At 43.3% G+C, this 72,089-nt stretch overlaps 1 protein-coding gene across 1 annotated transcript; it reads right to left on the reverse strand.

The window, feature by feature from the left end:
• Positions 1-25,868: 25,868 nt before the first annotated feature.
• On the reverse strand, positions 25,869-30,536 carry LOC147984013 (uncharacterized). The gene has a single exon (XM_087543273.1). The coding sequence runs from the start codon at positions 29,676-29,678 to the stop codon at positions 28,227-28,229; it is 1,452 nt and encodes a 483-aa protein (XP_087399399.1). The 5' UTR covers positions 29,679-30,536; the 3' UTR covers positions 25,869-28,226.
• Between the last annotated feature and the right edge of the window lie 41,553 nt (positions 30,537-72,089).

The raw sequence follows: 72,089 nt of genomic DNA on the forward strand, positions 1-72,089 counted from the left end.
TATTATTGCACGCATGCTGAAATTCATCAGTCACCATATTTCATCATGCATTTCAAATTCTTCATATTATATGTCAAATGCGTGTATGGATTACAAGATATAGGGGGAGATCTCCATGATTCAACTCTTCAAGTGTGCATTGCTTCAAAAGCAAATTCCTCACTATGCACATCTTCAGGGGGAGTTCTTCTATATCTTGCAATCAAATTCCTCAATATCAGTATTTACACTTGATATATTTATCCCCGTTGAAAACTTAACCTATATTGTCATCAATCACCAAAAAGGGGGAGATTGTAAGTGCATCTAGTGCCCCTTAGTGATTTTGGTGTATTGAAGACTTATAGGTTAAGGGACTAATGTGTTTATGAGTGTACACAGGTCTATAAGTCTATGAGGAGTTTGATATTTACAGAGAAAGTCGACCCCTAAAAATAAAGTTCTTCGACTAAAGACTTTGATATTCTGAAGACTTTCTGAAGACTTTGAAAGTGAAGAAATTGGTGTAACCTTGGAGACTTGGTATTCATTTGAGGAACATGAAGCGTGAAGACTTTTGTTTTCGTAGTTTCATTTTCTATTTCTTGAGTCATAGGAAACACCGTACTGTTAAAGGGGGTCGAGGAAATACTAAGGAAAAATTTCCATGTGATGCTCAACTCAAAACCCTACACCTACCAATCCCTTTGAGTGAAGCCTTTGGAAATCTCATACAGTTCAGTCATATTCTTCAGTGACAGAGACGAAGTTCTTCTGGTCTCTGAGGAATTTATTCTGACTGAGGAGTTAGGAATTCGCCAGTGCGGATTGCCTACACAGTGAGGAACATGATAGCCCTGAGGAATTTGTACCTCAAATTTCCAACCGTTGCCGTGCTACGCGCCAGCTGTCCCAAAATATCTTATCCACCTAACGGTCATATCATTGAAGGGCATTTATGTCTTATCATGTCGGGCTGCTCCCTAGGCTATAAATAGCCGCCCCCTACAACCACTAGCTGGTTGGATGCTCTGAGAGAAACTGACACTTGTCAATTGTGAGCATCCCATCCTCCGAGGACTTTGAGCGAAAATCATCGAGTGAGGAAAACCCAAACCAAAACACCTACAAACCCAAAGTGATTGAGCATCACTGAACAGATTGATACTGCATGGATCCGACGCTTGTTACCTTTGAATATTGTGCTTCTTCCAAACAGTTAGGCGTCATGGTCTAGAGCATCGAAGAGGAATTGTCGATTGCCTAGTGACCGAGTCTGTGAAGGTTCGGAAGTCACCTGAAGACTTACCACAAGTGATTGGGCGAGGTCTATGTGACCTTAGTTCAAGGAGAATACGGTGAGGACTGTGTGTCCGGGACTTTGTGTCCTCAGGTTTAAATACCTAGCCACTCCAACCAGATGTACAACTAAGACAGCAGTTGGAACTGGTCTACCAAATCATTGTCTTCACCAAGCCAACTGGTTCTATTTCCTCAACTCTTTCATTTCCTCATTGCTGTGTTGTGTGCTTGTCATATCTGTGTTTGAAGACTTTGACTGAAGACTTTCTCAATTTCCTCAGTTCAATTTCTTCAGTCTTTTTGTCTTCATCCTGTGCTATCCTGTGATTACGCTTTCTGTACTCTGTGCTTGTCTTCATTTCATCATGATGACTATGCTTGTCTTCTATTATGTTTACTTCTGAGTACTTATTCCGCTGCAAGTAATTTTTCGCTAAGGAATTTCCTCACTAGCAAATTTCTCAGTGAAGAATTCATAAAAATCGCCTATTCACCCCCCTCTAGTCGATATAACGCACTTTCACACTGCCACCAAGCTATAGGAGCTTCGTGATGAACTATAATATGCAAGGGATGAACAAGACAATTCCCGAGCTCTTCGCGATGCTAAAGGATGAGGAGGTAGAAATCAAGAAGGAGCATCAAGTGTTGATGGTCAACAAGACCACTAGTTTCAAGAAAAAGGGTACTTCAAGAAGAATGGCAAACAAGTTGCTGCTCAAGAGAAGAAACCCAAGTCTGGACCTAAGCCTGAGACTGAGTGCTTCTACTGCAAGCAGACTGGTCACTGGAAGCAGAACTGCCCCAAGTATTTGGCGGATAAGAAGGATGGCAAGGTGAACAAAGGTATATGTGATATACATGTTATTGATGTGTACCTTACTAATGCTCGCAGTAGCACCTGGGTATTTGATACTGGTTCTGTTGCTAATATTTGCAACTCGAAACAGGGACTACGGATTAAGCAAGATTGGCTAAGGACGAGGTGACGATGCGCGTGGGAAATGGTTCCAAAGTCGATGTGATCGCGGTCGGCACGCTACCTCTACATCTACCTTCGGGATTAGTTTTAGACCTGAATAATTGTTATTTGGTGCCAGCATTGAGCATGAACATTATATCTGGATCTTGTTTGATGCGAGACGGTTATTCATTTAAATCAGAGAATAATGCTTGTTCTATTTATATGAGTAATATCTTTTATGGTCATGCACCCTTGAAGAGTGGTCTATTTATATTGAATCTCGATAGTAGTGATACACATATTCATAATATTGAAGCCAAAAGATGCAAAGTTGATAATGATAGTGCAACTTATTTGTCGCACTGCCGTTTAGGTCATATTGGTGTAAAGTACATGAAGAAACTCCATACTGATGGACTTTTGGAATCACTTGATTATGAATCACTTGGTACTTGCGAACCATGCCTCATGGGCAAGATGACTAAAACGCCGTTCTCCGGAACAATGGAGCGAGCAACAGATTTGTTGGGAATCATACATACTGATGTATTTGGTCCACTGAATGTTGAGGCTCGCGGCGGGTACCGTTATTTTCTCACGTTCATAGATGATTTGAGCAGATATGGGTATATCTACTTAATGAAACAAAATTCTAAAACATTTGAAAAGTTCAAAGAATTTCAGAGTGAAGTGGAAAATCATCGTAACAAGAAAATAAAGTTTCTACGATCTGATCGTGGACGTGAATGATGACCCACAAGTATAGGGGATCTATCGTAGTCCTTTCGATAAGTAAGAGTGTCGAACCCAACGAGGAGCAGAAGGAAATGATAAGCAGTTTTCAGCAAGGTATTCTCTGCAAGTATTGAAATAAGTGGTAACAGATAGTTTTGTGATAAGATAATTTGTAACGAGCAACAAGTGACAAAAGTTAATAAAGTGCAACAAGGTGGCCCAATCCTTTTTGTAGCAAAGGACAAGCCTGGACAAACTCTTATATAAGGAAAAGCGCTCCCGAGGACACATGGGAATATCGTCAAGCTAGTTTTCATCACGTTCATATGATTCGCGTTCGGTACTTTGATAATTTGATATGTGGGTGGACTGGTGCTTGGGTGCTGTTCTTACTTGAACAAGCATTCCACTTATGATTAACCTCTATTGCAAGCATCCGCAACTACAACAAAAGTATTAAGGTAAACCTAACCATAGCATGAAACATATGGATCCAAATCAGCCCCTTACGAAGCAACACATAAACTATGGTTTAAGCTTCTGTCACTCTAGCAACCCATCATCTACTTATTACTTCCCAATGCCTTCCTCTAGGCCCAAATAATGGTGAAGTGCTATGTAGTCGATGTTCACATAACACTACTAGAGGCTAGACAACATACATCTCATCAAAATATCGAACGAATACCAAATTCACATGACTACTAATAGCAAGACTTCTCCCGTGTCCTCAGGTACAAACGTAACTACTCACAAAGCATATTCATGTTCATAATCAGAGGGGTAATAATATCCATAAAGTATTTGAACACATGATGTTCCACCAAATAAACCAACTAGCATCAACTACAAGGAGTAATCAACACTACTAGCAACCTACTAGCACCAATCCCAGACTTGGAGACAAGAATTGGATACAAGAGATGAACTAGGGTTTTGAGATAAGATGGTGCTGGTGAAGATGTTGATGGAGATTACCCTCTCCCGATGAGAGGAGCGTTGGTGATGACGATGGCGATGATTTCCCCTTCCCGGAGGGAAGTGTCCCCGGCAGAACAGCTTTGCCGGAGCCCTAGATTGGTTCCGCCAAGGTTCCGCCTCGTGGCGGCGGAGTCTCGTCCCGAAAGGTTGCTTATGATTTTTTCCTCATCGAAAGACCTCATATAGGAGAAGATGGTCATCAGAGAGCCAACAGGGGGCCCACGAGGTAGGGGGCGCGCCCAGGGGGGTAGGGCGCGCCCCCCACCCTCGTGGATAGGTGGGCCCCCCTCTGGTGAACTTCTTCCGCTGGATATTTTTTATATTTTCCAAAATTGACTTTCGTGGAGTTTCAGGACTTTTGGAGTTGTGTAGAATAGGTCTCTAATATTTGCTCCTTTTCCAGCCCAGAATTCCAGCTGCCGGCATTCTCCCTCCTTATGTAAACCTTGTAAAATAAGAGAGAATAGCCATAAGTAATATGACATAATGCATAATAACAACCCATAATGCAATAAATATTGATATAAAAGCATGATGCAAAATGGACGTATCAACTCCCCCAAGCTTAGACCTCGCTTGTCCTCAAGCGGAAGCCGATAACGATAAATATGTCATCATGTTTAGAGGGAGAGGTGTCGATAAAAATAAAATACGGACATGAAGGCATCATGATTATTCTCATAACAGCAACATATATAGATATTGTCATATGATTTCTTATGTTCAAGTAATAATCCATTCACAATGCAGAGTACGAATCATAAACTTTATTGAGAACCAACAAACTATAATCTCAGTCATTGAAGCATTTGCAATTTATCATAACATTAGAAAGAGTCTATGTCAGAGCTAAATAGCAAGTCCACATACTCAACTATCATCTAGTCCTTCATAATTGCTAACACTCACGCAATACTTGTGGTTACGAAGTTTTAATCGGACACAGAGAAAGATAGGGGCTTATAGTTTTGCCCCACAACCTTTTACCTCAAGGGTAATGTCAACAATAATAACTCATGCTCCCCTACATCCAATTAGATATATATATATATATATATATACATATATATATCAGAATCTTTCCAACATATTGTGCTTGCCAAAGGATAAAATGAAAAAGGAAAGGTGAAGATCACCATGACTCTTGCATAAGGTAGAAGATAATAATAAAAGATAGGCCCTTCGCAGAGGGAAGAAGGTGTTGCCATGCGCTTTTATGGTTGGATGCAGAAAATCTTAATGCGAAAGAATGTCACTTTATATTGCCACTTGTGATATGAACCTTTATTATGCAGTCCGTCGCTTTTATTATTTCCACATCACAAGATCGTATAAAGCTTATTTCTCCCACACCAATCAATCATACATATTTAGAGCAATTTTTATTGCTTTGCACCGATGACAACTTACTTGAAGGATCTTACACAATCCATAGGTAGATATGGTGGACTCTCATGGCAAAACTGGTTTAAGGGTTTTTGGAAGCACAAGTAGTATCTCTACTTGGTGCTGAGAATTTGCTAGCATGAGGGGAAAGGCAAGCTCAACATGTTGGGAGATCCATGACAACATACTTTATCTCAGACATAAGAAAACATAAATCATTACGTTGTCTTCCTTGTCCAACATCAACTCTTTAGCATGTCATATTTTAATGACTGCTCCCAATCATAAAAGATGTCAATAATAGTATATTTATATGTGAAACCTCTCTTTCCTTATTACTTCCTATTAATTTCAACGATGACCAAAGCTATGTTTGCCAACTCCCAACAACTTTCAATCATCATACTCTTTCTATGTGAAGTCATCACTCTTGATAAGATCAATATGAACTCTTTGTTTTCTTTTTATTCTTTTCTCTTTTATTTTATTCACTCAAGATCATGGCAAAATAATCAAGCCCTTGACTCAACATTAATCTTTATTATATATAACTCACGGACTCGATTACATAGAGAGATCAAAAAGCAAAACTCAAAACTAGATCATGCCATAAACTTTATTCTACTAGATCAAGATACTACTAATAGGATTGAACTGAGAAAAACGGTAAAGGTAGGAGATGTGATGGTGATACGATACCGGGGTACCTCCCCCAAGCTTGGCAGTTTCCAAGGGGAGTGCCCATACCCATGTGATTATATCTCCTTTGTCGGTGAAGAAGGTGGAGGTGATGGATAGTCGCACATCGAGCGTAAGAGGTCCTCCAACTTGCGGATAATGCCCTTGAGTGCAACGATATGCTCCTTCAACAAAATATTTTCACTTGTGAGATACCTGTTTTGAATACGAGCTAACTCAATCATCTTGAAAGCTTCGATTTCAGTTGGGGTAAGAAGATTGTGATCAAGTTGAAGGATGTCTTTTGCTGCCGGAGCTTGGTTCTCCGTGGCCTTCTTGATCCCTTCATCCTTGTTGATCTCCAAGGGTTCTTCCCTCTTCAGCTCTATCTTCATTAGCCAAGCATCTTTGTCACCATTGTTGGAGGAGGGGGACGACATGATGCCTGGCCTTGACAACCCTGACAGAGAACAACTTGAAACCTTCGGGAGAATATATAATGAATTTTTACCGACCAGAATACGTATCGTGAAAGAAAACGGAGTCCGGAAGGCACACGAGGTGCTCACGAGGTAGCGGGGCGCGCCCAGGGGGGTAGGGCACGCCATCCACCCTCGTGGAGCCCTCGTGTCCTTCCTGGACTGCTACTTATTTTTCTATTTTTCTAAATATTCCAAAACGGAGAAATATTCCCTTAAAAAATTGTTTTGGAGCCGGTTTACTTACCGTACCACATACCTATTCCTTTTCCGAGTCTGAAACATTCTGGAAAGTGTCTCTTATGTATTCCTTCGGGGTTACGGTTTCAATAATATCGGTTTCTACATTTATAGGATTACCTGAGATATAATGTTTAATTCTTTGACTGTTTACCACCTTCGCATTCATGCCTTTGAAATTGTTGATTTTTATGGCACCGGAACGATAGACCTCCTCGATGACGTAGGGGCCTTCCCATTTAGAGAGAAGTTTTCCTGCAAAAAATCTTAAACGAGAGTTTTATAGCAATACATAATCACCCACGTTAAACTCACGCTTTTGTATCCTCTTGTCATGCCATCTTTTAACTTTTTCCTTAAACAACTTGGCATTTTCGTAAGCTTGGGTTCTCCATTCATCAAGTGAGCTAATATCAAATAACCTCTTCTCACCGGCAAGTTTGAAATCATAGTTGAGCTCTTTAAATAGCCCAATATGCCTTATGTTCTAGTTCGAGAGGTAAATGACATGCTTTTCCATAAACCATTTTATACGGAGACATACCCATAGGATTTTTATATGTTGTTCTATAGGCCCATAATGCATCATCCAGTTTCTTGGACCAATTCTTTCTAGATCTATTGACAGTCTTTTGCAACATTAATTTGAGCTCTCTATTACTCAATTCTACTTGACCACTAGACTGCGGGTGATAAGGAGATGCAATTCTATGATTAACATCATACTTAGAAAGCATTTTGCGGAAAGCACCATGAATAAAATGTGAACCACCATCAGTCATTAAATATCTAGGGACTCCAAACCTCGGAAAAATAACTTCCTTAAGCATTTTAATAGAGGTGTTATGATCAGCACTACTAGTTGGAATAGCTTCTACCCACTTAGTAACGTAATCAACAACAACTAAAATATGTGTATATCCATTAGAGGCAGGAAAAGGTCACATATAATGAAATCCCCAAACATCAAATGGTTCAATAACAAGTGAATAATTCATAGGCATTTCCTAACGTCTACTAATATTACCAATTCTTTGACATTCGTCACATGACAAGACAAACTTACGGGCATCCTTGAAGAGAGTAGGCCAATAAAAACCGGATTGCAATACCTTATGTGCAGTTCTATCTCCAGCGTGGTGTCCTCCATAAGCTTCGGAGTGACACTTGCGTAGGATCTGTTCCTGTTCATGCTCAGGTACACAATGTCTAATAACACCATCTACCCCTTCTTTATAAAGATGTGGGTCATCCCAAAAGTAATGTCTCAAATCATAGAAAAACTTTTTCTTTTGCTGGTATGTGAAACTAGGTGGTATAAATTTAGCAACAATATAATTAGCATAATCAGCATACCATGGAGTACTACAAGAAGTACTTATAACATTTAATTGTTCATCAGAAAAGCTATCATCAATAGGTAGTGGGTCATCAAGAACATTTCCTAACCTAGACAAGTTGTCTGCAACGGGGTTCTCAGCTCCCTTTCTATCAACAATATGCAAATCAAATTCTTGTAGCAAGAGAACCCATCTAATAAGTCTAGGTTTAGCATCTTTATTTTCCATAAGATATTTAATAGCAGCATGATCCGTGTGAATAGTTACTTTAGAATCAACAATATAAGGTCTGAACTTATCAGAAGAAAATACAACTGCTAAGAATTCTTTTTTTCAGTGGTAGCATAATTTCTTTGAGCATTATCTAAAGTTTTACTAGCATAATGGATAACATTCAATTTCTTATCAACTCTTTGCCCTAGCACAACACCTATAGCATAATCACTAGCATCACACATAATTTCAAAGGGTAAATTCCAATCAGGTGGCTGAACAATAGGTGCAGAGATCAATGCTTTCTTTAGTATTTCAAATGCTTCTACACAATCATCATCAAAGACAAATGGTATATCTTTTTGTAATAAATTAGTCAGAGGCCGGGAAATTTTTGAGAAGTCCTTAATGAACCTCCTATAAAATCCGGCGTGACCAAGGAAACTTCTTATACCTTTGATGTCCTTGGGACATGGCATCTTTTCAATAGCATTAACCTTGGCTTTATCAACTTCAATGCCTCTTTCAGAAACTTTATGCCCCAAGACAATACCTTTGTTAACCATAAAGTGGCACTTTTCCCAATTCAAGACAAGATTAGTTTCTTCACATCTCTGCAAAACTCGATTAAGATTGCTCAAGCAGTCATCAAAAGAGGATCCATAGACGGAAAAATCGTCCATGAAAACCTCACAAATCTTTTCACATAAGTCAGAGAATATAGCCATCATGCATCTTTGAAAGGTAGCAGGTGCATTACATAAACAAAAAGGCATACATCTATAAGCAAAAGTACCAAAAGGGCATGTAAAAGTAGTCTTTGATTGATCTTTAGTTGACACCGGTATTTGAGAGAAACCGGAATAACCATCTAGGAAGCAGTAGTGTGTATGTTTGCATAAACATTCTAGCATTTGATCGATAAAAGGTAAGGGGTAATGATATTTCTTAGTAGCTTTATTTAATTTACAGAAATCAATTACCATCCTATAACCTATAATAATTCTTTGCGGAATCAATTCATCTTTATCATTAGGAACTACAGTAATACCTCCCTTCTTAGGGACACAATGGACAGGACTTACCCACGGACTATCAGCAACGGGATAAATTATACCTGCCTCTAGAAGCTTTAGTATTTCTTTTCTGACCACTTCTTTCATTTTAGGATTCAGACGTCGTTGAGGATCACGAACTGGTTTGGTATCTTCTTCCAAATTTATTTTATGTTGACATAGAGTGGGACTAATGCCCTTAAGATCATCAAGAGTATACCCAATAGCAGCACGGTGCTTCTTTAGAGTTTTCAATAATCTTTCTTCTTCATGCTCTGAAAGGTTAGCACTAATAATAACAGGATATATCTTCTTTTCATCAAGATAAGCATATTTAAGATTATCAGGCAGCGGTTTAAGCTCAAACACGGGATCACCCTTGGGTGGGGGAGGATCCCCTAGTATTTCAATAGGAAAATTGTGTTTCAGAATAGGTTCATGTTTAAAGAATATTTCATATATTTCCTTTCTTTCATTCATAAACATATCGTTTTCATGGTCTAGAAAATAATGTTCTAGAGGATCACTAGGAGGTACGGCAATAGAAGCAAGACCAATAATTTCATCCTTACTAGGCAATTCTTCTTCACGGTGTTGTTTACTAAATTTAGAGAAATTAAACTCATGAATCATATCATCCAAGCCAACATTAACAACATACTTTTCGCAGTCTATCTTAGCATTAACAGTATTCAAGAAGGGTCTACCAAATATAATGGGACAAAAGCTATCTTGTGGGGAACCAAGGAAAAGGAAATCAGCAGGATATTTAGTTTTTCCACACAAGACTTCAACATCTCTAACAATTCTTACTGGTGATATAGTATCTCTATTGGCAAGTTTAATTGTGACATCAATATCTTCTAACTCAGCAGGTGCAATTTCATGCTTAATTTCTTCATATAAGGTAATAGGTATAACACTAGCACTAGCACCCATATCACATAAGCCATGATAATAATGATCTCCTATTTTAACAGAAATAACAGGCACGCCTACCACAGGTCTATGTTTATCTTTAGCACAAGGTTTGGCAATTCTAGTGGTTTCACCGCAGAATTGAATAACATGCCCATCAATATTATCAGACAAGAGATCTTTAACAATAGCAATATTAGGTTCAACTTTAACTTGCTCAGGAGGTGTATAAGTTCTAATATTACTTTTATGAACAACAGTTGAAGCTTTAGCATGATCCTTTATTCTAACAGGGAAAGGTGGTTTCTCAACATAAGAAGTAGGAACAATAGGATCATTATAAGTGACAATCTTTTCTTCAAATTTAATAGGTGTAACTACTTTTACTTCTATGGGAGGATGATATTTAAACCACTTCTCCTTGGGGAGATCAACATAAGTAGCAAAAGATTCACAGAAAGAAGCTACTATCTCAGAGTCAAGTCCATATTTAGTGCTAAATTTACGGAAAATATCAGTATCCATAAAAGATTTAACACAATCAAACTTAGGTGTCATACCTGACTCCTTACCTTCGTTGAGATCCCAATCTTCAGAGTTGCGTTTAATTCTATCCAATAAATCCCATTTAAATTCAATAGTCTTCATCATAAAAGAGCCAGCACAAGAAGTATCGAGCATGGTGCGATTGTTTTTAGAAAGTCAAGCATAAAGATTTTGAATAATTGATTCTCTTGGGAGCTCATGATTGGGGCATGAATATAACATTGATTTAAGCCTCCCCCAAGCTTGAGCGATGCTTTCTCCTTCGCGAGGCCAAAAATTATATATATAATTGCGATCATGATGAACAAGATGCATAGAATAATACTTTTGATGAAATTCCAATTTCAATCTTCTATAGTTCCATGATCTCATATCATCACATAGCCTGTACCATGTCAATGCATCTCCCTTCAAAGATAAAGGGAAGACCTTCTTCTTAACAACATCGTTGGGTATACCTGCAAACTTAAATAATCCACAAACTTCATCCACAAAGAGTAGATGTTCATCAGGATGCTTTGTTCCATATCTTGTAAAAGAATTATCTAGCAGTTTTTCCATCATACCCGAAGGAACTTCAAAAAGAATATTTTCATTTTCAGTAGGTTCAGTAGGTTGAGGAGCAACTCTTTGCTCTACTAGTCGGGGTGAAGATACCCCGAACAAGCCCCTCAGAGGATTACTTTCCATAGTAACAAGTGACAGTAAATGTCAGCACACTATATAAATTTTTCCTTACCAAATTCCACCTACCAAAGGCGCTTCACTCCCCGGTAATGGCGCCAGAAAAGAGTCTTGATGACCCACAAGTATAGAGGATCTATCGTAGTCCTTTCGATAAGTAAGAGTGTCGAACCCAACGAGGAGCAGAAGGAAATGATAAGCGATTTTCAGCAAGGTATTCTCTGCAAGTACTGAAATAAGTGGTAACAAATAGTTTTCATCACGTTCCTTTCGATAATTTGTAACGAGAAACAAGTGACAAAAGTAAATAAAGTGTAGCAAGGTGGCCCAATCCTTTTTGTAGCAAAGGACAAGCCTGGACGAACTCTTATATAAGGAAAAGCGCTCCCGAGGACACATGGGAATATCGTCAAGCTAGTTTTCATCATGTTCATATGATTCGCATTCGGTACTTTGATAATTTGATATGTGGGTAGACCGGTGCTTGGGTGCTGTTCTTACTTGAACAAGCATCCCACTTATGATTAACCTTTATTGCAAGCATCCTCAACTACAACAAAAGTATTAAGGTAAATCTAACCATAGCATGAAACATATGGATCCCTTACGAAGCAACGCATAAACTAGGGTTTAAGCTTCTGTCACTCTAGCAACCCATCATCTACTTATTACTTCCCAATGCCTTCCTCTAGGCCCAAATAATGGTGAAGTTTTATGTAGTCGACATTCACATAACACTACTAGAGGCTAGACAACATACATCTCATCAAAATATCGAACGAATACCAAATTCACATGACTACTAATAGCAAGACTTCTCCCGTGTCCTCAGGAACAAACGTAACTACTCACAAAGCATATTCATGTTCATAATCAGAGGGGTAATAATATCCATAAAGTATCTGAAAATATGATCTTCCACCAAATAAACCAACTAGCATCAACTACAAGGAGTAATCAACACTACTAGCAACCTACTAGCACCAATCCTGGACTTGGAGACAAGAATTGGATACAAGAGATGAACTAGGGTTTTGAGATAAGATGTTGCTGGTGAACATGTTGATGGATATTGCCCTCTCCCGATGACAGGAGCGTTGGTGATGACGATGGCGATGATTTCCCCCTCCTGGAGGGAAGTGTCCCCGGCAGAACAGCTCTGCCGGAGCCCTAGATTGGTTCCGCCTCGTGGCGGTGGAGTCTCGTCCCGAAAGGTTGCTTATGATTTCTTCCTCATATAAAGACCTCATGTAGTAGAAGATGGGCATCGGAGAGCCTACAGGGGGCCCACGAGGTAGGGGGGCGCGCCTAGGGGGGTAGGGCGCACCCCCCACCCTCGTGGACAGGTGGGCCCCCTCTGGTGAACTTCTTCCGCTGGATATTTTTTATATTTTCCAAAAATGACTTTTGTGGAGTTTCAGGACTTTTGGAGTTGTGCAGAATAGGTCTCTAATATTTTCTCCTTTTCCAACCCAGAATTCCAGCTGCCGGCATTCTCCCTCCTTATGTAAACCTTGTAAAATAAGAGACAATAGCCATAAGTAATATGACATAATGCATAATAACAACTCATAATGCAATAAATATTGATATAAAAGCATGATGCAAAATGGACGTATCAGTGAATATTTGAGTTACGAGTTTGGTCTTCATTTGAAACAATGCAGAATAGTCTCGCAACTCACGCCACCTAGAACACCACAACGTAATGGTGTGTCCGAACATCGTAATCGTACTTTACTAGATATGGTGCGATCTATGATGTATCTTACTGATTTACTGCTATCATTTTGGGGTTATGCTTTAGAGACGGCTGCATTCATGTTAAATAGGGCACCATCTAAATCCGTTGAGACGATGCCTTATGAATTGTGGTTTGGCAAGAAACCAAAGTTGTCGTTTCTTAAAGTTTGGGGCTGCGATGCTTATGTGAAAAAGCTTCAACCTGATAATCTCGAACTCAAATCGGAGAAATGTGTCTTCATAGGATACCCAAAGGAGACTGTTGGGTACACCTTCTATCACAGATCCAAAGGCAAGACATTCGTTGCTAAGAATGGATCCTTTCTAGAGAAGGAGTTTATCTCGAAAGAAGTGAGTGGGAGGAAAGTAGAACTTGATGAGGTAACTGTACCTGCTCCCTTATTGGAAAGTAGTTCATCACAGAAATCTGTTCCTGTGACTCCTACACCAATTAGTGGTGAAGCTAATGATGATGATCATATAACTTCAGATCAAGTTACTACCGAACCTCCTAGGTCAACCAGAGTAAGATCCGCACCAGAATGGTACTGTAATCCTATTCTGGAGGTCATGTTACTTGACCATGAGGAACCTACAAACTATGAGGAAGCGATGATGAGCCCAGATTCCGCGAAATGGCTTGAGGCCATGAAATCTGAGATAGGATCCATGTATGAGAACAAAGTGTGGACTTTGGTTGACTTGCCCGATGATCGGCAAGCCATCGAGAATAAATGGATCTTCAAGAAGAAGACTGACGCTGACGGTAATGTTACTGTGTACAAAGCTCGACTTGTTGCGAAAGGTTTTCGACAAGTTCAAGGAGTTGACTACGATGAGACCTTCTCACCCGTAGCGATTCTTATGTCCATCCGAATCATGTTAGCAATTGCCGCATTTTATGATTATGAAATTTGGCAAATGGATGTAAAGACTGCATTCCTGAATGGATTTCTGGAAGAAGAGTTGTATATGATGCAACCTGAAGGTTTTATCGATCCAAAGGGTGCTAACAAAGTGTGTAAGCTCCAGCGATCCATCTATGGACTGGTGCAAGCGTCTCGGAGTTGGAATAAATGTTTTGATAGTGCGATCAAAGCATACGGTTTTATACAGACTTTTGGAGAAGCCTGTATTTACAAGAAAGTGAGTGGGAGCTCTGTAGCATTTCTAATATTATATTTAGATGACATATTGTTGATTGGAAATGATATAGAATTTATGGATAGCATAAAAGGATACTTGAATAAGAGTTTTTCAATGAAAGACCTCGGGCATCAAGATCTATAGAGATAGATCTGTTGGGGAACGTAGTAATTTCAAAAAAATTCCTACGCACACGCAAGATCATGGTGATGCATAGCAACGAGAGGGGACAGTGTTGTCCACGTACCCTCATAGACCGAAAGCGGAAGCGTTAGCACAACGCGGTTGATGTAGTCATACGCCTTCACGATCCGACCGATCAAGTACCGAACGCGTGGCACCTCCGAGTTCAGCACACGTTCAGCCCGATGACGTCCCTCGAACTCCGATCCAGCCGAGTGTTGAGGGAGAGTTTCGTCAGCACGACGGCGTGGTGACGATGATGATGTTCTACCGACGCAGGGCTTCGCCTAAGCACCACTATAGTATTATCGAGGTGGACTATGGTGGAGGGGGGCACCGCACATGGCTAAAAGATCAAACGATCAATTGTTGTGTTTCTAGGGTGCCCCCTGCCCCCGTATATAAAGGAGCAAGGGGGGAGGTGCGGCCGGCCAGGAGGGGTGCTCCAGGAGGAGTCCTACTCCTATCGGGAGTAGGACTCCCTCCCTTTTCCTTGTTGGACTAGGAGTGGAGGGGGAAAGAGGATGGAGAGAGGAAGGAAAGCGTGGGGGGGGGGGGCGCCGCCCCCCTCTCCTTGTCCTATTCGGACTAGGGGGGGGGGCGCGAAACCCTGCCCTGGCCGCCTCTCCTCGTCTCCACTAAGGCCCACTATGGCCCATTAAGCCCCCGGGGGTTCCGGTAACCCCTCGGTACTCCGGTAAAATCCCGATTTCACCCAGAACACTTCCGATATCCAAACATAGGCTTCCAATATATCAATATTCATGTCTCGACCATTTTGAGACTACTAGTCATGTCCATGATCACATCCGGGACTCCGAACAACCTTCGGTACATCAAAACATATAAACTCATAATATAACTGTCATCGAAACGTTAAGCGTGCGGACCCTACGGGTTCGAGAACTATGTAGACATGACCGAGACACCTCTCCGGTCAATAACCAATAGCGGAACCTGGATGCTCATATTGGTTCCCACATATTCTACGAAGATCTTTATCGGTCAGACCGCATAACAACATATGTTGTTCCCTTTGTCATCGGTATGTTATTTGCCCGAGAATCGATCGTCGGTATCTCAATACCTAGTTCAATCTCATTACCGGCAAGTCTCTTTACTCGTTCCGTAATATATCATCTCGCAACTAACTCATTAGTTGCAATGCTTGCAAGGCTTACGTGATGTTTATTACCGAGAGGGCCTAGAGATACCTCTCCGACAATCGGAGTGACAAATCCTAATCTCTAAATACGCCAACCCAACAAGTACCTTCGGAGACACCTGTAGAGCACCTTTATAATCACCCAGTTACGTTGTGACGTTTGGTAGCACACAAAGTGTTCCTCCAGTAAACGGGAGTTGCATAATCTCATAGTCATAGGAACATGTATAAGTCATGAAGAAAGCAATAGCAACATACTAAATGATCAAGTGCTAAGCTAACGGAATGGGTCAAGTCAATCACATCATTCTCCTAATGATGTGATCCCGTTAATCAAATGTCAACTCATGTCTATGGTTAGGAAACATAACCATCTTCGGTTAACGAGCTAGTCAAGTAGAGGCATACTAGTGACACTCTGTTTGTCTATGTATTCACACATGTATTATGTTTTCGGGTAATACAATTCTAGCATGAATAATAAACATTTATCATGATATAAGGAAATAAATAATAACTTTATTATTGCCTCTAGGGCATATTTCCTCCAGTCTCCCACTTGCACTAGAGTCAATAATCTAGTTCACATCACCATGTGATTTAACATCAATAGTTCACATCTTTATGTGGTTAACACCCATAGTTCACATCGACATGTGACCAACACCCAAAGGGTTTACTAGAGTCAGTAATCTAGTTCACATCGCTATGTGATTAACACCCAAAGAGTACTAAGGTGTGATCATGTTTTGCTTGTGAGATAATTTTAGTCAATGGGTCTGTCACATTCCGATCCATAAGTATTTTGCCAATTTCTATGTCTACAATGCTCTGCACGGAGCTACTCTAGCTAATTGCTCCCACTTTCCATATGTATCTAGACCGAGACTTAGAGTCATCTAGATTAGTGTCAAAACTTGCATCGATGTAACCCTTTACGACGAACCTTTTTTCATTTCCATAATCAAGAAACATATCCTTATTCCACTAAGGATAATTTTGACCGCTGTACAGTGATCTAATCCTAGATCACTATTGTACTCCCTTGCCAAACTCAGTGGTAGGGTATAGAATAGATCTGGTACACAGCATGGCATACTTTATAGAACCTATGGCTGAGGCATAGGGAATGACTTTCATTCTCTTTCTATCTTCTGCCGTGGTCGGGCTTTGAGTCTTACTCAATTTCACACCTTGTAACACAGGCAAGAAACTCTTTCTTTGATTGTTTCATTTTGAACTACTTCAAAATCTTGTCAAGGTATGTACTCATTGAAAAAACTTATCAAGCGTCTTGATCTATCTCTATATGTAAGCAGCTTCACTGAGGTCCTTCTTTGAAAAACTCCTTTCAAATACTCCTTTATGTTTTGTAGAATAATTCTACATTATTTCCGATCAACAATATGTCATTCACATATACTTATCAGAAATGCTGTAGTGCTCCCACTCACTTTCTTGTAAATACAGGCTTCACCGCAAGTCTGTATAAAACTATATGCTTTGATCAACTTATCAAAGCGTATATTCCAACTCTGAGATGGTTGCACCAGTCCATAGATGGATCGCTGGAGCTTGCATATTTTGTTAGCACCTTTAGGATTGACAAAACCTTCTGGTTGCATCATATACAACTCTTCTTTAATAAATCCATTTAAGGAATGCAGTTTTGTTTATCCATTTGCCAGATTTCATAAAATGCGGCAATTTCTAACATGATTCGGACAGACTTAAGCATAGATACAAGTGAGTAACTCTCATCGTAGTCAACACCTTGAACTTGTCGAAAACCTTTTGCGACAATTCTAGCTTTGTAGATAGTAACACTACTATCAGTGTCCGTCTTCCTCCTGAAGATCCATTTAATCTCAATGGCTCGCCGATCATTGGGCAAGTCAATCAAAGTCCATACTTTGTTCTCATACATGGATCCTATCTCAGATTTCATTTCCTCAAGCCATTTTGCAGAATCTGGGCTCATCATCGCTTCCTCATAGTTCGTAGGTTCATCATGGTCAAGTAACATGACCTCCAGAACAAGATTACCATACCACTCTGGTGCGGATTTCATTCCGGTTGACCTATGAGGTTCGGTAGTAAATTGATCTGAAGTTACATGATCATCATCATTAGCTTTCTCACTAATTGGTGTAGGAGTCACACGAATAGATTTCTGTGATGAACTACTTTCCAATAAGGGAGCAGGTATAGTTACCTCATCAAGTTCTACTTTCCTCCCACTCACTACTTTCGAGAGAAACTCCTTCTCTAGAAAGGATCCATTCTTAGCAAAGAATGTCTTGCCTTTCGGATCTGTGATAGAAGGTGTACCAAACTGTATCCTTTGGGTATCCAATGAAGACACATTTCTCCGATTTGGGTTTGAGCTTATCAGGATGAAGCTTTTTCACATAAGCATCGTAGCCCCAAACTTTAAGAAACGACAACTTTGGTTTCTTGCCAAACCATAGTTCATAAGGCGTCATCTCAACAGCCCTATTTAACGTGAATGCAGGTGTCTCTAATGCATAACCCCAAAACTATAGTGGTAAATCGGTAAGAAACATCATAGATTGCACTATATCCAATAAAGTACGGTTATGATGTTCGGACACACCATTATGCTGTGGTGTTCCAGGTGGCACGAATTTTTGAAACTATTCCACATTGTTTTAATTGAAAACCAAACTCGTAACTCAATTATTTGTCTCTGCGATCAGATCGTAGAAACTTTATTTTCTTGTCACGATGATTTTCAACTTCACTGGGAAATTCTTTGAACTTTTCAAATGTTTCAAACTTATTTTTTATTAAGTAGATATACCCATATCTGCTCAAATCATCTGTGAAGGTCAGAAAATAACGATACCCGCCGCGAGCCTCAACACTCATCGGACTGCATACATCAGTATGTATTATTTCCAATAAGTCAGTTGCGTGCTCCATTGTTCCGGATAATGGAGTCTTAGTCATCTTGCCCATGAGGCATGGTTCGCAAGCATCAAGTGATTCATAATCAAGTGATTCCAAAAGCCCATCAGCATGGAGTTTCTTCATGCGATTTACACCAATATGACCTAAACGGCAGTGCACAAATAAGTTGCACTATCATTATTAACTTTGCATATTTTGGCTTCAATATTATGAATATGTGTATTACTACGATCGAGATCCAACAAACCATTTTCATTGGGTGTATGACCATAGAAGGTTTTATTCATGTAAATAGAACAACAATTATTCTCTAACTTATATGAATAACCGTATTGCAATAAACATGATCAAATCATATTCATGCTCAACGCAAACAACAAATAACACTTATTTAGGTTCAACACTAATCCCTAAAGTATAGGGAGTGTGCGATGATGATCATATCAATCTTGGAACTACCTCCAACACACATCGTCACCTCACCCTTAACTAGTTTCTGTTCATTCTGCAACTCCCGTTTCCAGTTACTACTCTTAGCAACTGAACCAGTATCAGGTACCGAGGGGTTGCTATAAACACTAGTAAAGTACACATCAATAACATGTATATCAAATATACTTTTGTTCACTTTGCCATCCTTCTTATCCGCCAAATACTTAGGGTAGTTCCGCTTCCAGTGACCAGTTCCTTTGTAGTAGAAGCACTCAGTCTCAGGCTTAGGTCCAGACTTGGGCTTCTTCACTTGAGAAGCAACTCGCTTGCCGTTCTTCTTGAAGTTCCCCTTCTTCCCTTTGCCCTTTTCTTGAAACTAGTGGTCTTGTCAACCATCAACACTTGATGTTTTTCTTGATTTCTACCTTCGCCGATTTTAGCATCGCGAAGAGCTTGGGAATTGTTTTCTTCATCCCTTGCATATTATAGTTCATCACGAAGTTCTACTAACTTGGTGATGGTGACTAGAGAATTTTGTCAATCACTATTTTATCTGGAAGAATAACTCCCACTTGATTCAAGTGATTGTAGTACCAAGACAATCTGAGCACATGCTCACTGCTTGAGCTATTCTCCTCCATCTTTTAGCTATAGAACTTGTTGGAGACATCATATCTCTCAACTCGGGTATTTGCTTGAAATATTAACTTCAATTCCTGGAACATCTCATATGGTCCATGACATTCAAAACGTCTCTGAAGTCCCAATTCTAAGCCGTTAAGCATGGTGCACTAAACTATCAAGTAGTCATCATATTGAGCTAGCTAAACGTTCATAACCTCTGCATCTGCTCCTGCAATAGGTCTGTTACCTAGCGGTGCATCAAGGACATAATTCTTCTGTGCAGCAATGAGGATAATCCTCAGATCACGGATCCAATCCGCATCATTGCTACTAACATCTTTCAACTCAGTTTTCTCTAGGAACATATCAAAATAAAATAGGGGAGTTAAACCCGAGCTATTGATTTACAACATAGACATGCTAATACTACCAGGACTAAGTTCATGATAAATTAAAGTTCAATTAATCATATTACTTAAGAACTCCCACTTAGATAGACATCCCTCTAATCTTCTAAGTGATCACGTGATCCATATCAACTAAACCATGTCCGATCATCACGTGAGATGGAGTAGTTTCAATGGTGAACATCACTATGTGATCATATCTACTATATGATTCACACTCGACCTTCCGGTCTCAGTGTTCTGAGGCCATATCTGTTATATGCTAGGCTCGTCAAGTTTAACCTGAGTATTCCACGTGTGCAACTGTTTTGCACCCGTTGTATTTGAACTTAGAGCCTATCACACCCGATCATCACGTGGTGTCTCAGCACGAAGAACTTTCGCAACGGTGCATACTCAGGGTGAACACTTATACCTTGATAATTTAGTGAGAGATCATCTTATAATGCTACCGTCAATCAAAGCAAGATAAGATGCATAAAAGATAAACATCACATGCAATCAATATAAGTGATATGATATGGCCATCATCATCTTGTGCTTGTGATCTCCATCTCCAAAGCACCGTCATGATCACCATCGTCACCGGTGCGACACCTTGATCTCCATCGTAGCATCGTTGTCGTCTCGCCAACTTATGCTTCTATGACTATCGCTACCGCTTAGTGATAAAGTAAAGCATTACAGGGCGTTTGCATTGCATACAATAAAGCAACAACCATATGGCTCCTGCCAGTTGCCGATAACTCGGTTACAAAACATGATCATCTCATACAATAAAATATAGCATCATGTCTTGACCATATCACATCACAACATGCCCTGCAAAAACAATTTAGACGTCCTCTACTTTGTTTTTGAAAGTTTTACGTGGCTGCTACGGGCTGAGCAAGAATCTTTCTAACCTACGCATCAAAACCACAACGATCGTTTGTCAAGTTGGTGCTGTTTTAACCTTCGCAAGGACCGGGCGTAGCCACACTTGGTTCAACTAAAGTTGGAGAAACTGACACCCGCTAGTCACCTGTGTGCATAGCACGGCGGTAAAACCAGTCTCACGTAAGCGTACGCGTAATGTCGGTCCGGCCGCTTCATCCAACAATACCGCTGAACCAAAGTATGACATGCTGGTAAGCAGTATGACTTATATCGCCCACAACTCACTTGTGTTCTACTCGTGCATATAACATATATGCCTAAAACCTGGCTCTGATACCACTGTTGGAGAACATAGTAATTTCAAAAAAAAATCCTACGCACACGCAAGATCATGGTGATGCATAGCAACGAGAGGGGAGAGTGGTGTCCACGTATCCTCGTAGACCAAAAGCGGAAGCTTTAGCACAACGCGGTTGATGTAGTCGTACGTCTTCACGATCTGACCGATCAAGTACCGAACGCACGACACCTCCGAGTTCAGCACACGTTCAGCCCGATGACGTCCCTCGAACTCCGATCCAGTCAAGTGTTGAGGGAGAGTTTCGTCAGCACGACGGTGTGGTGACGATGATGATGTTCTACCGACGCAGGGCTTCGCCTAAGCACCACTATAGTATTATCGAGGTGGACTATGGTGGAGGGGGGCACCGCACATGGCTAAAAGATCAAACGATCAATTGTTGTGTTTCTAGGGTGCCCCCTGCCCCCGTATATAAAGGAGCAAGGGGGGAGGTGCGGCCGGCCAGGAGGGGTGCTCCAGGAGGAGTCCTACTCCTATCGGGAGTAGGACTCCCTCCCTTTTCCTTGTTGGACTAGGAGTGGAGGGGGAAAGAGGAGGGAGAGTGGAAGGAAAGGGGGGCGCCGCCCCCTCTCCTTGTCCTATTTGGACTAGGGGGGAGGGCTCGCGGCCCTATCCTGGCCGCCTCTCCTCTTCTCCACTAAGGCCCACTATGGGCCATTAAGCCCCCGGGGGGTTCCGGTAATCCCTCGGTACTTCGGTAAAATCCCGATTTCACCCGGAACACTTCCGATATCCAAACATAGGCTTCCAATATATCAATCTTCATGTCTCGACCATTTCGAGACTCCTCGTCATGTCCGTGATCACATCCGGGACCCCGAACAACCTTCGGTACATCGAAACATATAAACTCATAATATAACTGTCATCGAAACATTAAGCGTTGATACGTCTCCAACGTATCTATAATTTTTGATTGCTCCATGCTATATTATCTACTGTTTTGGACTATATTGGGCTTTATTTTGCACTTTTATATTATTTTTGGGACTAACCTATAAACCGGAGGCCCAACCCAGAATTGCTGTTTTTTTGCCTATTTCAGTGTTTCGAAGAAACAGAATATCAAACGGAGTCCAAACGGAATGAAACCTTCGGGAACGTGATTTTCTCATCAGATAAGACCCAGGAGACTTGGACCCTCCGTCAAGAAAGCCACGAGGCAGTCACGAGGGTGGAGGGCGCCCCCCTAGGGCGCGCCCCCTGCCTCATGGGCCCCTCGAAGCTCCACTAACGTACTCCTTCCTCCTATATATACCTACGTATCCCCAAACGATCAGATACGGAGCCAAAAACCTAATTCCACCGCCGCAACTTTCTGTATCCACGAGATCCAATCTTGGGGCCTGTTTCGGAGCTCCGCCGGAGAGGGCCATCATCATGGAGGGCTTCTACATCATCCTAGCCTCTCCGATGAAGTGTGAGTAGTTTACCTCAGACCTTCGGGTCCATAGTTAGTAGCTAGATGGCTTCTTCTCTCCTTTTGGATCTCAATACAATGTTCTCCCCCTCTCTCGTGGATATCTATTCGATGTAATCTTCTTTTTGCGGTGTGTTTGTTGAGACCGATGAATTGTGGGTTTATGATCAAGTCTATCTATGAATAATATTTGAATCTTCTCTGAATTCTTTTATGTATGATTGGTTATCTTTGCAAGTCTCTTCGAATTATCAGTTTGGTTTGGCCTACTAGATTGGTTTTTCTTCCAATGGAAGAAGTGCTTAGCTTTGGGTTGAATCTTGCGGTGTCCTTTCCCAGTGACAGAAGGGGCAGCAAGGCACGTAATGTATTGTTGCCATCGAGGATAACAAGATGGGGTTTTTTCATATTGCATGAAACTATCCCTCTACATAATGTCATCTTGCTTAAGGCGTTACTCCGTTTTTAACTTAATACTCTAGATGCATGCTGGATAGCGGTCGATCAGTGGAGTAATAGTAGTAGATGCAGGCAGGAGTCGGTCTACTTGTCTCGGACGTAATGCCTATATACATGATCATACCTAGATATTCTCATAACTATGCTCAATTCTGTCAATTGCTCAACAATAATTTGTTCACCCACCGTAGAATACTTATGCTCTTGAGAGAAGCCACTAGTGAAACCTATGGCCCCCGGGTCTATTCTCATCATATCAATCTCCATCACTTTATTATTGCTTTGCTTTTTTTACTTTGCCTTTTACTTTTCACTTTGCATCTCTATACCAAAAATACCAAAAATATTATCTATCATCTCTATCAGATCTCACTCCCGTAAGTGACCGTGAAGGGATTGACAACCCCTAATCGCATTGGTTGCGTTGAGCTATTGTTTTGTGTAGGTACGAGGGACTCGCGCGTAGCCTCCTACTGGATTGATACCTTGGTTCTAAAAAACTGAGGGAAATACTTACGCTACTCTACTGCATCATCCTCTCCTCTTCGAGGAAATCCAACGCAGTGCTCAATAGGTAGCAAGAAGAATTTCTGCGCCGTTGGCGGGGAGTCTGCGCAAAAGTCAACATACCAAGTACCCATCACAATCCCTATCTCGTGCACTACATTATTTGCCATCTGCCTCTCATTTTCCTCTCCCCCACTTCACCCTTGCCGTTTTATTCGCCCTCTCTTTTCCGTTTGCCTTTTTCTCGCTTGCCTTTTGTTTGCTCGTGTGTTGGATTGCTTGTTTGTCGCGATGGCTCAAGACAATACCAAATTGTGTGACTTCACCAATACCAACAATAATGATTTCCTTAGCACTCCGATTTCTCCTCTTACCAATACTGAATCTTGTGAAATCAATACTGCTTTGTTGAATCTTGTTATGAAAGATCAATTCGCCGGCCTTCCTAGTGAAGATGGCGCTACTCATTTGAATAGCTTCGTTGATTTATGTGATATGAAAAAGAAGAAAGATGCCGATAATGATATTATTAAATTGAAGCTATTTCCTTTTTCGCTTAGAGATCGTGCTAAAGCTTGGTTTTCATCTTTGCCTAAAAATAGTATTGATTCTTGGAACAAGTGCAAAGATGCTTTTATCTCTAAGTATTTTCCTCCCGCTAAGATCATCTCTCTTAGAAACGACATTATGAATTTTAAGCAACTTGATCATGAACATGTTGCACAAGCTTGGGGGAGAATGAAATTAATGATACGTAATTGCCCTACTCATGGTTTGAATTTGTGGATGATTATACAAATTTTTTATGCCGGATTGAATTTTGGTTCTAGAAATTTTTTAGATTCGGCCGCGGGAGGCACTTTTATGGAAATCACTTTAGGAGATGCTTCTAAACTCCTAGATAATATTATGGTTAATTATTCTCAATGGCACACTGAAAGATCCACTAATAAAAAAGTTCTTGTGATAGAAGAAATCAATGTTTTGAGTGGAAAGATGGATGAACTTATGAAATTATTTGCTACTAGGAGTGTTTCTTCTGATCCTAATGATATGCCTTTGTCTACTTTGATTGAGAATAATAATGAATCTATGGATGTGAATTTTGTTGGTAGGAATAATTTGGTAACAACGCGTATAGAGGGAATTTTAATCCTAGGCCTTATCCTAGTAATCCTTCTAATAATTATGGAAATTCCTACAACAAATCTTATGGAAATTTTAATAAGATGCCCTCTGAATTATAGAATAGTGTTAAAGAGTTTATGAATTCACAAAAGAATTTTAATGCTTTGCTTGAAGAGAAATTGCTTAAAGTTGATGAATTGGCTAGGAACGTTGATAGAATTTCTCTTGATGTTGATTCTTTAAAGCTTAGATCTATTCCCCCTAAGCATGATATCAATGAGTCTCTCAAAGACATGAGAATTTCCATTGATGAGTGCAAGGAAAGAACCGCTAGAATGCCTGCTACAAAAGATGCCTTTATCAAAGCGTGTTCTTCCAATTCCTATGAAAATCAAGATGAAGATCTAAAAGTTATTGATGTGTCCCCTATTAAATCTTTGTTTTGCAATATTGATCAATTGTAAGTACAGTGGGGTTTTTACGCCCAAAACTGCGAGTGTCGTGTTCCACACAGGGACTAGGCGACGACAGTCGTGCTCGGCTAAAGCTAGATCAGACGGAAAGGTTTTTGATATCGCAAGATAAACGAAAGTAAAGCAAGTTTGTACCAGAAAATCCTTGACAAATAAAATGTACTCACTATATTTTTGGTGTTTTTATTTGTTTTACTTTGGGAACTAAAATACTAGCACATGCTAACATGAGAAACAAGGAAAACTACAAACCAGCAACACATATATGTTCAGCAACTAGTATGAAAGAGAAGAATTAAGATCAAGGGACAAGAACAGAAGTACTTCACATCACAAGCATATATATATTCACAAGTACATAGCTAACACAGGGACTAAGAATTAAAGGTGTTCAAACTACTCACTTGACAGAGAGCACAAACAACACAAAAATAGACAAGTAAGCTAGGTTCTTACAAATCACTAGTTGATAAACAGAGCACATATATTGAACAGTACTACTAGACAAATATGAACAACACATGCCATACAAATCTCAATTCTAAACATTACAAAATACTGAACATTATACTACTCAAGATTACAGAAATTAGAGAGAGAGAGAAACAGCAGCAGCAAGTTGGGGGAGTTGAGCGGAGGAGCAGCAGCAGTAGGTTCAGAGAAAGAGTAGCAATAGGTTCAGAGAAGGAGCGGCAGCAAGGTTTGGGAAGAAGAGGCAGCAGGGGAAAGGAGTAGCAGCAGTGTAGAGGCGCTGAGGAAAGCAGCAGCAGTATGGGGTTCAGAGTACGCCATGGGAGAAGAAGGGTTGTAGGAGCAACAGTAGCGTGGAGGTGAGGAAGAAGAAAGGAAACAACAGCAAGGGGAAGAAGAAGGGCAGCAGTAGGGTTAGGAGAAGAAGAAAGGTGGAGGAGCAGCAGGGAGATGGGTGGCGAGGTGGCTCTGGTGGCGGCGTTGATGGAGGCGTGGTGGTGGATTGGGCGCCGATGGTGGTGCAGGTGGATGGTGGCGAAGATGGCGCTGGTGATGGCGTGGTGGATGGTGCAAATCGAGTGGATGGATGGCTGTGTGGCGCTGGCGGCGGCGTGGAGATGGATCGGTGCTGGTGGATGCTGGTGATGACGCGGTGGCGTGGCGGGTGGTGGAGATGGAGTGGATATTGGAGTGGTGACTGGATGGGTGGCGCGCCGCCACGACGGCCTGGCCGCGACGGTGGCCGGAGGGTGGAGAAGAAGGGGATTGGGGGAGAGAGATGGAGATATGCCAGGCCCGATGGGGATCGTAGCCGCTAGGGATTTTGACCCCTCCTCTGATCTGCCACTTTGCAATTTTGGCCCTTCTCCTTTTCTTCTTTCTTCACAAGAAGGTCCCTTTCTTCTCTAACTTGTCCCCTGGAGCATCATTTCTTCACACACAAGTCCCTCTGTCTTTCTTCTTTCTTTTCACTTGACTGGTTCTCTTAACCACTAGTCCGGATCTTGAAGTTTATAGAGCCTTTGCACACTTTTCTGCAAAAGAAACAAATGACTAGTAAATGATTCTTTATATGATTATCATTCACAAATTCAACAATTCATAGCAAGAAATGAATGAATAAAACTCAATAAACCACATATTTGATTGCCAGAAGATGTATGTGAAATGTGTTGATCAAGTTCCCCCACACTTAAATCTTTGCTTGTCCTCAAGCAAAGGTAGATGACAAGAGCAAGAATATGAACAGTGAGCTGAGTAAAGGATGTCCTGGTAAAATAGATCTCCAAACAATGCATGCTTTGGACTTAGCTAGTGAAAATTGATGGTTAAGAGTGCTACAAAGCAGTAGGATACTAGTAAGCATGACCATTTTAAACTTTTACAATGATAAAATAGGATCAACAGGTTTAAATGATGACTGCGCCAAATGGTTCCTAAAGAGAGCATGATCCCGAGAACAAAAAGAACTGGAATTAAATCTCTTATTTGCAGAAATATAAATTTGTGGTTGAACCACTTATTGAATTTGAAGAAAGTAATGATAATATTTTATCAGTCTTACCAAAGGAACATACCACCGATCCCGAGAACATGGTATACACCTGGCTCGACCAATTATTAGTTAGTTTTTTGTTTGTCTCCCCAAAGGAACATACCACCGATCCAGAGAACATGGTATACACCTGGTTCGACAATTACATTTTTATTTATTTATTACTGTCCAAGCTAACAGATTTCACATGCCACCGATCTAGGGAACATGACATGCTACTGTAGGTAGACCAGACTTATTTATTCATTATTACCTATCTTAAATGGACAACGCATAAGCACAAAAACAGGAATCATCACTTCTCCATGTCTGGTTCACATGCTACCAATCCAGGGAACAAAGCATGCTAATCCATAGTGGTTAGGTGATTGCTCTCAATGGGAACACACTTAGCACAAATTCAGCATCTAAACATGGTGATCTAGGTGTATCATAGTAAATGTAGAAAATGATTAAGTTTTCTAGTGTACTAGGGATTTGAGCACTCAAAACTAATAGCTTCCACTACTTTCAGCAAAGCAAGCATTGTATAGATCACTAGTTTACAAGGCATTCAACACTCAGTTCACATATTCACATCAATCACCCTATGTCGAAGGTAAAATTCAGTGGGACGATATTTAAGAAATTGCTCAAGCGACCCAAATAGCAGTTGATTACAGCATGTATAATGTATGATGGTATTTAGATTGGGGTCATGAAACAGCTTACCGGGCTTATATGATGTAGGTCTCGCTCGATCACTCTCACATCCTCGTGCATTGCGACTCCTCTCCTTTTGCTTCCTCATGCATGCTCCAGCTTCACTCTTCTTCTTGTGTGCTCCTTGCTTCTCCTCGTCACCATGCCTTGAATCCACCGGGGTCCCAAGGGATGTCACCTCGAACCTGGTCAGCATGTAGTAAACGGTGCAGTAGCAAAAAGCTGAAAGAACACTCCACAAAAGATACAATGCAAGCGGTAGGGATAATACCCTCCATGTCATCAATCGAGTATCCAATTACATAAGCATAGCTATAAAGCACATGTTTAGGATGGTAGAAATCAGTAAGCTCAGTGCTAGCATGAGGATGATATGAATCATTAAGCTCCAGACTAGCATGGGGAAAATAAGTGTCATCATCATAAATGAGAGAAATGCCAATAACAGAGTATGTATGATCATGTTCAAGCAAACATTTTTTCAAGTCTAGCTTAATTGATGGTATCATGCAATGCAAAATAGAAGCAAAGAAACCATAAGGGAGCATGTCATCAAGAGGATTGGGTAAACCTGACACCTCACGCTCATGTATGACAATAGGCCAATGAATCTCAAGTTCTTCATCTTCATCTACAACAGCTTCTTGTACTTCTTCAGGAGTAGTAGATGATGAATCTTCAACTTGATCACTTTGGAATTGCAGGTCTTGATCATCTTGTTCCTTGGCTTCGAGTATTTCTTCTTGGATATGAAGTATCTCTTCCTCTGGACTCTCGCTATCTTGCTCAGCTGAATGTGAAGGTGTTGGAACCTCACATGTATCAAGGGATATTCCAGGAATACTCAGCTCTAGCTGTGAAGAAATAGTGCTACCAGCATTGATATTCTTCTCAATTTTCCTTACTTCTTCCACTAGCTCTTTTCCACTCTTGATCTTCTTCATTTCCTCTAGTATCACCGGCCTAATTGGATCATCTTCAGCACTCCAAGTGAACTCGAGACTAAGCAATGTGAGATTGTCTATATCATCAAAATCATCTTGTGTGGGCACTTGTGTCGAAGGTGTTGGTTGACCAAATGGAGGACCATTTAACTCCATTGGCAACATCTCCAGGTGTTGAGGTATATGAGTAGGAGGTGAATAGCATTGTTGTGGTGCATAGTTGTTGCTCTCCTCTTCATACCTAAATCCCTGCATATGATTACTAGAAGCAAACAGTGAGATCTCAAGGTTGTTGCTCCTATATGACATATTCTGGTTTTCAGGCCACCCATATGAGTAATTGTTTTGGTATGAGCTAGGCTGTGGGGCGAAGCTCATGCCATAACAATCGGGAGGGTGAGAGTAACCACGCTGACATTCAGCGGGTGAATGGCCCTGAAATCCAGAAATATGGCAAGTAGGAGCAACATAAGGATAGCCTCTAGAATAAGGATCATAAGAGCTAGGCCTATCCTCAAAAACTATTTCTCGCTGCCGAGCTAAATCATCTAATCGATGGGAAATCTTACTTATCAAGTCTTGAATACTTTCCGTGCTGTTTGTAGTGTTGCTCGCAAAAGCATGATGATCTGAATAGTAAGCCATATCTGAGAAGATGCAATAACCTGCAGAATGACCAAGCAAAGAAAGAGAAAATAACTTGAACAAGGGTTAGGGGTTAGAGATATATCACATATATATAGCACAAAGGGAAAAACAAGAAAAACCTAGTCTATAGCCTAACACAATCGCTCGACGCTAGTCCCTGGCAACGGCGCCAAAATGATCGATTGTAAGTACAGTGGGGTTTTTACGCCCAAAACTGCGAGTGTCGTGTTCCCCACAGGGACTAGGCGACGACAGTCGTGCTCGGCTAAAGCTAGATCACACGGAAAGGTTTTTGATATCGCAAGACAAACAAAAGTAAAGCAAGTTTGTACCAGAAAATCCTTGACAAATAAAATGTACTCACTATATTTTTGGTGTTTTTATTTGTTTTACTTTGGGAACTAAAATACTAGCACATGCTAACATGAGAAACAAGGAAAACTACAAACCAGCAACACATATATGTTCAGCAACTAGTATGAAAGAGGAGAATTAAGATCAAGGGACAAGAACAGAAGTACTTCACATCACAAGCATATATATATATTCACAAGTACATAGCTAACACAGGGACTAAGAATTAAAGATGTTCAAACTACTCACTTGACAGAGAGCACAAACAGCACAAAAATAGACAAGTAAGCTAGGTTCTTACAAATCACTAGTTGATAAACAGAGCACATATATTGAATAGTACTACTAGAAAATATGAACAACACATGCCATACAAATCTCAATTCTAAACATTACAAAATACTGAACATTATACTACTCAAGATTACAGAAATTAGAGAGAGAGAGAAACAACAGCAGCAAGTTGGGGGAGTTGAGCGGAGGAGCAGCAGCAGTAGGTTCAGAGAAATAGTACCAGTAAGTTTAGAGAAGGAGCGGCAGCAAGGTTTGGGAAGAAGAGGCAGCAGGGGAAAGGAGTAGCAGCAGTGTAGAGGCGCTGAGGAAAGCAGCAACAGTATGGGGTTCAGAGTACGCCATGGGAGAAGAAGGGCTGTAGGAGCAGCAGTAGCATGGAGGTGAGGAAGAAGAAAGGAAACAACAGCAAGGGGAAGAAGAAGAGCAACAGTAGGGTTAGGAGAAGAAGAAAGGTGGAGGAGCAGCAATAGGGTTAGGAGAAGAAGAAAGGTGGAGGAGCAGCAGGGAGATGGGTGGCGAGGCGGCTCTGGTGGCGGCGTTGATGGAGGCGCGGTGGTGGATTGGGCGCCGATGGTGGTGCAGGTGGATGGTGGCGAAGATGGCGCTGGTGATGGCATGGTGGATGGTGCAAATCGAGTGGATGGATGGTTGTGTGGTGCTGGCGGCGGCGTGGAGATGTATCGGTGCTGGTGGATGCTGGTGATGACGCGGTGGCGCGGCGGGTGGTGGAGATGGAGTGGATATTGAAGTGGTGACTGGATGGATGGCGCGCCGCCACGACGGCCTGGCCGCGACGGCGACCGGAGGGTGGAGAAGAAGGGGATCAGGGGAGAGAGATGGAGATATGCCAGGCCCGATGGGGATCCGCAGCCGCTAGGGATTTTGACCCCTCCTCTGATCTGCCAGTTTGCAATTTTGGCCGTTCTCCTTTTCTTCTTTCTTCACAAGAAGGTCCCTTTCTTCTTTAACTTGTCCCCTGGAGCATCATTTCTTCACACACAAGTCCCTCTGTCTTTCTTCTTTCTTTTCACTTGACTGGTTCTCTTAACCAATAGTCCAGATCTTGAAGTTTATAGTGCCTTTGCGCACTTTTCTGCAAAAGAAACAAATGACTAGTAAATGATTCTTTATATGATTATCATTCACAAATTCAACAATTCATAGCAAGAAATGAATGAATAAAACTCAATAAACCACATATTTGATTGCCAAAAGATGTATGTGAAATGTGTTGATCAAATATGAATCTTGATGAAACTGAATACGATCTTCCTTTACCTAGAAGGCGTTCCAAAAATTCAGAGTATTTAGATCTTGATGATGAAATTGATAAAAGTGGGACTGGAAGAAATAAAACCCTAGATGTTGCTAAACCCACTATATTGGATTTCAAGGAATTTAATTATGAAAGTTGCTCTTTAATTGATTGTATTTCCTTGTTGCAATCCGTGCTAAATTCTCCTAATGCTTATAGTCAAAGTAAAGCCTTTACCGAACATATCGTTGATGCCTTGATGCAATCTTATGAAGAAAAACTTGAGTTGAAAGTTTCTATCCCTAGAAAACTTTATGATGAGTGGGAACCTGCTATTAAAATTAAGATTAAGGATCATGAATTTTATGCTTTATGTGATTTGGGTGCTAGTGTCTCCACTATTCCCAAAACTTTGTGTGATTTGCTAGATTTCCGTGATTTTGATGATTGCTCTCTAAACTTGCATCTTGCGGATTCCACTATTAAGAAACCTATGGGAAGAATTAATGATGTTCTTATTGTTGCAAATAGGAATTATGTGCCCGTATATTTTATCGTTCTTAATATAGATTGCAATCCTTCTTGCCCTATTATTCTCGGTAGACCTTTCCTTAGAACGGTTGGTGCAATTATTAATAGGAAGGAAGGGAATATTAGATTTCAATTTCCATTAAAAAAGGGCATCGAACACTTCCCTAGAAAGAAAATAAAATTACCATATGAATCTATCATGAGAGCCACTTATGGATTGCCTACCAAAGATGTCAATACCTAGATCTATCCTCGCTTTTATGCCTAGCTAGGGGCGTTAAACGATAGCGCTTGTTGGGAGGCAACCCAATTTTATTTTCAGTTTTTTTGTTTTTTCTTCTGTTTAGGAATAAATAATCCATCTACCTTCTGTTTAGATGTGGTTTTATCTTTTAATTAGTGTTTGTGCCAAGTTAGACCTATAGGATCTTCTTGGATGATAGTTATTTGATCTTGCTGTAATTTCCAGAAACTTTCTGTTCACGAAAGCAATTGTTAAAAATCACCAGAACGTGATAAAATACTGATTCCAATTGCTGCTGATAAATAAACAAATTGTCTAGGTCGTCCTATTTTGGTAGATGTTTTGGAGTTCCATAAGTTTGCGCTAGTTACAGATTACAACAGACTGTTCTGTTTTTGACAGATTCTGTTTTTCATGTGTTGTTTGCTTATTTTGATGAATCTATGGCTAGTAAAATAGTTTATAATCCATATAAAATTTGGATACAGTAGGTTTAACACCAATATAAATAAATAATGAGTTCATTATAGTACCTTGAAGTGGTCTTTTGTCTTCTTTCGCTAACGGAGCTCACGAGATTTTTGTTGAGTTTTGTGTTGTGAAGTTTTCAAGTTTTGGGTGAAATCTTTTGATGGATTATGGAACAAGGAGTGGCAAGAGCCTAAGCTTGGGTATGCCCATGGCACCCCCAAGATAATCCAAGGACACCAAAAAGTCAAAGCTTGGGGATGCCCCGGAAGGCATCCCCTCTTTCGTCTACTTCCATCGGTAATTTTACTTGGAGCTATATTTTTATTCACCACATGATATGTGTTTTTCTTGGAGCGTCTTGTGTTATTTGTGTCTTTGTTTGTTAGTATGACACAATCATCCTTGCTGTACACACCTTTTGAGAGAGCCATACATAATTTGGAATTTGATAGAATACTCTATGTGCTTCACTTATATCTTTTGAGCTTTATAGTTTTGCTCTATGTGATTCACTTATATCTTTTGAGCTTTATAGTTTTTCTCTATGTGCTTCACTTATATCTTTTGAGCTATATAATTTTGCGCTAGTGCTTCACTTATATCTTTTAGAGCATGGTGGTGGATTTGTTTTATAGAAACTATTGATCTCTCATGCTTCACTTAGATTATTTTGAGAGTCTTTAATAGCATGGTAATTTGCTTAATAATAATATGCTTGGTATTCAAGATTTGTATAACTTTCTTTTGAGTGCGTTGAATACTAAGAAAAGATTGATGCTTGATAATTGTTTTGAGATATGAAGATGGTGATATTAGAGTCATGCTAGTTGAGTAGTTGTGAATTTGAGAAATACTTGTGTTAAAGTTTGTGATTCCCGTAGCATGCACGTATGGTGAACCGTTATGTGATGAAGTCGGAGCATGATTTATTTATTGATTTTCTTCCTTATGAGTGGCGGTCGGGGACGAGCGATGGTCTTTTCCTACCAATCTATCCCCCTAGGAGCATGCGCGTAATACTTTGCTTTGATAACTTCTAGATTTTTGCAATAAGTATATGAGTTCTTTATGAGTAATGTTGAGTCCATGGATTATACGCACCTTTTCCCATCCTTCCACCATTGCTAGCCTCTCTAATACCGCGCACCTTTCGCTGGTATCATACACCCACCATATACCTTCCTCAAAACAGCCACCACACCTACCTATCATGGCATTTCCATAGCCATTCCAAGATATATTGCCATGCAACTTTCCACCATGCCGTTTATTATGACACACTCCATCATTGTCATATTGCTAGCATGATCATGTAGTGGACATCGTATTTGTGGCAAAGCCACCGTTCATAATTCTTTCATACATGCCACTCTTGATTCATTTGCGTATCCCGGTACACCGCCGGAGGCATTCACATAGAGTCATATTTTGTTCTAAGTATTGAGTTGTAATTGTTAAGTTGTAAGAAAAATAAAAAGTGTGATGATCATCATTTTTAGAGCATTGTCCCAAGTGAGGAAAGGATGATGGAGACTATGATTCCCCCACAAGTCAGGATGAGACTCCGGACGAAAAAAAAGAGGCCATAAAAAAAGAAAAGGCCCAAATAAAAAAAGAAAAAAATGAGAGAAAAAGAGAGAAGGGACAATGTTACTATCCTTTTACCACACTTGTGCTTCAAAGTAGCACCATGATCTTCATGATAGACAGTCTCTCATTTTGTTACTTTCATATACTAGTGGGAATTTTTCATTATAGAACTTGGCTTGTATATTCCAATGATGGGCTTCCTCAAAATGCCCTAGGTCTTCGTGAGAAAGCGAGTTGGATGCACACCCACTTAGTTTCTTTTGTTGAGCTTTCATATACTTATAGCTCTAGTGCATCCGTTGCATGGCAATCCCTACTCACTCACATTGATATCTATTGATGGGCATCTCCATAGCCCGTTGATACGCCTAGTTGATGTGAGACTATCTTCCCCTATTTTTGTCTTCTTCACAACCACCATTCTATTCCACATATAGTGCTATATCCATGGCTGACGCTCATGTATTGTGTGAAGATCGAAAAAGTTTTGAAAATGTAAAAATTATGAAACAATTGCTTGGCTTGTCATCGGGGTTGTGCATGGTTTAAATACTTTGTGTGGTGAAGATAGAGCATAGCCAGACTATATGATTTTGTAGGGATAACTTTCTTTGGCCATGTTATTTTGAGAAGACATAATTGCTTTGTTAGTATGCTTGAAGTATTATTATTTTTATGTCAACATGAACTTTTGTCTTGAATCTTTTGGATCTGAATATTCATACCACAATTAAGAAGATTTACATTGAAATTATGCCAAGTAGCACTCCGCATAAAAAATTCTCTTTTTATCATCTACCTACTCGAGGACGAGCATGAATTAAGCTTGGGGATGCCTGATACGTCTCCAACGTATCTATAATTTTTTATTGCTCCATGCTATATTATCTACTGTTTTGGACTATATTGGGCTTTATTTTCCACTTTTATATTATTTTTGGGACTAACCTATTAACCGGAGGCCCAGCCCAGAATTGTTGTTTTTTGCCTATTTCAGTGTTTCGAAGAAACAGAATATCAAACAGAGTCCAAACGGAATGAAACCTTCGGGAACTTGATTTTCTCATTAGATAAGACCCAAGAGACTTGGACCCTCTGTCAAGAAAGCCACGAGGCGGTCACGAGGGTGGAGGGCGCCCCCCTAGGGCGCGCCCCATGCCTCATGGGCCCCTCGAAGCTCCACCAACGTACTCCTTCCTCCTATATATACCTACGTACCCCCAAACGATCAGATACGGAGCCAAAAACCTAATTCCGCCGCCGCAACTTTCTGTATCCACGAGATCCCATCTTGGGGCCTGTTCCGGAGCTCCGCCGGAGAGGGCCATCATCACGGAGGGCTTCTACATCATCCTAGCCTCTCCGATGAAGTGTGAGTAGTTTACCTCAGACCTTCGGGTCCATAGTTAGTAACTAGATGGCTTCTTCTCTCTTTTTGGATCTCAATACAATGTTCTCCCCCTCTCTCGTGGAGATCTATTCGATGTAATCTTCCTTTTGTGGTGTGTTTGTTGAGACCGATGAATTGTGGGTTTATGATCAAGTCTATCTATGAATAATATTTGAATCTTCTCTGAATTCTTTTATGTATGATTGGTTATCTTTGCAAGTCTCTTCGAATTATCAGTTTGGTTTGGCCTACTAGATTGGTTTTTCTTGCAATGGGGAAGTGCTTAGCTTTGGGTTCAATCTTGCGGTGTCCTTTCCCAGTGACAGAAGGGGCAGCAAGGCACGTATTGAATTTTTGGCATCGAGGATAACAAGATGGGGTTTTTTCATATTGCATGAAACTATCCCTCTACATCATGTCATCTTGCTTAAGGCGTTACTCTGTTTTTAACTTAATACTCTAGATGCATGCTGGATAGCGGTCGATGAGTGGAGTAATAGTAGTAGATGCAGGCAGGAGTCGGTCTACTTGTCTCGGACGTGATGCCTATATACATGATCATACCTAGATATCTATACGTATACTAATTACAGACTCCCAAAAAATTACCACGTTAATTAGATTTTATGAGCCGTTCATCTGGTGGGACCGAATTATTACGGTGTAGATTTAATCATAGAGTCCTCGTTCTCATAACTATGCTCAATTCTTTCAATTACTCAATAGTAATTTGTTCACCCACCGTAGAATAATTATGCTCTTGAGAGAAGCCACTAGTGAAACCTATGGCCCCCGGGTCTATTCTCATCATATCAATCTCCATCACTTTACTATTGCTTTGCTTTTTAGTTTATCTTTTACTTTTCACTTTGCATCTCTATACCAAAAATACCAAAAATATTATCTATCATCTCTATCAGATCTCACTCTCGTAAGTGACCAAGAAGGGATTGACAACCCCTAATCGCGTTGGTTGCGTTGAGCTATTGTTTTGTGTAGGTACGAGGGACTCACACGTAGCCTCCTACTGTATTGATACCTTGGTTCTCAAAAACTGAGGGAAATACTTACGCTACTTTGCTGCATCATCCTCTCCTCTTCGGGGAAATCCAACGCAGTGCTCAAGAGGTAGCAAGCGTGCGGACCCTACGGGTTCAAGAACTATGTAGACATGACCGAGACACGTCTCCGGTCAATAACCAATAGCGGAACCTGGATGATCATATTGGTTCCCACATATTCTACGAATATCTTTATCGGTCAGACCGCATAACAACATACGTTGTTCCCTTTGTCATCGGTATGTAACTTGCCCGAGATTCGATCGTCGGTATCTCAATACCTAGTTCATTCTTGTTACCGGAAAGTCTCTTTACTCGTTCCGTAATACATCATCTCGCAACTAACTCATCAGTTGCAATGCTTGCAAGGCTTAAGTGATGTGCATTACCGAGAGGGCCCAGAGATACCTCTCCGACAATCGGAGTGACAAATCCTAATCTCGAAATACGCCAACCCAACAAGTACCTTCGGAGACAACTGTAGAGCACCTTTATAATCACCCAGCTATGTTGTGACGTTTGGTAGCACACAAAGTGTTCCTCCAGTAAATGGGAGTTGCATAATCTCATAGTCACAGGAACATGTATAAGTCATGAAGAAAGCAATAGCAACATACTAAACGATCAAGTGCTAAGCTAACAGAATGGGTCAAGTCAATCACATCATTCTCCTAATGATGTGATCCCATTAATCAAATGACAACTCATGTATATGGTTAGGAAACATAACCATCTTCGGTTAACGAGCTAGTCAAGTAGAGGCATACTAGTGACACTCTATTTGTCTATGTATTCACACATGTATTATGTTTCCGGTTAATACAATTCTAGCATGAATAATAAACATTTATCATGATATAACGAAATAAATAATAACTTTATTATTGCCTCTAGGGCATATTTCCTTCAAGATCAAGACGCTTAATTGGACTTTCACAAAGCACATACCTTGATAAAGTTTTGAAGAAGTTCAAAATGGATCAAGCAAAGAAAGGGTTCTTGCCTGTGTTACAAGGTGTGAAGTTGAGTCAGACTCAATGCCCGACCACTGCAGAAGATAGAGAGAAAATGAAAGATGTTCCCCATGCTTCAGCCATAGACTCTATCATGTATGCAATGCTGTGTACCAGACCTCATGTGTGCCTTGCTATTAGCTTAGCAGGGAGGTACCAAAGTAATCCAGGAGTGGATCACTGGACATCGGTCAAGAACATCCTGAAATACCTAAAAATGACTAAGGATATGTTTCTCGTTTATGGAGGTGACAAAGAGCTCGTCGTAAATGGTTACGTCGATGCAAGCTTTGACACTGATCCGGACGATTCTAAATCACAAACCGGATACGTGTTTATATTGAACGATGGAGTTGTCAGTTGGTGTAGTTCTAAAAAAAGCGTCGTTGTGGGATCTACGTGTGAAGCGGAGTACATAGCTTCTCCGGAAGCAGCAAATGAAGGAGTCTGGATGAAGGAGTTCATATCCGATCTAGGTGTCATACCTAGTGCATCGGGTCCAATGAAAATCTTTTGTGACAATACTGGTGCAATTGCCTTGGCAAAGGAACCTAGATTTCACAAGAGAACCAAGCACATCAAGAGATGCTTCAATTCCATCCGGGAACAAGTCCAGATGGGAGACACAGAGATTTGCAAGATACATATGGATCTGCATGTTGGAGACCCGTTGACTAAGCCTCTTCCACGAGTAACACATGATCAGTACCAAGACTCCATGGGGGTTAGAATCATTACTGTATAATCTAGATTATTGACTCTAGTGCAAGTGGGAGACTGAAGGAAATATGCCCTAGAGGCAATAATAAAGTTATTATTTATTTCCTCATATCATGATAAATGTTTGTTATTCATGCTAGAATTGTATTAACCGGAAACATAATACATGTGTGAATACATAGACAAACATAATGTCACTAGTATGCCTCTACTTGACTAGCTCGTTGATCAAAGATGGTTGAGTTTCCTAGCTATAGACATGAGTTGTCATTTGATTAACGAGATCACATCATTAGGAGAATGATGTGATTGACTTGACCCATTCCGTTAGCTTAGCACTTGATCGTTTAGTATGTTGCTATTGCTTTCTTCATGACTTATACATGTTCCTATGACTATGATATTATGCAACTCCTGATTACCGGAGGAACACTTTGTGTGCTACCAAACATCACAACGTAATTGGGTGATTATAAAGGTGCTCTACAGGTGTCTCCGATGGTACTTGTTGAGTTGGCATAGATCGAGATTAGGATTTGTCACTACGATTGTCGGAGAGGTATCTCTGGGCCCTCTCGGTAATGCACATCACTATAATCCTTGAAAGCATTGTAACTAATGAGTTAGTTGCGGGATGATGCATTACGGAACGAGTAAAGAGACTTGCCGGTAATGAGATTGAACTAGGTATTGAGATACCGACGATCGAATCTTGGGCAAGTAACATACCTATGACAAAGGGAACAACGTATGTTGTTATGCGGTTTGACCGATAAAGATCTTCGTTGAATATGTGGGAGCCAATATGAGCATCCAGCTTCCGCTATTGGTTATTGACTAGTGGCGTATCTCGGTCATGTCTACATAGTTCTCGAACCCGTAGGGTCCGCACGCTTAACATTCGGTGATGATTGGTATTATGAGTTTATGTGTTTTGATGTACCGAAGGTATCTCAGAGTCCCGGATATGATCACGGACATGACGAGGAGTCTCGAAATGGTCGAGACATAAAGAACAATATATTGGATGACTATGTTTGGACTTTGGAAGGGTTCCGGGCAAGTTCGGACAATTACCAGAGTACTGGGGGTTACCGGAAACCCCCGGGGAGTGTAATGGGCCTATTGGGCCTTAGTGGAGAAGAGGAGGGGTGCCCAGGGCAGGCCGCGTGCCCCCTCCCCCTCTAGTCTGAATTGGACAGGGAGGGGGGCGGCGCCCCCCTTTCCTTCCCCCTCTCTCCTCCATCCCTCTCTCCTACTCCTACTCTTGGAAGGGTTGGAGTCCTACTCCCGGTGGGAGTAGGACTCCCCTTGGGCGTGCCTAGGAAGGGCCGGCCCTCCCCGCTCGTCCACTCCTTTATATATGGGGGAGGGGGGCACCCCATAGACACACAAGTTGATCAGTTGATCTTTTAGCCGTGTGCGGTGCCCCTGTTACGCCCTCGATGCGGCTATAGCTCCTACGTGTCGAAGCACGACTTAGAGGCATAACCGCATTGAAAGCAATGTCGCAAGTAAGGCAATCTTCACAACATCCCATGTAATATAGATAATAAAAGGGGAAGGAACATAGTTGGCTTACACTCGCCAGGTCAAACAAAGTACATAAATAGCATTACATCATCCAATCACTCATGGCCCGACTAGGGCGCCAAAATAAAAGATCAACCCAACATGCGACACGGTCCCGATCGCCCCAACTGGGCACCACTACTGATCATCAGGGAAAGAAACATAGTAACGGCGTGAGTCCTCGTCGAACTCCCACTTGAGCTCAAGCGCGTCATCTGGAACGGAGTCATCAGGCCCTGCATCTGGTTTGGAAGTAATCTGTGAGCCACAGGGACTCAGCAATCTCGCACCCTCGCGATCAAGACTATTTAAGCTTATAGGTAAGGCAAGGTAATATGTGGAGCTGCAGCAAGCGATTAGCATATATGGTGGCTAACCTATTCGCAAAAGAGAGCGAGAAGAGAAGGAAAGGCGCGAACAAATAACTAGAGAACAACCTGCGGCAAGCATTACTCCAACACCGTGTTCACTTCCCGGACACCGCCGAGAAGAGACCATCACGGTAACACACACGGTTTATTCATATTAATTAAGTTAAGGTTCAAGTTATCTATAACCGGACATTAACAAATTCCCATCTGCCCATAACTGCGGGCACGGCTTTCGAAAGTTCAAATCCCTGCAGGGAGTCCCAACTTAGCCCATGACAAGCTCTCACGGTCAACGAAGGAATAAACCTTCTCCCGAGACATTCCGATCATACTCGGCATCCCGGTTCTACAAGACACTTCGACAAGTTAAAACAAATCCGGCAACACCGCCCGAATGTGCCGGCAAATCCCGATAGGAGCTGCACATATCTCGTTCTCAGGGCACACTTAGATGAGCGCTCCATACAACTAAAACCAAACCTCGAGTTTCCCCGAGGTGGCGCTGCACAGGACTCTAGTTTGGACCAACACTCAGAGGAGCACTGGCTCGGGGGGGGGGGGGGGGGGTTTAAATAAGATGACCCTCGGGCTCTGGAAACCCAAGGGTAAAAGAGGCTAGGTGGCAAATGGTAAAACCAAGGTTGGGCATTGCTGGAAGAGTTTTATTCAAGGCGAACTATCAAGGGGTTCCCATTATCACCCAACCACGTAAGGAACGCAAAATCCGGGAACATAACACCGATATGACGGAAACTAGGGCGGCAAGAGTGGAACAAAACACTAGGCAAAAGGCCGAGCCTTCCACCCTTTACCAAGTATATAGATGCATTAAGATAACAAGATAATATAATGATATCCCAACAAGTAAATAATGTTCCAACAAGGAACGATCTCCAATCTTCACCTGCAACTAGCAATGCTATAAGAGGGGCTGAGCAAAGCGGTAACATAGCCAATCAACGGTTTTCTAGGACATGGTGGGTTAGAGGTTTGACATGGCAATTTGGGAGGCATGATAAGCAAGTGGTAGGCATCGTAGCATAGGCATAGCAAAAGAGTGAGCATCTAGCAAAGCAAAGATAGAAGTGATTTCGAGGGTATGATCATCTTGCCTGCAAAGTTGTCAGAGTTGATTGGATCCTCGAAAGCAAACTCAACGGTTTCATCTTAGCGAAATAGTCTCCCGGCTCTACCCAAACAAGAAAAACAAGCAAACGGAACACAATCAACCACGTGCAAACTCAAACAACATGATGCAAACATGGTATGCTATGCGGGATGCGATATGTGATGCATATGCAAGATTTGACAAGGAAAGAATGAACCTGGCCTCAACTTGGAAATCCAAGTGTGCCACTGGAAAGGTGAGATGATTTCACTTGAAAACAATATAAAGATCACCGGAATCGGAGACACGGTTTGGAAATGGCAAGCAATTCAAATATGACAACGGTCTGCGATATACAGCAAGTAGCCATCTAAATGCAACAAGTTAAACATGCTACAACACTCAAACATGGCAACAAAATACATGGCAGGGATCCATTCATGATGCTTAACAAAATATGAACGCTGAGCTACGGCCAATTCATCCATTAACAGGTTCAAACAGGCATGGAAAAAATGCATTTGGTAAACAGATTTCAGACTTAGTGAAATTAACACTTGTCTGGAATTTCAAATCAGGTAGCACACTTTGGAGCATGAAAACTATATGCTACAGGTACTCAACATGGCAAATTAAAGCATGGCATGGAGCTACTCAAAGATCTTAACAAAAGTCCCTTAGTGACCTTGAGCCAAAAGGGATCATAAAATACAATTGCAAGCATGTGAACATGGCAAAAACTTAAACAGATCACAGACTTAGTGAAAAAATGGAGCATGCAAATCAAATATCAAGTAGGCATGTTTACGAGCTCGATGCACTCACTACAGAGCAAGTCATGACAATCTAAGCATACACCCATCAAGAATACACATTATTCAAGCTAGACATGGCAAGAACAATAACATAGCATGCAAGGATCAACTACAACATCCTCGGCAAAATCGCTAACAAGTGGACAATCTGCCTAGATTCACGAAATAGCAAAAGTAGAGTTCAATTGACTCAAGCTAGGGTGCTCCATAATTTCAAACAAAGACATGGATGGATAGAGCACTACAAGATTAGCAAATCACCCTCACTGATCATCCTCAAAAGAGGCACGGATCACTAGGAAACAACATGAACATATGGCATATTGATATAAACAGATCTAGGACTTGGTGGAATTGCTAAGTCCCTGAAATCAGCATTAACGAATGCACCACTTTGCAAGCCTGTGCTAGTCACCAAACACATCACAAAAATACACGGGTTGCACCTCTGGAAAGATGGCAAAGCATATAACAAAACATATGTAGAGCTTAGGGGCATATCATGCACACATTAATCATGGCAAAAATGACAAATAGATAATTGGAGCAGCAGGTCTGACAATTTTCCCAAATAGCACTCTTCCAACAGCATTTCGGGCATCAAGATGAGCTCAAATGAAAATGATGCAATGAGATGAAATGATGTACTCTCTGAGATAAACATTTTGATATGCTATATGCCCAAAACGGAGCTACGGATGCGGAGATACAACATGATGAAAAACGCAAAATATCTAGGGTTTCGGGGATAAAAGTCAACCGGATCTAGATGTGGCGCAGATTTCGAGGATCGACGGAAAACTTCGCCGGAACAGTAGCTTGTCGTCGGACTTGGAGAGGTTGCTCGCCGGCGCGCGGGAGGAGGCTGTGGCCGGACTTGGGCGGCGCGGGCGGAGGCGCACGACGTGGGGGAAGAAGAGGCAGGCACCGGGGCGGCAAGCGGCGTGGTCGGCGAGGTCGCCGGACACCGGTCTTGGGCGGCGCGCGCTCCGGCGCGGCGGCGCAGCTCGGGGAGAGGCGGCGCGGAGGGCGGCAAACAGGCGCGGGCGGCGGCGCGCCTTCGGGCCGAGGAGGGCCCGCGGCGGGTTTGCGGGCCGGCGGGAGGGAGATGCGGCCGGACCAGTGGGGGCGCGCCACGTGGCGGCGGTGATGCAAACCGGACGTGTCCATCGGTGGGACTTGTGTCCGGCACGCGAGGAGAGGGAGAGACTAGGGTTTCGGGTGGAATGGATCCGAAATTTTCGGGGGAGTGCACCTATTTATAGATAGAGGGAGCTAGGAGAGTCCAAATGAGGTGCGGTTTTCGGCCACACGATCGTGATCGAACGCTCTAGATGATGGAGAGGGTTTTGGTGGGTTTTGGGCCAAATTGGAGGGGTGTTGTGCTGCAACACACATGAGGCCTTCTCGGTCCCTCGGTTAACTGTTGGAGCATCAAACGAAGTCCAAATGGTACGAAACTTGACAGGCGGTCTACCGGTAGTGAACCAAGGCCGCTTGGAAAGTCTCGGTCCAATCCGGAAATGTTTAATCCCCACACACGAAAGAAAGGTAGAAATGACCACCGAAGGAGAACGGAGCGCTGGAATGCAAAACGGACAACGGGGAAAATGCTCGGATGCATGAGACGAACATGTATGCAAATGCAATGCACACGATGACATGATATGAGATGCATGATGACGACAACAACACACGGAGACAAAAACCCGAACCCGAGAAAATAAAATAACTTAACGCCGGAAACGGCAAGAGTTGGATTACATAATAGGTAAATCATATCCGGCGTGTTACAGCCCCCCCTCCACCATAATCCACCTCGGTAATATCGTAGCGGTGGTTAGGTGAAGCCCTGCGTCTGTTGCATCATCATCACCGTCATCACACCGTCATGCTGACGGAACTCTCCCTTGAAGCTTTGCTGGATCGTGAGTTCGTGGGACATCACTGAGCTGAACATGTGCTGAACTTGGAGGTACCGTGGGTTCGGTACTTGGATCGGTCTGATCATGAAGACGTACGACTACATCAACCGCGTTGTCATAATGCTTCCGCTTACGGTCTACGAGGGTACGTAGAAAACACTCTCCCCTCTCGTTGCTATGCATCACCATGATCTTGTGTGTGCTTAGGATTTTTTTTTTTGAAATTACTACGTTCTCCAACATCTTGTTGGCTGATTTGGCATTTGCGTGCTAGCTGTTGGTTCTATTATAGAAGGTGTTAGTAAGTTGATTGAGAGCTTGTTGTTTACTTTTTGGGATCGGGTTCCACTTTGAAAATATAACTAAAGAAGAACCAAAAATATCACATGCTACTGTTTTTCTTTCCTGTGAAGTGGATCATTAATCCTTTTCTCATATTGCTTTAGTAAAATGGCGCCACCACCACCACCACCATGTCAACTGTGCAAGTCACGGTGCGCTAGCAGCCTTGCAACTGGCAAGTTGTTCAGCATCTACTTCCAGCCAAGTTTTCGTCATGCGGCGGTAAGAAATTATATGAAATGTAACAACTATTTTATTTTTAGTGTTGGCATTACTGCATTGTGTCATTTTGCTTTTTTTACACAGATCATCCCATGCAATGTGAGGTTGAAATTCAACAAGCTGATAGGAGACACTGTGACATTTGAGGCTCCTCAGGGGGCGTACACTATGGAGGTCGAGAAAGGATGCAATATGTCGCAGATTGGAGGAGATGGATGGGCCCATTTCCTCGCCCGCATGCGTCTTACTGGTGGTGAGTTGATCAGCTTCTCCTCCAGAGCAGAAACACCCAAGCTGGCTGTCATTTATATCAACTTGGTGGCAGATGATGAAGATGACGAAGATGATGAAGATAATGAGGACCCACTCAATGAAGATGATGAGGACCCACTTCATGAGCCATCGTAGCTCAAAGAATGAGGCTGAGCGAGGAGGAGGTGTGCAACCTATGGGACATAATTCCGCCACGTGATGACTTTGTCAGGGTGCCATTCATGACCCGCCTGACAAGTACCATGGTCGGTCGGCATGATATGGTATGTTATACTTACAAATGGAAATTACCGATGATATGCTTAGTGTAGAGTCCAATGATATGCTGTGTGGAATCTAGTCGATGATATGCTTTAGTGTAGAGTCCGATCACATGCTTATTAGTGTAGAATCCAAGGAACTATTAATAGTGTAGATAATCCATATATACTTATTAGTATAATTCATGCTTAGTAGAAATATGTAGTACCGTGTCTTTTGATAGTGTAGAAATCTATACTTAATAGAAATATATTTGCAAAAGTATGTGCGAGACTATTTATTAATTGATATGTTTTTCTTATTGAGAAATTGCCAAAGAGCCTATCTGTGAGTTGTGGTATCGAGCCTGATGAAGAAGGCTCAGCTGGACTACGCCTTACTGCAAGGGGCTCCGTCACCACCTGTACTTACCGCATGGACATGGACGGGCGCACACACTTAAACTCGATTGGGTGGAAGAGATTCCTCATTGGCAAGAATCTTCGTGTTGGACATGCCATCCTAATTACTATTAGGAACACCCACCGCCCAGGCTTGCGGATGATGATCGTAATTGATATCATCTAGAACTACATATGTGTGTGTGGCTATATCATCTAGAACATGTGATGATCGTCGTCGCTATCATGTAGAACTACATATGATGATCGTCATCGATATCATCTAGAACTACATATGATGATCGTCGTCGATATCACCTTGTACTACTTGAGGATGCATGTTGACTATATAGGAAATTGTTATCTAGTACTCCCTCCATTCCAAATTACTCATCGTGATTTTAGTTCAAATTTGAACTAAAACCACGACGAGTAATTTGGAACGGCGGGAATACTACCCAATACCTATAATGCTTTATGAAATTGATATCTAGTAGTACCTAGTATCTGGAAATTGCAATTTATTGAAACTGAAACGGGGTAGGAAGCGGGGGGGGGGGGGTGATGAAAGATATAGCAGCAACAAGGGGCTAGGAAAGCGCTACAGCTAACTAATAGTAGCATGTTCTGGAAAAGCGCTGCTGTTATAGTCAATATTAGTAACACGGGTACAGACCGCGCTACTACTAACAATTAGCTGTAGCACCGTACTAGTAGCGTGGCTGCCCATGTTGCTGATAGCCTCAAAACCCGCGCTACTACTAGGGTTTTCCCTAGTAGTCTAAGGGCATGGAGCTTTTTTGTGTTCCATTCGGAACTCCGCCGCTCTCACCTCCTCTTCCGAGAAAGGTGCTGTCGGTGTCAAAACCGGCGGATCTCGGGTAGGGGGTCCCGAACTATGCGGCTAAGGCGGATGGTAACAGGAGGCAAGGGACACAATGTTTACCCAGGTTCGGGCCCTCTCTATGGAGGTAATACCCTACTTCCTGCTTGATTGATCTTGATGATATGAGTAGTACAAGAGTTGATCTACCATGAGATCGTAGAGGCTAAACCCTAGAAGCTAGCCTATGGTATGATTGTTGTTGTCCTACGGACTAAACCCTCTGGTTTATATAGACACCAGAGGGGGCTAGGGTTACACAGAGTCGGTTACAATGGGTGGAGATCTACATATCCGTATCGCCAACCTTTCCTTCCACGCCAAGGAGAGTCCCATCCGGATACGAGACGACGTCTTCAATCTTGTATCTTCATAGTCCAACAGTCCGGCCAAAGGATATAGTCCGGCTGTCCGGATACCCCCTAATCCAGGACTCCCTCAGTAGCCCCTGAACCAGGCTTCAATGACGATGAGTCCAGCGCGCAGTTTGTCTTCGGCATTGCAAGGTGGGTTCCTCCTCCGAATACTCCATAGAAGATCTTGAACACAAGGATGGTGTCCGGCTCTGCAAAACAAGTTCCACATACCACCATTGAGAGAATAATATTTCCACAAATCTGACCTACTGACATATTTGATACCATGACATCATACCATGACCTGGTTATTATCGAACCGTTTTTCTCAACCAGCCTTGGTGCATATTGCGAGGCAGTTTCCTTGGCACGTCTTGTCGAAGCAGAGATCGTGTCCCCTTATCACGGGATTCTCATCAATACGGGCGTGGGTAACCCAACCGCGCCATCAATCGCGGCGCTTGGGGAATAAGCGAGTTAACCAGGCTAGTGGGGGCGTATAGTTTCGTCCGCCTTTATAAAGGGATAAGGGTTCACCTTTTTTCACCCATGCCTTCTTCCTTCTTGCCTATCCAATCTCGCGCACTCGAGCTCCAACGCCCAAGTTCGCACCTTTCTCCTCATACCGCCCCAACCATGTCCGGAGCGGGAGGAAAGTGGATGAAATCCTCCGTCACGGAGGAGGACATCGAAAAGCTGCGGGGGGCTGGATACTTGGCCGCAAATATCGCGCACCGGCTACCCGACGAGGGGCAGATCGTCCCTACCCCAGAACCTTACGAGAGGGTAGTCTTTCTCACCCACTTCGTCCGCGGACTGGGGTTCCCCCTCCACCCGTTCATCCGCGACCTCATGTTCTACTACGGGCTGGACTTCCATGATCTGGCCCCGAACTTCATCCTCAACATCTCGGCGTTTATCGTCGTGTGCGAGGCCTTCCTCCGCGTACAGCCCCACTTCGGCCTGTGGCTGAAGACCTTCAATGTTAAGCCAAAGGTTGTAGGCGACCAGCAAGCGGAATGCAGAGGTGCCATGGTGGGAAAAATGCCCAACATTACATGGCTCGAGGGCTCCTATGTGGAGACCATAAAGGGGTGGCAGTCGGGGTGGTTCTACATCACCGAGCCGCGCGACACCAACTGGGTGGCGGCCCCCGAATTTCGATCCGGAATCCCCATGCGGCTCACCTCCTGGAAAGAGAAGGGCATGTCCTGGGGCTCACCAATAGAGCTGGCCGGACTCCAGAAATGTATCCGGAACATGATAAGCAAGAAACTTAAGCTTGTCAACATGGTCCAGGTCATGCTCTTCCGCCGGATCCTCCCGTGTCAACAACGGGCGTTCAATTTATGGGAGTTCGACCCGGCCCAGCACCAGACCCTGCGCGAGCTTTTTGACACGACACATAAGGACGTCTGGAGGGTGCTATTCAAAGGCGCCGAGGTCCCCCCTTACCTTACCGAGGACCACGGACTTAGCGTGAAGCGCCCTGCGAATCCGGTAAGTTTTTACACCTTACAAGGTTTTTACTTTCCCCGGCTTGATTATGTGCGGGACTTGATCTCCCATGCCTTTGACAGGACTGGGAGTAGAGCGCGGAGCAAATCGACTGCCCGGCGCCCCGGCCCGAAGATCCATCCGATGCTCTTCTTACGAAGATGCTGACTCCGGCGTCTTATGAGGTGCCGGAGAAGAAGGCCAAGAAGAAGGCCGCGGGGACTCGAAAGATTTCCCGCCGTCAGGTGATATCGGACTCATCGTTTGATAACTCCAAGACGCACTCCTCTCATGAAGACGAGGAGGAGGAAGATGAAGATTCTCCCCCTCCAGTCGGGCGAGACAAGAAAAGGAAGGCCGCCCCAACTGGGGAGGCCGGAGGGTCCAAGAAGGTAAGGACTCTCCTTCCGGACTGCTCCGCGACCGCCACTCACAGTGGCGATGAGTGGTTAACCAGGGACAAGCCCCTGGCGAAGTCATAAGTGTTCGGACACCAGAGTAATTCATGGTATGCTTTTTACTGCACAGCTTCTCCTTATGTCGAATATTATTGTGCAGTCCGCCTCAGGCCCGCATCGACGTATCCTCGTCGGACGGTTCTTTGGACCCGTCGGCTATGAGTAGTGGTTCGCTTCCGACCGCCTCCACCCCTCGCTCTACGGACAACGTCGAGGTGTTGTCTCAAAGGGCACCAAGTTGAGGGGAGGTAGTTCTGGAGGCGCCCAAAGGCGACATTCCGGACCCTGGGCGCAAAGGGAGCAAGACCCGCACGGGCTCCAAGTTCGGCACAAAGCCGAACACCGCACCGGAACCACCAGTGGTCCTAGACTCCGGCAGGCGTCCTACTGCTAAGAGGGGCAAGCCGCCCGTGCCGGTGACCTCCGTCCATCCGGAGGCACCGGACAACTTGCTGGAAGTGCTTCACATCGCTTCCATCGACGAGGAGCACAGCACTATTATGAGTTCGGTGATCGAGAAGGTTCGGTCTGCCAAAAGCAGACTAACCGAAGCTTGTGCCAGCCTCCTAACATGCTTTGAGGTAAGTAATCAGATGATAAAAATATTACCGCATAGACAGTAGCCCCTGATGCTCTGTTCAGCATTCGCGAAGAAAAGCCGGATAGAGGATCAAATAACAACTGCAGGAGTCTAATCCAAATATGTCGATATGCGTATGCACGCTTCACTGCTGGCCGCTGCCGCACGTACTGTGGAGGTCGCCGCGTTGAAGCAGGACCTCGAGCGGTCCGAGGAAGAGCTTGGCCTTGCCAAGAGGCAGCTCGAGGAGAACGAAGGTAAGTGGTACCCTGTTTATATATATATATATATATATAAAGAAAAAAATTATGGTTGCAAGATAATAGGGTCATCATGAATGTATCAGGGACCACGACCGAAGTGGCGACCCTAAAGCAGGCGCTGTCCGAGGCCGAAAACAAAGCGGCCAAGGAGTGCATCGAGCGAGAAAGACAGGAAGTGCGAGTAGGAGATGTGCAGCAAGAGCTCCAGGCGCTCGTGAAGAAGCACGAGTCCTTGGAGCTTGACTCGAAGACGCGAGAGTCTGAGCTTTCCAAGGCCCTCGAAAGCGCGAAACATGCCAAAGCCGACGCCCAAAAGGCCCTCCAGGAAATTGAGGCGGTGAAGAAGATAGCGGTGGGCAAGGCATTCATTATGAAAAGCAAGCAGGTGAAAGAAAATTTCCTTTTACTTACCCTAGTTCGGAGCTCTCCAGGAGCATTCGCAGATCTACCCCGCAGTGTGTCCGATGCCGCTGAGTTCTACCGAGCCGAGGAGGGAAGCTCGACGGAGAAGATGTTCTGGTCTCAGTATACTGGGGCCGAACACCCGATGCCCGTGAGCGACCAGCTGAAGCAACTGGTCGAGCTCCACAAGGCGGCCGAACAGGCAATGAGGGGCCTTATAGTCCGGATGTGGCCTCGGGATTCCCTTCCCAACAGCTATTTCGGCCTGGTGAGGCGGCTTGTTGATGCCTGCCCATGGCTGGAAGTCATCAAGCAGTCCGTGCGAATGTGCACTGGGCGAAGATGGATGACGAGAAGCTTGTGAAGGAGGGGCCGCCGCAGGGTGAGGAGCATCACCACCCCGAAATGTATGATGAAGGTGTCCTGAAGGGTGCCCGTCTCGTGGCGGACGAGTGTACCAAAGATGTAATCTTTGAATGAACTTGCTCATGTGATCCTTTAAAATGTTATCTTTTGTGCGCCCGTTTATAAAATCTGAGAGTTGCTAGTCGTCGGCTTCAGCCCCCATGCAACTAGTGCTGGGGCGTTCGGGATAAATCTGGGCACTCTTTTCCCCATTTATGGGTACTTCGAGGGAGGTGCTCAGCGCAACGAACCACGCAATCGGACCATAGTGCTTTATCACTCTCACTTAGCCATAGAAGTCTACAATTTTAAATTTTGGCGAAGCCCCTAGTATTCGGAAAGCCGAAGTTGGGGCGCTATACACGCCTAAGCCGAACAAGGCCGACTCCTCGCCCGAAGCGGAAAAAGTCTTTAGGGACTTGAGACCTCTCGAACAGCGACCAGCTCTCGCCTCATCATGATAGTCAGTTTTAGCTTTCTCTACTGAGGTGCTCGGCCGGAAGAACCGGGGCACAATCGCAGTAGTTCTCCCAGTGCTACCTTAGCCGATATAGCAGAACGTAAGGTACCAAAACATGGGAGCCGGGCAAACCCAACTATTGACCCAAGACATGATTCAGAGATGATGCATATAACGCTATAAGTTCGGGGTGCCGCACTATCAAAAGTGTTCGGACTTCTCACGCCGAATTATGGGGTATACAGAAGCCCCTGACGTATTGGCCATACCAGAGTGTACGGGTGCTGATTGTCATAGATGAACATATATATAAAAGAATATAGAATGCAATAAGAGACTAGTGCTATGCATTATTTATTTAAGAAATGCGTTGATGCATACTGATACAAGCAGTGCGATAAGCAAAAAATGGGAATATGTGTCATGTCCCGTCCAATGGCAAGCTGCGGGCTGGTATTTAAAACAGGTATTTCACTCATTGTCAGAGACCACCTGGGGATTCCATTGCGCGATGTAGCTTCCTGCCTCCTTGGGTGTTGCATCATGTGTTCGGCTATCGTACTGCCGGATAGAGCTTCCAGAAAGTAAAGTCCTGAAAGAGAGAGGATGATAAAGGTAGTAAGCCCCTAGTGCGGTTAAACCGCATTGTGGGACGTGCCTTGATCGTACCCCCACCGACACCCATGGTATTTTCAGTGCGTAATTATGTACGCGCGGGACGGATTTTGCCGTTGTACTGAGACTAGGGCGGGGGCCGAATTGCTAGGCGAGCTCTGAACGTGCCAGGCGATCCTATTGCAGGTTACTCCGGACGCGCTTGACGGTGTACGGGGGCTTGATCGCCGAACTGGTGGATTGCCTTAAAAGGCTGCATTGTGTTTCTGCTGCGAGGGCCGCAGTGTGCTCCTCCGTACAGAGGGAGCGCTCTATGTTTCCATTGACTGTGATGACCCCCCTACGTCCTGGCATCTTGAGCTTGAGATACGCGTAATGCGGTACCGCATTGAATCTTGCAAATGCGGTGCGCCCGAGCAGTGCATGATAGCCGCTGCAAAACGGGACGATATCGAAGATTTATTCATCGCTTCGGAAGTTATCCGGAGATCCGAAGACCACTTCCAGTGTGACTTAGCCCATACAATGGGCCTCTACACCTGGGATGACGCCTTTAAAGGTCGTTTTGGTGGGTTTGATCCTCGAGGGGTCTATACCCATTTTTTGCACTGTATCCGGATAAAGCAGGTTCTGGCTGCTGCCACCGTCCATAAGGACTCGAGTGAGGTGAAATCCGTTAATGATTGGGTCTAAGACCAATGCGGTAGATCTGCCATGACGGATACTAGTGGGGTGGTCCCTGCGATCAAAAGTGATCGGACAAGAGGACCATGGGTTGAACTTTGGGGCAACGGGCTCCATCGCATATACGTCCATTAGTGCACGCTTCCGTTCCCTCTTGGGGATGTGGGTTGCGTATATCATGTTCACCGTCCTTACTTGTGGGGGGAACCTCTTCTGTTCGGCGGCCGGGGCTCCTCCTCGTCATCGTTGTGCAGCCCCTTGTCCTTGTTTTCGGCGTTTAACTTGCCGGCCCGCTTGAACACCCAGCATTCTCTATTGGTGTGATTGGCTGGTTTGTCGGGGGTACCGTGTATTTGGCACAAGCGATCGAGTATGCGGTCCAGACTGGACGGGCCTGGAGTGCTTCTTTTAAATGGCTTTTTCCGCTGACCGGGTTTAGAGCCTCTAAGTCCGGCATTGACTGTCGTATCCTCGGCGTTATCGCCGTTATTGCGGCGCTTATGTTTGTTGCGACGTGGCCTGCCGTTGCTATCCTTGGTATCCGAAGTGCCAAGGTTCCTTGATATGTTGTTGCTGCGAGCCAGCCAGCTATCCTCACCCACGCAAAAGCGGGTCATGAGCATTGTGAGGGTTGCCATGGATTTCGGCTTTTCCTGGCCAAGGTGCCGGGCGAGCCACTCGTCATGGATGTTGTGCTTAAATGCCGCTAAGGCCTCTGCATCCGGACAGTCAACAATTTGATTCTTCTTGGTTAGGAACTGTGTCCAGAATTGCTTGGCCGATTCCCCTGGCTGCTGAATTATGTGGCTCAAGTCATCAGCATCTAGTGGTCGCACATAAGTGCCCTGGAAGTTGTCGAGGAATGCGTCTTCCAGATCCTCCCAACAGCCAACGGAGTCCGCTGGCAAGCTATTCAGCCAATGCCGAGCTGGTCCTTTAAGCTTTAGTGGGAGGTACTTGATGGCATGTAGATCATCGCCGCGAGCCATGTGGATGTGGAGGAGGAAGTCCTCGATCCATACCGCGGGATCTGTTGTACCATCATATGATTCGATGTTTACAGGTTTAAAACCCTCTGGGAATTCATGATCCATTACTTCGTCAGTGAAGCATAGGGGGTGTGCGGCGCCTCTGTGCTGGGCTATATCGCGGCGTAGCTCATATGAGTCTTGTCTGTTGTATTCGGCCCGGCCGGATTTACCTTTACTGTATCCGGCGTGACGGTCACCGTCCCGCGTAGGGGCGCGCCCTCGTGATCCGTAGATCGATCTTGCGTCTTTTTCCCTATCTTCCAATACGTCTCGCAGGTCTCGCGTGTTTCCCGGTGCCTTGGTATTTTTGTTTGAGTGGCGGCGGGGTGCGGGCTGAACTTCTGGCTGAAATGCCTCTCTGTCTCGGCCACGAGGTGGCCGATCAGCCGCATCGTACGCTGGTGATGTAGGTTTTAATGCTTCCTCGTCAAGTCGTGGTAGCAACCTGCGCTTTGGGTGACCCTTGGAGGGGCGTTCGAGTTCGTATTCCTCGGCCGCAAGGACTTCAGTCCATCTATCTACTAGCAAGTCCTGATCAGCTCGAAGTTGTTGCTGTTTTTTCTTCAGGCTATTCGATGTGGCTATAAGCCGGCGCTTAAAGCGCTCCTGCTCGACAGGATCCTTAGGTACGACAAATTCTTCGTCGTCGAGGCTCACTTCATCTTCGGAGGGAGGCATGTGATTGTCCTCCTCTCCCTCTGCTCGCTCTGGAGGGCTGGCTTGTTCATCCTCCGGCTGTGGATCCTGTTGGAGGGGATTGTCATCGTCTTCAGCACTGTCCGGAGTACTGTTATCTCCTGTGCCGGTATCACCGCTTTTGCTATGGCGAGACTTAGAGCGGTGCCGCTGATGTCGGCGCTTGGGTTGCTTCTTGAAGGGGCCATCCTCCGCTGCCTTGTCACCATTGCCTTCTTTGGGTGTATCCACCATATATATATATCATATGATGAGGTGGCGGTCCAGTGCCCCATGGGCAGTGGTTTCTGTTCGTCTCCTTCATCGTTGTCCATACCATCGATGTCTTTGGAGTTGAAGTCAAGCATGTCGGTTAGATCATCGACAGTGGCTACTAAGTGGGTGGTGGGTGGGGAGTGAATTTCTTTGTCGTCCGCATCCCATTCTAGCCGGACATAGTTCGGCCAAGGTTCTCCTGACAAAGAGAGAGACCTTAATGAGTTTAGTACATCGCCGAAGGGCGAGTGCTGAAAGATATCCGTGGAGATGAACTCCATGACCGGTGCCCAGTCGGATTCGACAGGAACGGGCGCATGCGGTTCAGAGTCTGTGGCCGGAGATGAGTCTATGGGTTCGGCATCACGGCCCTCGCGAGGGGTAGGGTCAGTATCCGGCTCTATCGCTGCTGAGAGTGCGACCTCTGTGGCGGTGTCTATCCGCTCGTCCTCGGATGGCGCAATCTGTTCCAGGTTGAAGGTCGGAGTTGTTGCTGGTGCAATCTCCTGAACGCCGTCTGACGGCAGAGCTAAATCATGCTCGTCGTGATCGTGCGGCGCACCTGGCATGGGCACGAATCCATCGAAGATCAAGTTTCCACAGATGTCGGCCGTGTAGTTCAAGTTTTCAAACCTGACCTAGTGGCCAGGGGGGTAGCTCTCGATCTGCTCTAGGTGGCCAAGCGAGTTGGCCCACAGTGCGAAGCCGCCGAATACGAAGATCTGTCTGAGGAGGAAAACCTCACCCTAGACCGCATCGCTACCGATGATCGAAGGAGCCATCAGGCCTTATGGTGACGACACAGTGGAACTCTCAATGAAAGCACCAACGTCGGTGTCAAAACCAGAGGATCTCGGGTAGGGGGTCCCGAACTATGCGTCTAAGGCGGATGGTAACAAGAGGCAAGGGACACGATGTTTACCCAGGTTCGGGCCCTCTCTATGGAGGTAATACCCTACTTCCTGCTTGATTGATATTGATGATATGAGTAGTACAAGAGTTGATCTACCAGGAGATCGTAGAGGCTAAACCCTAGAAGCTAGCCTATGGTATGATTGTTGTTGTCCTACGGACTAAACACTTTGGTTTATATAGACACCAGAGGAGGCTAGGATTACACAGAGTCGGTTACAATGGGAGGAGATCTACATATCCGTATCGCCAAGCTTGCCTTCCACACCAAGGAGAGTCCCATCCGGACACGAGACGGCATCTTCAATCTTGTATCTTCATAGTCCAACAGTCCGGCCAAAGGATATAGTCCGGCTGTCCGGATACCCCCTAATCCAGGACTACCTCATGTGCCGTGAGGATATTGTTCTCTTCCATCGTGACTGTTGAAATATCATCTATTCGGGCCTCGTCAAGGGTGACATTCCCTTCGTCCGGCGCCCCGAAAAGAGATTTGTAGTAGCTGGTGATATACTTTTTGAGCTCCTCTCGACCTTCAATCCGCCCCTCATCCTGTTGGAGACTATGAATACATTTCTTCCTATGTCGACCATTGGTGACCAATTGGAAGCATTTTGTATTACTATCTCCCATTAGGATGATGTCAGCTTTGGACCTCTGGTAGTATTTGATCTCCTCTTCGCGAATAGACGGGCAACCTTCTCATTAGATTGATTTTGCAATTCAATCTCTTTTTGAGATAAGGTGTGTGTCTCTGCAATTTTGTCGAGGTCATCAATGATGGTACAGAGGCACTGCTTTTCTTTTTTGTACAATCCGATGGTGTGTTTCGCCCATCCAGAGAGGCGTTGCCTCATGGCCCTTATTTTATAATTCCATCTCTGAATCGGTGTATGACCAACGGCGGGCCTCTCCCAAACACTCTTTATTATGTCTACAAAACTATCCTAATGCAGCCATGCCAATTCAAATTTGAAAGGGCGACAGGCAGAATGACTCGTAGAATTAGAATCAAGAATGGTTGGTGCATGATCCGATAAAGCCTCGATTCGCTATAGGGCTCGCACGGTTACCATAGGAAATTTAAGCTCCCATTCGGTATCCATGAGTACCCTATCGAGCTTCTTGTACGTCGGCACAGAACAGTTATTAGCCCAAGTGAACTGCCGCCCTGACATACTGGCCTCCCAAAGATCCAAACTGTCAATCACAACATTGAAAAGGAAAGTCCAATGAGTGTCGAAGCGGTCATTATTTTTTTCTTCATGGTACCTAAGGATATTAAAATCCCCTCTAATAAGCATTGGGTACAGGTTATCCTTAGCCAGGTTCACTAGTTAACGGAGGAAAGTAGATTTATGCTCATCTTGGGCAGCCCCATAGACTGCGACCAAGCTCCATGAAAAATTATCAGCCCTGTTTCATAGGTGAAATTTGATATGAAAATCACCGGTCAAAAAGGCCAACAAGTCCATGGTCGTGGTATGTATCCCAAGAAGGATTCCTCCAGACATTCCACGAGCTGGTAGACTATGCCATGTGTAGTCGAAACCACCTGATAGGTGATCGAGGATGTGTGGGCGAAAGTCACATTTACCCGCCTTAGAAATTGCCACAAAATCCAATTCGTGTTCTCGCACACAATCACCGATGTGTTTATGTTTAGCCAAGTCTGAGAGACCTCTGCTATTCTAAAACATGCCTCTCATGTGAAAACTCGAATTGGTGTGGAACATTCCGCCTTCTTGGGCGGATTTTGTTTCTTTTTAGAGCTGTGCGATATAGATTTCCGCAAAGACTGAAGTCACAAAACATTGCACCAGGTCTTGCATCATCTAAACCCACCTCGATAACCTCACCAACCAAGTGGGAGATTAGTGGACCATCATATTTGGCATCCGCTTCATCATCGTCCTTGGTTTCAGGGTTTGGTATAGGGCGTTGTTACACTTCGAAGAAACCTTTAAACGGTTAATCTACATGTGTTTAAGTGCCCCAACCGACAGATTAATTTCATTATTGTTCTTTCCCATAGATACACCAACATTGTTTAAGCTACCAGTAATACGAGTATCTGAAAAAGAAAGAAAAGATTGAGCGGACGAGGTACCTGGCATGGGTTCCAAATTCCTCAAGGCCTGGCGATGCATTGCCTTCGCAAGGGAGTGCTCATCAGTCGCAGAGGAACCATCAGCTACAAGGGAGTGACGGTTAGTACATCGAAGGGGCGTGATCATGCCTCCAGACATAGTACCCATGAACGTTGACAGAGTAGCCGTTGGCGTAGACTTTAATGATGGCGTAGGTGTTTGTACAGTCCCAGTGATCGGTGAGGATGAACGAGGTTCTGACCCCAGTGAAACCACGACGACAGCTGCACAAGCCAGTGATGTGGCTGGTGGCGTCGTCAAGGATTCCGTCCTACCAACCAGAGTAGGATGAGCCGAGGGCGCAGCTGGTGGCGCAATGGGATGAAGGAAATATGCCGTAGAGGCAATAATAAAGTTGTTATTTTATATTTCCTTATATCATGATAAATGTTTATTATTCATGCTAGAATTATATTAACCAGAAACTTGATACATGTGTGGATACATAGACAAAACACAGTGTCCCTAGTAAGCCTGTACTAGACTAGCTCATTAATCAAAGATGGTTAAGTTTCCTAACCTTAGACATGTGCATTTGATGAATGGGATCACATCATTAGGAGAATGATGTGATGGACAAGACCCATCTGTTAGCTTAGCATAATGATCGTTAAGTTTTATTGCTATTTCTTTCTTCATGACTTATACATATTCCTTTGACTATGAGATTATGCAACTACCGGATACCGGAGGAATACCTTGTGTGCTATCAAACGCCATAACGTAACTGGGTGATTATAAAGATGTTCTACATGTATCTCCGAAAGTGTTTGTTGGGTTGGCATAGATCCAGATTATGATTTGTCACTCCGAGTATTAGAGAGGTATCTGTGGGCCCTCTCGGTAATGCACATCATGATAAGCCTTGCAAGCAATGTGACTAATGAGTTAGTTGCAGGATGATGGATTACACAATGAGTAAAGAGACTTGCCGGTAATGAGATTGAATTAGGTATGAAGATACCGACGATCGAATATCGGGGAAGTAACATACCGATGACAAGGGGAATAACGTTTGTTGTCATTACGGTTTGACCGATAAAGATATTCGTAGAATATGTGGGAACCAATATGATCATCCAGGTTCCGCTGTTGGTTATTGACCGGAGAGGCGTCCCGGTCATGTCTACATAGTTCTCGAACCCGTAGGGTCCGCACGCATAACGTTCGATGATGATTTTGTATTATATGAGTTATGTGATTTGGTGACCGAATGTTGTTTGGAGTCCCGGATGAGATCATGGACATGATGAGGAGTCTCGAAATGGCCGAGAGGTAAATATTCATATATAGGACAATAGTATTTGGACACCGGAAGTGTTCTGTGGGTACCAGGTACGTATCGGGTCACCGGAAGGGGTTCCAAGCAACCCCCGACAAACTATATGGGCCTAATGGGCCAAGAGTTGGACAGACCAGCTGCCCCCTATAGGCCGAAATAAGGGGGAAAGGAAAGGAGGGAAGGGAGGAGGAAAGGGGAGGATTTGGCCTCCCCTTTCCTTCCCCTCCTCCCTCTCTTTCCTCCCCCCTCCGACACTTATGGAAGGAGGGAGGCCGATTTATAGGAGGCGCCCAAGTAGGATTACTCCTACTTGGGGCACCCCTTTCCGCCCCTCTCCCTCTCCCACCTATATATATGTGGGGGGCATGTTGGGAATGTAGTAATTCAAAAAAATTCCTACGATCACGCAAGATCTATCTAGGAGATGCATATCAACGAGAGGGGAGAGTGTGTCCATGTACCCTCGTAGACCGAAAGCGGAAGTGTTTAGTTCCGTCAGCACGACGGCGTGGCGACGGTTTTGGTGATGTGATCCATGCAAGGCTTCGCCTGAGCACTACAACAATATGACTGAGGTGGTAAACTTTGGAGGAGGGGACCGCACACGGCTAAGAACAACTGATCTCCTTTGGGGTGCCCCCTGCCCCCGTATATAAAGGAGGAGAGGGAGGAGGCCGGCCCCCTAGGGGCGCGCCAAGTGTGGGGAGTCCTACGAGGACTCCCAAGTCCTAGTAGGATTCCCCTTTCCTTTTCCGGAGGGGGAAAGAGGGAAAGGGAGAGGGAGTAGGAAAGGGCAAGGGGGGCGCCGCCCCCTCCCCTATTCCAATTCGGACTCGATGGGGGGGGCGCCTCCTCCCTTGGCCTGCCTCCTCTTCTCCCTTATGGCCCAATAAGGCCCAATTACTCCCCCCCCCCCGAGGGGGGGGGTCCGGGAACCCCTCGGTACTCCGGAAAAATACCCGAATCACTTGGAACCATTAATACTACCTTCAAATATATGAATCTTTACCTCTCGACCATTTCGAGACTCCTCTTCATGTCCGTGATCTCATCTGGGACTCCGAACAAACTTCGGTCACCAAAACACATAACTCATAATACAAATTGTCATCGGACGTTAAGCGTGCAGACCCTACGGGTTCGAGAACTATATAGACATGACCAAGACACATCTCCGGTCAATAACCAATAGCGGAACCTGGATGCTCATATTGGTTCCTACATATTCTACGAAGATCTTTATCGGTCAAACCGCAATGACAACATACGTCATTCCCTTTGTCATCAGTATGTTACTTGCCCAAGATTCGAACGTAGGCATCCTCATACCTAGTTCAATCTCGTTACAGGCAAGTCTCTTTACTCGTTCCGTAATGAATCATCCAGCAACTAACTCATTAGTCACATTGCTTGCAAGGCTTATCATGATATGCATTACCGAGAGGGCCCAAAGATACCTCTTCAATACTCGGAGTGACAAATCCTAATCTTGATCTATGCCAACCCAACAAACACATAATTGTGACGTTTGATAGCACACTGATAACCCATGAGTATAGGGGATCAATTATAGCCTCTTTCGATAAGCAAGAGTGTCGAACCCAACGAGGAGCTAAAGGTAGAACAAATATTCCCTCAAGTTCTATCGACCACCGATACAACTCTACGTTCGCTTTACCTAGAACAAGTATGAAACTAGAAGTACTTTGTAGGTGTTGTTGGGTAGGTTTGCAAGATAATGAAGTGCACTTAAATAAAAAGTAGGGGCTGTTTAGATAAAGAAACAACTAAGTTAGTTTTAGTAGAGAGCTTTTTGTCACAAGAGAGTTATTTGTCCCTAGGCAATCGGTAACTAGACCGGTAATCATTATTGGAATTTTATTTGAGGGAGAGGCATAAGCTAACATACGTTCTCTTCTTCGATCATATGCACTTATGATTGGAACTCTAGCAAGCATCCGCAACTACTAAAGATCATTAAGGTAAAACCCAACCATAGCATTATAAGGCATCAAGCCTCTTTACTCCCATACGCAAACAACCTACTTACTCGGGTCTGTGCTTCTGTCACTCACGCCACCCACCATAAGCAAATCATGAACATATTGCAAACCCTACAGCAGGGATCCCTCACGCTTGCACGACCCGAAGAGCACCATAGGGCATCACCAATAATAAAACATGCAACTCAAACCAATCATGATCATCAATTAACCCATAGGAGAAAACAGATGTACTCAAACATCATAGGATAGCCATACATCATTGGGAAATAATATATAGCATTGAGCACCATGTTTGGGGATGCCCCGGAAGGCATCCCCTCTTTTGTCTACTTCCATCGGTAACTTTACTTGGAGCTATATTTTTATTCACCACATGATATGTGTTTTGCTTGGAGCGTCTTGTATGATTTGAGTCTTTATTTTCTAGTTTACCACAATCATCTTTGCTGTACACACCTTTCAAGAGAGACACACATGGTTTGGAAATTATTAGAATACTCTATGTGCTTCACTTATATCTTTTGAGTTATATAGTTTTTGCTCTAGTACTTCACTTATATCTTTTAGAGCACTGTGGTGGACTTGTTTCATAGAAACTATTATTCTCTCATGCTTCACTTAGATTATTTTGAGAGAATAGCATGGTAATTTTCTTAAATAATCCTAATATGCTAGGTATTCAAGACTAGTAAAAACTTTCTTATGAGTGTGTTGAATACTAAGAGAAGTTTGATGCTTTATGATTGTTTTGAGACATGGAGGTAGTGATATCAAAGTTGTGCTAGTTGAGTAGTTGTGAATTTGAGAAATACTTGTGTTGAAGTTTGCAAGTCCCGTAGCATGCACGTATGGTAAACGTTATGTAACAAATTTGAAACATGAGGTGTTCTTTGATTGTCCTCCTTATGAGTGGCGGTCAGGGACGAGCGATGGTTTTTTCCTACCAATCTATCCCCCTAGGAGCATGCGTGTAGTGCTTGGTTTTTGATGACTTGTAGATTTTTGCAATAAGAATATGAGTTCTTTATGACTAATGTTGAGTCCATGGATTATACGCACTCTCACCTTTCCACCATTGCTAGCCTCTTCCGTACCGTGCATTGCCCTTTCTCACATTGAGAGTTGGTGCAAACTTCGCCGGTGCATCCAAACCCCGTGATATGATACGCTCTTTCACATATAAACCTCCTTATATCTTCCTCAAAACAGCCACCATACCTACCTATTATGGCATTTCCATAGTCATTCCGAGATATATTTCCATGCAACTTTCCACCGTTTCGTTTATCATGACACATTCATCATTGTCATGTTGCTTTGCATGACCATGTAGTTGACATAGTATTTGTGGCAAAGCCACCATTCATAATTTTTCATACATGTCACTCTTGGTTCATTGCATATCCCGGTACACCGCCGGAGGCATTCATATAGAGTCATACTTTGTTCTAGTATCGAGTTGTAATCATTGAGTTGTAAATAAATAGAAGTGTGATGATCATCATTTTCTAGAGCATTGTCCCAAGTGGGGAATAAAAAAAATGCCATAAAAAAGGGAAGGCCCAAACAAATTAGAGAATAAGAGAGAAGGGACAATGTTACTATCCTTTTACCACACTTGTGCTTCAAAGTAGCACCATAATCTTCATGATAGAGAGTCTCTTGTTTTTTCACTTTCATATACTAGTGGGAATTTTTCATTATAGAACTTGGCTTGTATATTCTGACAATGGGCCTCCTCAAGTGCCCTAGGTCTTCGTGAGCAAGCAAGTTGGATGCACACCCACTTAGTTTCTTTTGTTGAGCTTTCATATATTTATAGATCTAGTGCATCCGTTGCATGGCAATCCCTACTCCTTGCATTGACATCAATCGATGGGCATCTCCATAGCTCATTGATTAGCCTCGTTGATGTGAGATTTTCTCCTTTTTCTTCTTCTCCACATAACCCCCATCATTATATTCTATTCCACCCATAGTGCTATATCCATGGCTCACGCTCATGTATTGCGTGAAAGTTGAAAAAGTTTGAGATTACTAAAGTATGAAACAATTGCTTGGCTTGTCATCGGGGTTGTGCATGATGAGAGCATTCTTGTGTGACGAAAATGGAGCATGACTAAACTATATGATTTTGTAGGGATGAACTTTCTTTGGCCATGTTATTTTGAGAAGACATAATTGCTTAGTTAGTATGCTTGAAGTATTATTATTTTTATGTCAATATTGAACTTTTATCTTGAATCTTTCGGATCTGAATATTCATTCCACAATTAAGAAGAATTACATTGAAATTATGCCAAGTAGCATTCCACATCAAAATTCTGTCTTTATCATTTACCTACTCAAGGATGAGCAGGAATTAAGCTTTGGGATGCTTGATACGTATCCAACGTATCTATAATTTTTTATTGCTCCATGCTATATTATATTCTATTTTGGACATTATTGGGCTTTATTATACACTTTTATATTATTTTTGGGACTAACCTATTAACCGGAGGCCTAGCCCAGAATTGTTGTTTTTTGCCTATTTCAGAGTTTCGTAGGAAAAGAATATCAAACAGGGTCCAAACGGAATGAAACCTTCGGGAACGTGATTTTTGGAACGAACGTGATCCAGAGGACTTGGACCCTACGCCAAGACATCAACCAGGAAGCCACGAGGTAGGGGGGCGCGCCCTCCACCCTCGTGGGCCCCCTGCTGCTCCACCGACGTACTCCCTCCTATATACACCTACGTACCCCTAAACTACCAGATATGGAGCCAAAAACCTAATTCCACCGCCGCAACCTTCTGTACCCGTGAGATCCCATCTTGGGGCCTATTTCGGAGCCTCTCTGATGATGTGTGAGTAGTTTACCTCAGACCTTTGGGTCCATAGTTATTAGCTAGATGGCTTCTTCTCTCTTTTTGGATCTCAATACAATGTTCTCCCCCTCTCTCGTGGAGATCTATTCGATGTAATCTTCTTTTGCGGTGTGTTTGTTGAGACCGATGAATTGTGGGTTTATGATCAAGTTTATCTATGAACAATATTTGAATCTTCTGAATTTCTTTTATGTATGATTGGTTATCTTTGCAAGTCTCTTTGAATTATCAGTTTGGTTTGGCCTACTAGATTGATCTTTCTTGCAATGGGAGAAGTGCTTAGCTTTGGGTTCAATCTTGCGGTGTCCTTTCCCAGTGACAGTAGGGGCAGCAAGGCACATATTGTATTGTTGCCATCGAGGATAACAAGATGGGGTTTATATCATATTGCATGAGTTTATCCCTCTACATCATGTCATCTTGCTTAATGCGTTACTCTGTTCTTATGAACATAATACTCTAGATGCATGCTGGATAGCGGTCGATGTGTGGAGTAATAGTAGTAGATGCAGGCAGGAGTCGGTCTACTTGTCTCGGACGTGATGCCTATATACATGATCATACCTAGATATTCTCATAACTATGCTCAATTATGTCAATTGCTCAACAGTAATTTGTTCACCCACCGTAATACTTATGATCTTGAGAGAAGCCACTAGTGAAACCTATGGCCCCCGGGTCTATTTTCCATCATATTAATCTCCCGGCAACAAGCTATTTCTGATGCCATTTTTATTTTACTTTGCATCTTTATCATAAAAATACCAAAAATATTATCTTATCATATCTATCAGATCTCACTCTCGTAAGTGACCGTGTAGGGATTGACAACCCCTTATCGCGTTGGTTGCGAGGATTTATTTGTTTGTGTAGGTGCGAGGAACTCGTGCGTGGCCTCCTACTGGATTGATACATTGGTTCTAAAAACTGAGGGAAATACTTCCGCTACTTTGCTGCATCACCCTTTCCTCTTTAAGGGAAAACCAACGCAATGCTCAAGAGGTAGCAGTTTCAAATAAAGACCTAACTCGTAACTCAAATATTCGCCTCTGCGATCAGATCATAGAAACTTTATTTTCTTGTTACGATCACTCTGAAATTCTTTGAACTTTTCAAATGTTTCAGACTTATGTTGTATTAAATAGATATACCCATATCTGCTCAAATCATATGTGAAGGTCAGAAAATAATGATACCCGCCGCGAGCCTCAACACTCATTGGACCGCATACATCGGTATGTATTATTTTCAATCCATTGTTCCGGAGAACGGAGTCTTAGTCATCTTGCCCATGAGGCATGGTTCGCAAGCATCAAGTGATTCATAATCAAGTGACTCCAAAAGCCCATCAACATGGAGTTTCATCATGCGCTTTACACTAATATGACCTAAACGACAGAGCCACAAATATGTTGCACTATCATTATCAACTTTGCATCTTTTGGCATCAATATTTTGTATATGTGTATCACTACAATCGAGATTCAATAAACCATTCACATTGGGTGTATGACCATAGAAGGTTTTATTCATATAAACAGAACAACAATTATTCTCTGACTTAAATGAATAACCGTATTGCAATAAACATGATCTAATCATATTAATGCTCAACGCAAACACCAAATAACATTTATTTAGGTTTAATTCTAATCTCGAAGGTAGAAGGAGTATGCGATGGTGATCGTATCAACCTTGAAATTACTTCCAACACACATCGTCACCTCGTCCTTAACTACTCTCTGTTTATCTTGCAACTCCTATTTCAAGTTACTACTCTTAGCAACTGAACCGGTATCAAATACTGAGGGGTTGCTATAAACACTAGTAAAGTATACATCAATAATATGTATATAAAATATACCTTTGTTCACTTTGCCATCCTTCTTATCCGCGAAGTATCTAGGGCAGTTCCACTTCCAGTGACCATTTCTTTTGCAGTAGAAGCACTTAGTTTCAGTCTTGGGTCTGGCTTTGGGCTTCTTCATGGGAGTGGCAACTTTCTTGCCATTCTTCTTTAAGTTCCCTTTCTTTTCCTTGCCCTTTTACTTGAAACTAGTGGTCTTGTCAACCATCAACACTTGATGCTTTTTCTTGATTTCTACCTTCGCCGATTTCAGCATCGCGAAGAGCTTGCGAATCGTTTTCGTCATCCCTCGCATATTATAGTTCATCACGAAGTTCTAGTAACTTGGTGATAGTGACTAGAGAACTCTATCAATCACTGTCTTACCTGGAAGATTAACTCCCACTTGATTCAAGCGATTGTAGTACCAGACTTTCTGAGCATATGCTCACTAGCTGAGCTATTCTCCTCCATCTTGTAGGCAAAGTACTTTGTCACAGGTCTCATACCTCTTAACATGGGCATGAGTCTGAAATACCAATTTCAATTCTTGGAACATCTCATATGATCCATGTCGTTCAAAACATTTTTGAAGTCCCGATTCTAAGCCGTAAAGCATGGTGCACTAAACTATCAAGTAGTCATCATACCGAGCTTGTCAAATGTTCATAATGTCTACATCTGCTCCTGCAATAGTTCTGTCACCTAGCGGTGCATCAAGGACATAATACTTCTGTGTAGCAATGAGGATAATCCTCAGATCACACACCTAGTCCGCAGCATTGCTACTATCATCTTTCAACTTAGTTATCTCTAGGAACATATCATAAATAAAACGAGGAAGCAATACGCGAGCTATTGATCTACAACATAGATATGCAAATACTATCAGGACTAAGTTCATGATAAATTTAAGTTCAATTAATCATATTACTTAAGAACTCCCACTTAGATAGACATCCCTCTAGTCATCTAAATTATCATGTGATCCATATCAACTAAACCATGTCCGATCATCAAGTGAGATGGAGTAGTTTTCAATGGTGAACATCTCTATGTTGATCATATCTACTATATGATTCACGTTCGATCTTTCGATCTCAGTGTTCCGAGGCCATATCTGCATATGCTAGGCTCGTCAAGTTTAACCTGAGTATTCCGCACGTGCAAAACTGGCTTGCACCCGTTGTATGTGAACGTAGAGCTTATCACACCCGATCATCACGTGGTGTCTCGACATGATAAACTGTAGCAACGGTGCATACTGAGGGAGAACACTTATACCTTGAAATTTAGTGAGGGGTCATCTTATAATGCTACCGTCGTACTAAGCAAAATAGGATGCATAAAGGATAAACATCACATGCAATCAAAATATGTGACATGATATGGCCATCATCATCTTGTGCCTTTGATCTCCATCTCCAAATCATCGTCATGATCTCCATTGTCACCAACTATTGCTTCTACGACTATCGCTATCGCTTAGTGATAAAGTAAATCAATTACATGGCGATTGCATTGCATACAATAAAGTGACAACCATAAGGCTCCTACCAGTTGCCGATAACTTTTAGAAAACATGATCATCTCATAAACAATTTATATCTCATCACATCTTAACCATATCACATCACAACATGCCCTGCAAAAACAAGAACTACTACAGGATGCTGCTAACGCGACACTACGACCAGAGACCCTTCGACGAAAATGTGTGTGATGCAACAATCGCAAACGGTGGTGTAAAAAAACCATCAAAAAAGGCGCAAGACGTTTGCGATAACGGATGCATCAAACACGGTTCATATTTTAGTTGCGTGTGCGATTCAGGGCATACAGTTCAGTTCAATTAACAGTTTTCGATGAGGAGGAACAAAAGAAACGGGCAGCCAGATGAAGGTGTGTGTAATGTACAGCATACGGTTCACTCGGATGAACTGTTTGTGATTAGGCAACACAAAAGAAACGGCCAGCCAGATCAAGGCGTTTGCGATGTACAGCATACAGTTCACTCGGATGAACTATTTGTGATTAGGCAACACATAAGAAACGGTCAGCCAGATCAAGGTGTGTGCGATGTATGACATGCAGTTCACCCGGATGAACTGTTTGCATTGAGACATGAGAACGTAAATGGTTCAATATAACAAATTCCATAAATATTGCAAGGTTCAAATTCAAAGATTACAATGCCCAAATTCAATCATTGCAAGTTGCGTCATTTCTGAAAAGGGATCAGCCGCTGACAAGTCATGTATGGGTTTGACACAATAACTTCCAATTGCTTTGCCATATGCTCTACCAATACGAAGTTCGGCATTTTTGGAGGCACTTCCTTTCCACAGTACCAGCCAGCTCTGATAATCATACCATTGATCTTTCCTAATTAAATGCATGTTCAACCTCAGTACCCTCAGCGCCTTTGCTCTGGCAAGAAAGAACCTGGCGAGTGTAATCTCCGGTGGGGTCCCTCGGTAGGAGTTCAAAGTAATATTTGAGAGATGCAGATCCAGGCATTCGATGTGATTGTCATTATAAACATCATCCACCTCCAAGCCTAATATGCACTGCAAAAGAAGAGAACGTGTTAGTGCCTACATGCAGTTTTGAACACTGCTACACGCCCATTTGGTTTGCACGATTTGTAAAATGCACCAACATGCCATCTTCGATCTGGCATGATTAACATGGGCATTTGATTACAATCTACTCCCTCCATCCCATATTGTAAGACATTTTTTGACACTACACTAGTGTTAAAAAATGTCTTACATTATGGGACAGAGGGAGTAGAAACATGTAGTCTTCTTCACAAGAGGTTGGATTGGATGAAAAATTCCCTAAGAAAACTAGTACATATGAATCCAAAGGAGAAATGCTTATGGACGATTGTAACCATATGAATGAAGCAACCAATATGGGGTGGGGGTGTATGTCCTAAAATCCTCCAAAATTCCTTCAGAAATCGTAGTACATTGTCATTGTAAACTTGGGAAAAGGTGCAAAAATATTAAACTCCCTTATGGTTAACATTTAACAGGAAAGGAACATCACCTCGATATACAAATTCTTCAGGCACGGAAAGCATCTCAGGCAACTAACAACTTGGTCCAGGTTGGGGCCGACAGATTCTAGTGCCAAGACCTTCATTGTGCCCAGAGTCTGGGTGATGCTTCGCTGGATGACAGACGAACATACATCTTCAAAACTAGAAATAACATTGATATCAAGAAGGAGAGGTATATAAGGAGACTGTTGTACCTGAAAGTTGAAGACAGACGAGTAGCCCACCACTTTCAATTTCGGCGCAGAAATGACATTGATTCTTGTTGGACCTTGTTGATCAACTACAAGTAATCTCTCAAGTGAAGGTGTGTCCAGGATGACCATATTGTGGTCCACCTTTTGTGATCTCTCATTGCAGCACCAACAACACACATAAATAGTCCGGAGAGTCCTGGAGGTGATGTGCAAGGTACTCCACCAATTCATCGCCTGAAGACGAAGGAACTCGAGTGCAGTACAGCCGCAGAGCAGGCGCTCCATGTCATCCTTTGCGATGTGGATGGCTACGAGCTCGAGGTGCTTCAGTCATGGTAGAAAAAGAGTGGGCGTGTCATTAAGGGAGGGGGAATGGCAGTTCATGAACTTGGCGAGGCGCAGCGTGGGCGCGAAGCGGAGCACGGACGTTGGCAGCAAGCGCATATGCCCATCATTATAACTTAGCTTCTCGAGCTGGTCTATGGTGCGAGATCAGAACCACTCGTCAAGCTTGGCTCGGTCCTTGCCATTGGAATGGAACTTGCCCGTGATAAGGCCTTTGATTGGGCCATCGTGACTGCCGAGGATCTGGGAGAATGCATCCAAGGTTTGGCGATAGCCATGGCAGAGCTTGTGGGCGTCGATGAGGTCGACAGGGGTGCAGAGCCATAGGGTGCGCCACCGCTGGGAAAGGGCGGCTGCCCTCGCCAGATATTTGATTGGGAGGAGGGATATGATGACTATGAACATATCATCGGGGAGGTTGTTGATGAAGTCTAGGCTTGCTGGAGTCTCTTGCAGTTCTTTCTCGACCCGCCTTTGCTTTTTGGCAGCCTCGTTCTCCACCTTGTCGACGGGGATGGAAACCTATGTCTCCATATTCACGTCGTGCTCCGGTGCTTCAGCAGCCCCGGCGTCGCCACTCCCTCCGATGGGGCGCTTTGGCAGCATCCTCGTACACTGACGGCTTTGAGAACTCAGAGCGGCATCAAGGATGCGGGCGGAGAGAGAGGAATTGTGTGTGTGGTGAGGATGGAGGGGTGCGGCCGCTCGGCGGCGCCATTAATATATACCAGTCGGAGCGAGGCCGGCGGCGGTCCAAGGCTGTCTCGCTTCCCGGTGAGGACGACTGCTTAATCTCTAGTATGAACGAAATTTATGCTTAATTACAGAATTTTAGTTGAAAAAAATAGATAGAGCTATTGATTTTTAGCTGAATATTTTGACAAATTGTAGTGTCTCTTGGCTTAGCGCCGAAGTCTGGCTTTAATTTGCATACCGTAATCTGAACCGTTTGTGTTGAAGAGATGCACAGATCCTGCATGAACAGCTTGTACGATTCCCGGTGAGCCTGCACACCGGACTGCGCTTGCACGTGATGTCTACTATGCAACCTTCTTCTTGTAGACTTTGTTGGGCCTCCAAGTGCAGAGGTTTGTAGGACAGTAGCAAATTTCCCTCAAGTGGATGACCTAAGGTTTATCAATTCGTGGGAGGTGTAGGATGAAGATGGTCTCTCTCAAACAACCCTACAACCAAATAACAAAGAGTCTCCTGTGTCCCCAACACACCCAATACAATGGTAAATTGTACAGGTGCACTAGTTCGGCGAAGAGATGGTGATACAAGTGCAGTATGGATGATAGATATGAGTATTTGTAATCTGAAAATATAAAAACAGCATGGTAACTAATGATAAAAGTGAGCACAAACGACATTGCAATGTGTTGAAACAAAGCCTAGGGTTCATACTTTCACCAGTGCAAGTTCTCTCAACAGTAATAACATAATTGGATCATACAACAATCCCTCAACATGCAACAAAGAGTCACTCCAAAGTAACAAATAGCGGAGAACAAATGAAGACATTATTGTAGGGTACGAAACCACCTCAAAGTTATTCTTTCTGGTCGATCTATTCAAGAGTCCGTAGTAAAATAACACGAAGCTATTCTTTCCGTTCGATCTATCCTAGAGTTCGTACTAGAATAACACCTTAAGACACAAATCAACCAAAACCCTAATGTCACCTAGATACTCCAATGTCACCTCAAGTATCTGTGGGTATGATTATATGATATGCATCACAAAATCTCAGATTCATCTATTCAACCAACACAAAGTACTTCAAAGAGTGCCCCAAAGTTTCTACCGGAGAGTCAAGACGAAAACGTGTGCCAACCCCTATGCATAAGTTCACAAGGTCAGTGAACCCGCAAGTTTTTGATCACCAAAACATACATCAAGTAGATCACGTGAATATCCCATTGTCACCACAGATAAGCAGATGCAAGACATACATCAAGTGTTCTCAAATCCTTAAAGACCCAATCCGATAAGATAACTTCAAATGGAAAACTCAATTCATTACAAGAGAGTATGTAACATCCCAAATTTTCAATTTGGAATGTTATACAATAGATCATCATTGCATATCATATTTATTGCATTTTGGTCGATCCTAGAAATTTTCGCAACTCAAGGACCCTTGGAGAGAGTTGGGGATTTCGTTATTTTCATATTTGAGTTTTCTCAAATTTTGAAATAGGGATCATTTGATTTTATTTATTTTATCTTCAATTATTTCTATTATCAAAATATGAGAGAGGGAATAAAATGACTTTCCAAAAATAAAGAAATATTAAGGATTTAATAAAAAATCAAATAAGATTTTATTTGGGTTATTTGCTATTTTATTTGAATTTAGGAAAAATGCGTGTTTTTCAAAATTGCATTTAGGCCCCAAATAAATGTTCATCCTGTGCAGCTTGATTTTAGAAGCCGGGGAAAATTTATTTCAGGATTTTTGGACTCCGTTTAGTAGTCCTTTTGTTTTTTTTCTGAGCGTAACTATTTATAAAAAAACGCAACCGACCTATGGGCCGTGTCCGACCCGGACACGAGGCCTGTCTGGCTTTATAAGCCGGGGGAAGGCCCAGCCGGAACCCCACCCCCAAACCCTAGCCGCCCCAAGCCCCGCTGCGCCGCCGCCGCCGCCCCGCCCCGCGCCGCCCCGCCGCCGCCACCCGCTACCCCGCCGCCGACGACGACGACGATCACCGGAGCCACGCCGCCGCCGCCGCCGTTCGCCGGAGCGCCGAGGTAGACGCCGTTGCCTCAGTTTTCATGAAGAAAACCGATCGGTTTTTAAAAAAAACTTAGATCTGTTTTTTTCGTTAGATCGGTTTTACCGGTTTATTTATTTAGCGAGCGTTCATCCGTTCATTCGTTTTAACAAACCTTCGTCATTTTTCTTTTTCTCGTATTAAATCCACGATTTTTCTGATCGCGATTTCTGA

The sequence above is a fragment of the Triticum urartu genome, chromosome 2A (genome assembly GCF_056163025.1).
Source record: "Triticum urartu cultivar PI428250 chromosome 2A, HENAU_Tu73, whole genome shotgun sequence".
NCBI classification, from domain to species: Eukaryota; Viridiplantae; Streptophyta; class Magnoliopsida; order Poales; family Poaceae; genus Triticum; species Triticum urartu.

Excerpts from the sequence above, each read along its gene's own strand:
- LOC147984013 (XM_087543273.1), bottom strand. The coding sequence starts at position 29,678 with ATGGCTTACTATTCAGATCATCATGCTTTTGCGAGCAACACTACAAAC.